The 72,089-nt window shown below is 40.7% G+C and overlaps 1 protein-coding gene across 2 annotated transcripts; it reads right to left on the bottom strand.

Moving 5' to 3' along the window:
* Nucleotides 1–17,809: 17,809 nt before the first annotated feature.
* Nucleotides 17,810–25,119, bottom strand: LOC117963070 (arrestin domain-containing protein 4-like). 2 transcript variants are annotated; one of them, XM_034901567.2, is made up of 9 exons: nt 24,784–25,119; nt 24,254–24,580; nt 23,475–23,553; nt 22,554–22,701; nt 21,995–22,097; nt 21,337–21,593; nt 20,931–21,093; nt 20,416–20,570; nt 17,810–19,909 (listed from the first exon to the last, which is right to left on the bottom strand). In XM_034901567.2, exons 1-9 carry the CDS (start codon nt 24,824–24,826, stop codon nt 19,868–19,870), a joined length of 1,317 nt encoding a protein of 438 aa, XP_034757458.2. In that variant the 5' UTR covers nt 24,827–25,119; the 3' UTR covers nt 17,810–19,867. The 2 variants fall into 2 exon arrangements, with proteins under 2 accessions (XP_034757458.2, XP_058851538.1); XM_058995555.1 differs by lacking the exons at nt 22,554–22,701; nt 24,254–24,580; nt 24,784–25,119.
* Nucleotides 25,120–72,089: the final 46,970 nt, after the last annotated feature.

Below are 72,089 nucleotides of genomic sequence, written 5' to 3' on the forward strand. Positions count from 1 at the left end.
TCGTCTAATCTGATATAAAAAATCCTGCTCATGCTTTATTTCAAGGGGCACTTTTTGCAGTTTATTAGCTGTTTAGTAACACACTAACCACCGTTAGTACTGATTAAATAAATGCCCCCAAAATGGCACGTGAATACAATCCTTACCATTGGCATGCACTGTATACTACAAACACACCTGTATGAAAGTAGAATAAGATGGCAGAGAGTATACAGAACGGGTTTGTTCTTTTTCACCACAGTTTCCAGCACTGTCATAAAAAACAGGTTTTGGCAGAGGTTATAAAAGCTCCATCAGCTTTTCAATGTTATTTCTAAAAACACAGAAATACCCAACAAGGTTATAGCGTAGTAAGTGAGAGTCATTAGGTTGTTATTTTAAAGGCTTTTTTAAAAAGTGAAACCATTTCCTAATGTCTGTTCAGTCTCTTTATTTGTTTACTTTCACCCCTTAACAGTGCCACCACCATGCTCACCGCAGTGCTGGAACGCCAGGCAGAGTGGGCATGTGGCAACAGGCCAGGATCACTTAGATCATTTAGACTGGGGACACGCAGGGAGCAGCAAGAGACCACGCCCCCTCCGATTGGAGAGCAGATCTTTCCGCTCTGCCGGCTTGCGTCGTGTGACATTCCTCTCACAGTTGTCCAACCGCATCATGGCCAATGACATAAAAAGAACGATCATTGTCTCTAGATATCAAAATCAGATTAACAGCAGCTGGGGTCAATCTGCTGTCAGCGCATGCAGCCGAGCGCTCCGGCTCTCCTGCAAATGTTTTGTATTTCTTTTATTTTTTCTCTGTTTCTGGAATGTTTCTCCTGTGATGATAATCAGCAGTCCACGCTAAGGGTTGCACAGCGGTCACAACATTATTTTAAGATCAATTGTGCTTGTAAAACATACTCTGAAATTTATGAACAGATGATGTTTTTGCAGGAAGGCAATAATATATGACTCCCCTTTTTGGATTATAAAGATTGGCATGATAAATAAGGAGCTGTATGTTGTATGCTAAACTTATTATGCAGGGTTTACATAATCAGACCCTAGTACAATTCATTACTTCTAAATCAAAGCAAAGTGTAGTGAAATCAGGAACAATTATCTTTAATAGAATTAATAAGGGGCAAGACTAGCCTCTTTAAATACAGATTCCCTTTGATCCAGGGAGAGAGTAATATAGTACTGTTCAGGATCCAGAACACACTCCAGTAATAACAACACATGGCTGTGGAGCCCCGAGATTCCAGAATTGTTTTCCACTCGGTTTCCTCCTGCGACCCCACCTCCGTTTCACAGTGCCAGTGCATCAGCGCACTCCACTTAGCTTCAGCAGAGCGCAAGCAGACCACCAGTTTACTAGGGAGAGAGGGGGACGAGTCAACCAGGACAAATCAGTTCAATAAAGACAATAGCATCCACAGGGAAGCCCAAGCTAGAGGAGGCCCCCTGTGCTTTCCTCCTCCGGTCAGTGGAGCAGGCATTGCTTCGACTTGGCAGTCCTGAAAAATGACACTTTCAATTGGGGTCAATTGGACTCCTGCCTTTGAATTTTTAAAGTCAGCCCTGCCTAGGGGGATCATAAGCCACAGAAATAATTGGCTGTGCGGAGAAACACTAGGGGTCCGTCCGAGACCGCAGATACACTTTCGATCTTTCAAATTGGAACTTTCTGAGGGTGAGTGCCTGAAATAAATAATGTTACAAAATACAGTCTATCTACAGTGCAGGCAGTATCTATTTCTTAATTTATAATTGCCCCCCCCCACCCCCAATAAGGTTCAACTAAGACTATTTAAAAAAATGAATGCACAGATGGAATTTCAATAAAGGTAAGCTCGGTGTTTGTCAAACAGAGCTTATGCAATGTTGTGAATAGTTGTAGAATCCTGGCACTGTGACAAGGTTAAGGTAATATTGAGATCTATCTATCTGTATATCTATCTCAGGCATACAGACTTTGTTTGGTATTTAAACCCCCAGCTCACTTTGTTCTCGTAAGCTTGCTTTATTCTTGCTTCTTGTTTGTTCAGAGCAAGCACGCGGTTGAAATGCACATCACCATAACGTTTGAATATCCTCGTATTGATTACTTTTAAAAGGAATGGGGAAATAAACAACCCAAACGAACAAGCAGGGCCCTGATTAACGACGCTGAGAAAACGACTCAAACATCCAGCCTCTGAGAAGAAGAACCGCTGTATTCACAGGAGTTTACCTTCCAATTACTGGCTTTAAGAGCTCTCTTCTCTTCACTCTCACCCCAGTTAGGAATTAGACTAATTATGAGTGAGTTTACAAGACGCTTTCTCTGTGTCTCCTCGCTCCAGAGTGGCCCAGTTAAACATCAGCAGCATGGGGGTCTTGTAATTATCTAATTGTTAGATTGCGTGTCTTTCCTTGATTTATGATGTTGCATCGGGGGCTGACCTGATTTATAATGAGGTCCCCCCACTTGTGTCATGTAAACTTGAATTAGATGGCAGCTGCCCAATTATTTCTTTGCAAAGTTCCAGCCTTCCATAACACTGAGACTTTGTATTACAAATATCTGTCTTCTTCGCTTTATCTTAGCACTACTTGGAATTCAGATTTATAATAAGGCTTATTATACCATTGAGTTAATAATAAAATGCCTCTGCCTATTTTGCGGCGATACTTTAATAACCTTTATAATAAAGTCATAAATTGTTTGCTTATGTTATCTGTATGTTGTTTCTGTAAATGAATAATCAACGTAAAAAAACCCCAATCTTTTCCTGGTTATATACTGTAGTCCAAATACTGTACATGTAAATACAGAAATCCCACATTCAAACCACCTTCCCTAACATCCTCCTCCATGCCCACAGTGTCTCTGCATTGCTGTCAACTGGAATCTCCAGGCAGATTTTCCTACCCAAACAGGACCAAGAGTAACACACATTCATAAACCTCGCAGGCCTCTGATTATCAAGTTCAAGCCACAAAGTCAAAGAAGTTGCCGCAGAGTGGAGCAAGTTGTTTGGCGCAAGGACAAAGCTGACAGAAAGCATAGGACCCTTTTTCTACATACAGCGCTGAGACAGCGTGGGGCGCTCAGCATACCTGTGAAGAATAGTCTGTGGAAACACCTCTACTGTACAGATGAGCCCCTCAAATTAGCACTGAGCAGGATGGCTAGTGCGCTGGCTGCTGATGAAGAGACATGCGGGCCGGCTGCCACTGCTCACACTGCCCGGGCATTCATCACATTAATTACTGCTGCAGCAAACACCTCTGATGCCTCTTCATTTAGGGCCCTGGAAATGAGGCCCGAGACAGGGCCTGACAGTCCTAAAGCAGCCAGAGCCTTTCCACACATAATTCATTGAAAACATTGACAAATTGGAATGATGAATCTATCTCCTATGAATAGCTTAAGAAGAAAAAAATGCATAATCAGTCAAAAATTGAGATGCCACATGTTTCTCTGGCATTGCACTGCATCTGAATCCATTAAGGTGAGGAAGCATCGCTTTGTGAAATGGCAGCGTCCTTGTCCTTGTGCTCGATTGATAACTTTTGTTCTTCGATCTAATGGAGCGGTCAGGAAGGATCCGTTCCTTTGTATATTTTTGACGCTTTACCCTGGTTTAAACACTGCATTTACCACGCTTTACCCTGGTTTAAACACTGCATTTACCACGCTTTACCCTGGTTTAAACACTGCATTTACCACGCTTTACCCTGGTTTAAACACTGCATTTACCATGCTTTACCCTGGTTTAAACACTGCATTTACCACGCTTTACCCTGGTTTAAACACTGCATTTACCATGCTTTACCCTGGTTTAAACACTGCATTTACCACGCTTTACCCTGGTTTAAACACTGCATTTACCATGCTTTACCCTGGTTTAAACACTGCATTTACCATGCTTTACCCTGGTTTAAACACTGCATTTACCATGCTTTACCCTGGTTTGCCATGTTTATTAATATGCTTTAGCATACCTCACTATTCATTACACTGCTTACCTATGCTTTACCATGATCTCACTGTGCTTTATTACACTTTGCTATGCTTTTACCACGGTCAACTTTACCATGCTCTCACTGTGCTTTATTACACTTTGCTATGCTTTTACCACGGTCAACTTTACCATGCTTTCACTGTGCTTTATTACACTTTGCTATGCTTTTACTACGGTCAACTTTACCATGCTTTCACTGTGCTTTATTACACTTTGCTATGCTTTTACTACAGTCAACTTTACCATGCTTTCACTGTGCTTTATTACACTTTGCTATGCTTTTACTACAGTCAACTTTACCATGCTTTCACTGTGCTTTATTACACTTTGCTATGCTTTTACTAGGGCAAAGCTGCCTTTACTTCTTTATTTTCAATCCAATCTCTCTCTTGCACCAACAATGAGCAGTTAAAGCTCACTATGAAGGTGGAAGGGAACACTATGGTGAGAATCTCCTTTGGTTTCCACCAGCAGAGTGAGAAGTCAAACACTTGTCCCAGTGGTGTGGAGGTGAAAACTCAAGCCAGTTAAATCACACAGCCCTGCCCGGGGATGATCAATGGCATGGCATCCCCCATATTCATGTTCATATTAGCGAGGCTCCTGTTCTGATAAATGATTGGTGTGGTGTGAATGTATTACAATGAATTATACTGCCGAGCTCGTCCCAGACCAGCTTGTCAGGGTTCTTTATCACAAGTGACAGCCCCTGTTCTCAAGGTGCTCCGGGTGGAGTTCAACTAAAAAAACACAGCAAGCGAGGTACAGCGGCACAATGCCAGAGAGATGCACCCAGAGAAATAAAGTTTAGTTTGGGTTAGTCGAGGTTGAGCGAAAAGCTGCACTGCAAAGCAGAACAAGAGATGAACAGACACTAGAGAGCTGGGGCTTAACTCCAGCGTGTCATCTCTTACCATCTTCAAAGGCAGCAGTGGCACTGCTATGGCAATGTAATGAATCTCTAATCAGAGGCAATGGTAGCATTATGGTATGCTATGGTATGGTATCAGCTAGTGGTAGAACAGTGCTGGTAATACTTTCATAATCGTCATCCCAATGGTGTCAGAATGATTTGAACCAATCCACACCATTGCAGTGATCTGGTAACACATCATTACCAGATACCGATACCAGCGCTACTGTATCAGGGCCACTGTGCAATACCCATTGCGTTGTCAAACAAGGTAGTGCCATGGTCCACTCATGCCCCCACAGAGTGACCCAGTGCCTGTGCTGGAAGACTCGCTCTGTACCTGAGCATGCAGGTGAAAGCCCCCGGGCTGACTACACCCTTGCCCTCTCCTTGAACCTTGTGACAGGCCACTGGGATGAGAACGCACTGCAGCCTGTTTGTGACATTGTCTCAACTTCAGCCTAGTGGCTCCTCTTTGAAAGCACACATTAACAAGCGTCTTACATTATTTAGAGTGTTGTGTGATGAATAACTGATGTGCACCAGGGACAAAACGGAGGCCACCACAACTCGCCTTGCAAACACACTTTTCATTCTCTATATACTTCCTCATCACTTCCTCAAGTGATGATGCTGTTGTCAAGTGCAGTGGAGGCTCTTAGCTGGGGGCACTGTGTGATACTGTGGCTCCTTTTCAACTATTTGTGCAACAGAGATTCAGTAGATCTCCACACACAGTAACATGTAATGTGGTGTATCTTGCTTTGGAAAGTTGAATTAGCACACACACACACACACAAACACACACACACACACACACACACACTCACACACGCACACACACACACACACACTCACACATGCACACACACACACACAAACACACACACACACACACACACACACACTCACACACGCATGCACGCACACACACACACACACAGGGGAATACATTTTGCATCGACTGAGTTGTCAACACCAGCACATTACCATTTTGAGACTCTGTGCCTCTATAGTCTTATGGTCATGTCAGCTGCTTTCAGAAGCTTGTTACATTGTTCGACTCCCTCGCTGGAAATCAGTGAAATTGAGACCTCAGTACATACATCCCTGTTAATCACCAAGCTCTTCCCATCCACAGCCAACAGAAATATACAGAGAGAGAGAGAGAGAGAGAGAGAGAGAGAGAGAGAGAGCTGATCCTAATTGGATCCAATGAAAAACAGCAGTTCTAAAAAAATGAACTATGTTCCAGGAGTAAGGAGGTTGTTTATGTGAAGGACACATTATCCTTTACCGTGGTAAGTAGTCATTCCTAATGGGTTTAAGGTTCTGTGTGAAATATAGGAGTGCCGGGTATGCCTGTGACATTACTGTCATCCCCAGGGGGTCCGGAGACTGATCTCAGCACAGGGAAAAACAAGACGGGACACAGAGGCTAAATAAAGCCTTAACAAAATACTGGGGAGAACAATGGGAAGTTTTAACCCAGAATGGTGGAGTAGAACATTTTAATACTAGCTTTGTCTGAGTGATATATATATATATATATATATATATATATATATATATATATATATATATATATATATATATATATATATATAGCATTTTACTGTGGTGCCTATTATAAAAACACCCCTGGTTCACAAATTATTAATAAATACACGCAACAAATATACTCACATACATTTGCCATTACAAGGCTAAGGTAATCAATTTTAACCCAGTTGGAAATGCCGTGATCAAAAATGCCCCCCTCACTGCGACAAAGGGTAAAATATCACCTCTGGTCTTGTTGTTTCTCTTCTCGGGGCCTGTGTTATCCTTATTCCTGAGTTTAAGCCATGAGCCATTATGACCCCTGTCTGGGATTGGTTCTGAATGTTTATTCTCCCTAGTCTCGCTCCTCAGATCACCCCAGGAGATGGAAATGAATGAGTCCGAGAGCGTTTCTCATGCCAGGGATCAGCCAGAGTCCACCCAGAGGGCGTGGGTGCCATAGCAATGCTGTCGAAATCTGAAGATCGGGCACCTTCTCTTGTAGTCTGTTTTACTTATTAAATAGTTTTAAGCTTGTTTAAAAAACAAAAACGAGATGCATCCATATCTTTATTGAGACGACTCGTTTATACGGGAGGTCATTATATATCTATTTAAACTATTTTATATTAAAGGTATGAGGTGGTTAACTGGCATTCCCAAACATGTCTGTTAAAATAATATCTGGAGCTGCTATTTAAATTTAAAGGGGAATTCAATGAACAGACACAGCACCCACGTTATTAGAAGTAATGAAGCTCCAGTCCGATGACCTGGAGCTTCATTACTCTAAACACAGATTACATCCTGGGCACCCAACGCTGCTGAAGCAGGTGCGACTGTTCTGCAAAAGCAATGACAGCGGGCACAAAGAATGAAATAAAACAAAGGGCTCTTAATAGTACATGTGTGAGGGGGTTGTGCTAAGATTATATAATCAGGAGAGGATCTCAATGAATCTGCTGATGGTATCTTACTGTGCACTGTAAATGGCACAGTACCAGTGGAAAGCTACATGTCATATTGTAAACTATGTTTCAGGGCTCTTTACACTAATTCAATGTTTTATTGCTATAGCCTGCAAGGGAAATAAAGGTGTTTTATTTTCCTCTGGTTCTGTCAAATAGAAGTGCCAAGGTCTTTGTAACGTGGGTCTATCCGCACTCCTCCAAACAGTAACAAAATCACCCTGCGCCCTGTTAGACAGATTCTCTTTAAAATATTTATACATTTCCCCCCTGGCATGAGCCTTCAAATGCAGGCAGGCAGAACACATCCCATTCTCGTTTTCTCAGTTTCTGCTAAGCCGCTCTCCTATCTGAAATCCAAACCCATTGTCTCAGTATAAACCTTTAAATATTAGATTAACCAGTTTCTCCCGTCAGCCTTCGAGAACAGCACATCTCCAACACTGGATCACTCACCCCGTTTTTCATTACAAGCCAGTCACTGCCTTGAGTCTTAAGCAAATGCATTTTTAGCAGCCCATGCACAGCTCCTCCTCCCTTTAAGTGCAATGATGAAACACCCCTAGCTTAAAGCACTGAAGAATGCATGGCTTCCGAGTTTAGAAATGAGTGTTGTGACCTCTTAAACTCCATGAAATTAATATAAGCAGACATCCTCAGCACTGTGGGCTTCAACAAAGCCTTGGAAGATCACTTAAGCGCTCAGAGTTTCCTTAAAACTTTTATAAGCTGGCTTTTAAGACACGTCGTCACAATTATTGCTGGTGACAGGGAGCATTATAGCAGCAAATAAACCTTGACTGACTCCACTTAACCCCTAATATAGTACAGAGATGTTGTCAAGGGAAATACGGGCATCCAGGCATGTTATTACACTCAGGTCCTGACTCTGGAAATATACCTCACAGGCCCCCCATCTCTCCGATTTAACATACAGCATGTCAGTAAACCAGATGAAAGCATAATAGCATGTGATATCTCTGTAGACCTCTGGAGTTTAATAGCATTGAAATGGGGAGGGGCATTTCGAGGGTTGCGAACCACAGCTGTAAATATATATATATATATATATATATATATATATATATATATATATATATATATAACCAGGTAACCAGGTAAAGACATTGAGAACAAGTTCTCATTTAAAATGCCGACCTGGCCAAGAGGCAGCATAAATACAACAGACAACAATACATAGACAGTTAAAGACATTACAACAATATTTATTTATTTATTTATTTATTTATTTATTTATTTATTTATATTTATTTTTATTTATTTTTATTTTATTGATTTCATATTGTTGCAACGTCTTTAATTGTCTATGTATTGTTGTCTCTTGTTTTATTTTTAGAAATGCACGTAGTTATAATACACAAGAACGTAATTCCCTGTCTCTGAGTCCTGTGCACTTCCTAGTCAGTGCATCTAATACAAGGGCTCCTTTGTTTCCCCAGTTATTTGAAAAGCAACAGGAAATGGCATCTTGTTTAATGCATATTTTGCACTTCATTCTATACCATGCACAACCCCGTGGGTGGCTGAAAGGATTTATCCAGTGATTTGTAGTGACTGCTCTTCAGAAATAATATTTACATCTTGCTGAAAATAAGATGCTGAGCATTTATTCCTGAGGTAATGAATGCAAATGGCACCCTGTGGAAAATCTTGCTAAAGTGTAATTTTCTAATAGAGCTTGCAATAGCATATATACAGTACATCTCAGGCATCTCAGACTGGGATAGAAGCTTGGTACACATCACAGACTCACAGGCAAATGCCAAACGTCTCATCAATAAGCAGGTCAGATATGGTGCAGCATCAGAGCTGTTCTCAAATCATGTTATCTATAGCACAAGTCTATTAACTTCAAAAAGAATAAACATCTCTGTCAAAATCTGTATTATAGATACACAAGCTTGTGTTATAGATGCACGATCTGCCATTCTCCAACAGTATGCCTCATTGCATTCTCTGAAACCTACCAAGGCAATAAGTATCTGAGGTGTGAAGCACTGGGTGTAAAACTAGCTGTGCTAATGCTGCTAACATCAAGCTTAATAGCTTATTATCTTTAGAGGAATCTAGTTAACGCCAGATTGTAATAGAGATAGTGGGTATTAAGCCATGTGGATTGCATGCATAAATGTGTTTGTTTCATTGCATCTACCACTTCATCTTCCAGGGAAAATGAAATAACAATTTAGTGCAAGTGGGAAAGGGAATGTAATTAATATAAAGAGGTGGCCCTGTGCCTATTGGAGTGAAGGAAGCAGGGCAGTGCCAGACAGGGGGCTGATGGGAGGAAGTGATGGGCTGACAGGGGGTTAACAAGGCTGGGAGGTTATTAAGACAAATTGACAGCTTGAAAGAAATAAAATAATAAAGGCGAACGGGCCTTAACCTTGGTCAATGCTTTTAATCTTGCGAGAAGATATGAAGAAAAAAATTAATCCTTAAAATACTTAGAATTCTTAAAATTTAAATCCCCGATTTAAACTTAACATTAACTTGTCTGGGGTTGTGAAGAATATTCAGATACAATTTCACTTACATTATCACAGTTTCTGTTTGATCCTACCTGGTGAAACCAGGATAAAGTGCTTTGGATAAGGACTGGAAGATGAGAATGCGTGGGGCTAAGGCTAGGTTTAGGGTTAGGATAGGAGTTATACATTTGATGTGGTTTGATTGTAATCAATCTCACTATCTGTATGTGGACATACAACAACAGAGGGTGGTGAAAATTATTCATTTTTTACCAAATCTATACAAAGAGGATATCCAGTCTATATGTTCTCTATGGTATATGACTGTTTATGACTGTCTATGACTGTTTATGTTGAATGAATAGATACATAGCTTTAAACACACGCTCATAACATCTGAAGTAGTAGGGATATTATACTTATACAAATGGTTGTTGTGTGTGTTGTGACTATAATAAAGTAAATTCCAGGTCCTTCCTCAGACTCCATGAAAGAATACACTGCTGTTCTCAGTAACTAGCCCATTCCTACCATTAGGTGGTGCTGCAGTCCCATAGTTGGCCAGCAGATATCGTGGTAAGTCCACCTTTTAAAATGTATATGGTTGTGCTTGTGACCGGTTTAAATGAATATTCTCTTGATGCTCACTTCAACGCGCACAGCATCTAATTGGTATGAGACACAATTTGAATTATTGGTGCTATACAGTATTGAGAGCATGTGATTCATTATTACTGTGGCTGTCTATACCTGAAACACGGACCCCATTGTGAAGCCAGTGCAGTCTAACCCTATGTATTCTGAGTGTGTTGTTTTCAATGATAATATTTACTGTGCTTGATGTGGTTTGCTGTGGAGGTGGGAGCCTCTTGCCAGCTCCTCATTGTAAATGAGAATTTCTCAGTCGACTCCTCTGGATAAGTAAAGGCTTTGATTGGTTGACTGATTGAATGCAATTATTCTTTTTGTTTTTAAACTCTGCTGTTTACATTATGGTTCATATAAAGCTCATTGTCTTCTAGCCCTCTTCCTCTAAGCCAGCCAGCTGAACCCACATGTGAACAATTGAAAAGAAATTTGAACAAACTTAGCTGAACGTACAAACTGTTTAATGATTGCTTTGAGTTATGTGGTGCCAAATTTACAGCATTACATTATTTATGGGGGCAAACATTGTACTTGAAGAAGGGCCCCGTAGAGTTTCCAAGTTAACTAACCTTCCCTGCTCCATTGTTAGATCTGAAACAAGCTGGTTATCAAGTCATTTGTGTTCAAATCCACGGAAGATAAAGCATTCTCCACCACCAATTACCTGCGCTTTGCACCCTGGCTTTTTACTCGACTTACAAGATGCAGCCCCTTAAATTGATACTGATCAGGGAGATGGATAGATTCCATAAAATCACCTGTCAATTAACAGACAAAGCATTTCATCATCCTCCAATGAAATATGTCAGCCTGGGAAAAGATATGTTTACGAACAGCTGTCAGTAGCAGCTCTCAAGTCATGCAATTACCAAAGACTTCCAGCGAGCCTGTGCATCACTCCCCTTCAGTGATCTCCACAACAAAGGAGACGTTTATTTATCTGGAGCCAGCCTGGCTTCATGTCATGTGCAAAGGAGTCCATTTGGATGGAGTCACAGCGCAGGTTTATCATCAGCCTTCTCAATGTCTCGTTATTTCTATTTGCAATCGCAGTCCCTCACCTGCGGGTCGCTGTGCGCGCAGGAGGCTTTGCTGGTTTGTTCAGCACTACTGAAGGTGTGAATACAGTCTACACTGGACCTGTTGGTTTTATTGGGTTGGTACCAGACCAGGGTTGTCCTGGACAGCCCTGGGATTCAGCATTTGTTTCTCTGACCAGCTGGATGTCCCACACGTATTTTTAGCGGCTATAAGTTGAAACCAGAGTTTAAATGGTCTTAAATCATTTCCTATCTTTACCTTACAGAAAACAAGTGGTACAACACATATCTTGCCCTGTCAGTTATAAACTGGTGCGTTTTAAAATTGTAAAATGTAGAACAATATAAATGTAATTACCAGTTAACTACAGTACATACAATACACCATTGCCACCTGCAGGATAGGTAACATATTACAGCTGACTCTACCTACAGTAATATATATATATATATATATATATATATATATATATATATATATATATATAGATATATATTTATACTGTATTTATACTTCAGCGGCTTTTGCATATCAGATTTGCAAACGTTTACAGAAAAAAGAGCCAAAGTTAGAAATCTGCCCTGTTGAGCCTGAATGTACTAATCACACCACGCAACACAGTCTCCCATACGTCTTGTGTCTCTACAAGACATGTAAATGAGTTTCTTATTTGCCACTGTACAAATCCACCCACCCCTTCTTTCTGTGCTCTCTGTCTCGCTCTAATATTGAATCAAGAGGCGCCGAGTGGAACTAACATTTACACAAGGAGAGCGGATACAATGCATATTTAAATTCCATCTGAAATGTTATCACGAGCGAGGGAACAGGAAAGAGAGAGGGAGAGAAGCGATGCGTTAAGCTAATAATGAATGGCACATCATATAAAATACCATTACACAGTGTTCTGAGCAGAAGAATGATGGTATAATTAACATATTAAGATGTACTTAGGGAAAACATGACGCCGAAGGTGTAATTGGGGAGAGGAAATACACAGGAAGTTTGTAATCTGCATGTCAAAGCAAACTCTCTCCCTCTCCCTCCCCCCTCCCACATACACACAAACACGCCTCCTTTTCTTCTTAGAAAAAGCATGTGATTGGATTAGTGACTGTCTTTCCACTTCAGTTATCTTGCCTCAATTGGAAATGTTTAAACTGACCATATAGCTGATGACTGCTGCCAACAGAGGCTGGCTGATTCTGAGAGACACTGATAGGGAAACGGGGCACAGCATTTGTTTAGCCGAAGCTCCCCACTTTATTAACCCCTAATTTGCCCCTCAATGAGGCTGTCACAGTGTGTTATTAATAAAGAGTGCTCATCAGAAGTTAACACACACCGCACGGTGAATTTCAATGCAGATTGCTGGACCGGGTGTCCAAATTATTTGTGGATAAACGACTGGATTCATTTATTTTTCATCAGGATTCATATCAGTGGGGTTAACAGCCTGGAGTTCTATTGCTTTGATCTAAGCAGTGCCGGAGTAACGTCTGAAAATGCATCCCTCAGAAAAATGCATCCCTTGGTCATATGAGCATGCGCAACAGCTCTGTCTGTCATGTGGGTGTGCGCAATAACTGTTTCAGTAGTCACTGCCTCACTTATGTTTGGATCCCCAATTATTTATTATTTAAGTTGTTAAGAGTGGCCTATTCCAGTTGAAATAATTTTATCACAATTTTATTTTTTTAAATAACCCAAATAATTCGACAGGATTTACATTACGCCTTCCTGCTGTGTTAAGAAAGCCAGATGTTGGGAAATAAATCCACATTTTTAATGGATAAAACTAAATAACATGAAAATCTTCCCCAATAAAACATAAATCACTAACATTTTCCAAAATGTACTTTATACTCTTTATACTCTGTGCTTTTGTGCTTAATATTTTCAATGATACATTTTTAAAATGCTTTCTTATTGTAGTGGGGTGATTATTTCCATGTAAACATTGTAACGTCAATAAATGAACCCTGCATAAATAGTATGCAGAGGCATTTTCTGGCTGGGATGCAAAATTCACTACACATCAACGCCAGAAAATGCTACCTGGACACTGGATCAAAGTACATTAATATGGTAAATTGGGCCTGCCTTTTAAAGATACAAATACACAGTGACGTTTTACATTAAGCGTCTCTAATTACATAGTAAAAAAAAGAGGGCTTTCTTATTGCATGCAAGGAAGTTTCCAATTATAGCTTCTGCCTAACAGTTAATTAGTTAATTATTAATTAGCCCTAATTAGCATCACTATTAGTGGTACTATTTCTTCAGGGTTCTGATAGAGGACCGCAGACCCCACGGTAATTGCAGAATACCCGACAGTAAGAAGAGTAGTGACTTCAGCACTTTGGTTCATTGTCTGGCAAGAGGTTATAGAAATCCTTCAATACTGCCATTCACATGAACAAAATAAATAAAATACCTGCAGTGGAAATGAAGCAAAGCACTGCAAGAAGATAGTGAAAGTAGAAATGTCATTATCTTTTGGATTGCATAATTATAGCTTAATCCAGTTATTGAATAAACCGTACGCAAAACCGTACACATGCAATTCTGCCATTGCTATCAAGGCACAAGTGCAGCATAATTGGGTGGACTTCATCTGTAACAATGCTTAAGCAAACCTATAGAGCAATCAATGGATCCAAGGTGTACCGGGATGCTAAATGTGATCAGGAAGACAGGTCCTAATAAAGTGGCCAGATAGTGGAAGTGCTGAGGGCAGCCAGCATGCAAACCATCAAGGTGTTTGTGCCACCTAGCCCTTATTGACTGAAGCAGGCTTTCGTTTTTTTCTTTCAGCTGCTGTTCCTGTATTAACTTCCTAATCCATTGAAGGTGAAAAGAGCAGTATTGTTATGATGTAATGTATGCTAATGATACGCCTTCGCTAATGGAATCCTAGTTTAGTTCCCTTCCTACTGCTCCCCCATTATGCAGCCTGTTTTGTGTTTTGAAGAATGAGAAGCTTTTAATACAGATGGTACACTGAATAAAATGCCTAGTTAGGTCATTAAAGTCCCCCTCCTGAACCCCCTTTGAGAATGCCATGTGGTTTTATTCTGTGTGAAATTGTTTCGCTTTTGTCTCAATTAATGAAACCTGGATGATCACACGATTGAAATGCAACACAATCAGGCTGTTATCTTTTTGCTTTTTTTTTTTTGTTTGTTTGTTTGTTTGTTTTTTTTGCCATAGCTTCAAGGCTGTGAAATGGGAAAAATGAAAATGAGATAATGGCTCTGATCCAACTAGAAATGCATCCCAAAAGATCTTCACTGGCAGAGCAGCGGTGGCCCTGCAGAAGCACAAGAGCCTGAAGATATTCTACTTCAATTACCACATATACCGGGATGCACTGAATTATTGTAATGCCACTCAGGAAGCTGACCGCTCGAGGAGTGGTTTTGTGTTGTTCTATCTAGGGTTCAATTTGATAAATCCTCTAATTTCATTTTGGAATCCTAGAATGTCTAGTAAAGCTTTTTAAGTTTACCCAGCAGATGGTGCAATTACTCACGTCAGACTGTGCTGTATTTTAAAACTAGCTGTGGGACACTGAAGTTTCCACTGCATCAAACAAGGAACCCCATCTTGTCAAACGATGTTGATGCTATCTCTCTTTGACACATTTTGCAAAGTCTGCGCATTTACTAGGCTTTAAAATGGTCTTACCATACTTTTCTTTTCCATGCTTAACCATGCTGTTACTGTGCTTTACTCAGCTTTTCTATGCTTTTACCATAGTATGTACAGTAAACTTTTAAATAGCAAGTTGGGATTTCTGTGAATACAGTACACGTCATGTACAGCTGCACCTTATATGAACACTACAGCCTTGAAACCCGTAACATCTGAGCTGTTTTGATCTGAAGTTACATTATGTGTCATATGGTCAATAAAAATCAAACACAGATTGATTATTTGATCCATTACTTAATTCATTTTCCGTCGCTCATGATCCAGTGCTGAAGAGGGTGAGTTATCTAAGCTGATTAAGAATGTCAGTTTCACACGGCTGTATCCAATTCAGTGTTGCTTTTGACTGATGACACTGTGTCATTTTACTCAGGTTTACCATGAGTGTGGAGAAACAGAGAGGTAGGAGAGGGAATGGGGGAGAGAGGTCATGCTGTGCTGTACACACTGTGCTGCTGCACGAGGCTGGGAGCAGGACACACAGCAGATAATCACATTCATCTGGCTGAAGCACACCCTCGCCTTGCAGTTTTTAAAATACTTTTTCACGCTAGCACCTCCTTATTGCACCTCCAGCGTTGGGGTACGATAGCACTTTCATATAGCATGCTAATTTAACTAGGCTCAAAAGTTGCAAAGGGCTCCCTGTTATCGGAACCCTGACTATTAAGGTCACACAAGGAAGAAGACCCCAGCACTGACACCTGGTGACAATCCGGCCTGCATGCCCTGGTTATTGATCAGGGTGGAGTGTGTGAAAAGGGCAGGAATGAAATGTGACCCCAGGAATGAGCTTGTAAGTGGATAAGTGGGGATGATGCCAGGACTAGCGTGCAAGACAGGGTACACAGTATGTGTACTGCTCCAGTAACTCCTTGTGCTCCTGAAGGATACTATATTGTATCCTTTGGTGAATGTGTGATGTAAAGGAAACGGAGCACAAACTGTGGGAATCAGACAGCACTGCAGGCTCCAGGAATGACATTGAGAACAAGAAATACAATCCAAATTAAAAAGAGAGACAGAGAGCGAGGAAACGATTCCCACACACAGCTGAGATTGAAAGGTCAGCCAAAGGCTCTTTCCAGACTTTCACAGGATTCAAGATCAAATGGATGGTATGTTTTTTTTGTTGCTGTTTCTGAAAATCTACTGTACCTGTGAATCGCCACAGGCCTGCTAATATACACGTATGCCACCTACGTATGGACACAGTTATTTGTAGTTACTCTCTTTCCCAAATATTTGCATTGGACCAAAAGTGTAGAAGTGTAGCGTATTAACTGCTTCAATTCCAATCTGAGCTGAGATAAAAAGCAAGGGAGCTTTAGAAGATCTTTGTCAGGGCATTTCTATAGACCGCTATCAGCTGGGTGTTTTCAGTATTTACACTACACAACTAAACTAGTACTTCAGGCATGGTCATCATGCTCAATGCACCCTGGTTAAAACCTGGTCTTTTTCTTATTCCCACACATTAGAGGAAGTACACCACTGCTGCAGTATGGAGGGCTACTGTCAGTCTAGACCCTCCATGCTGTCAAATTCTGCGGGGAACTTTAATCAGAGCTATGCAGCACCAGATCCAGCAGTGGCTCTCCCACCTCTAGAGCACCCAGACTGCAGCTGGTACATGCCCAGCCCTATAGCAAACAAGCCTTTCACTCCAGGATCACTGCTCCCTAGTGATTATTCAGGGAATCCTTTGCTGACACTTGCTTACAGGCGCAAGGATTCTGTCGATTTCCATGGCTCAATGTAGCAAGTCCACAGCATTGCAGTCCCCGGTGTTCATCAGAATTGCTCAATGTAGTGCATCGAGCAGAAAGTGTGTGAGAGGGGAAAAGTTCATCTGTGCCTGATTGTGTTCCAGAGCTCTGTAATTGGATCTCATGGCTCAGCACATCACGGCAGTTGGCCCTTCTATACCCAGGAGATCTTGCTGACAACATATAGTAGTGTACTCATTCCACAGCCCGTGTCACTGAAGGGGTCCCCTACTGTGACAAACAGCAGAAATCCAGGTCAGAATGCCTCCAGGTCAGGCTGAAATCAATCGGGTGATGTGTTCAAACGCAGCAATGCATGTAGCCATTTAACCTTGAAACTCAAATAGTACTTTGATGACATACCGACATATTCAAACACACGTCAAAGTCAAACACGCACACTACCAGAACCACACATGTTCATCAGGTGGCTGACATGATGAATTGTAAAGTTGTTGGTTCGAAGTTTTAAAATTATAATTCAGGTCAGAACGCTGATGCAGTGACGTGCGTTACGTGATCTATTTGCTTATGTACCAGGCTGATTAGACATGCACAGTAATCCTACGGCTGTCTCATGCATGCCTGAGGGAAAATAGCATAACAGCAGCTGAAGTGTGTGCTGCTTTTCAGGCAACCTGCACTCCAACACTGTTTACAGTTAACTCAATTTCATTGAGTGCAACAGTGTCCTATGCAAGGAAGAAATGACAAAAGAGAAGAAATAAATATATAGATTTTTATTAGCAAAATGAAACCCATTGGGTTTAATTCATCATACAAAATAACAATATGCTATTTTAAAATACATTTCAAACGATGAGTTACAGTTTAGATACAGAGAAAAGCACCAGCAGTTTCTTGTGTGTATCCAGTTCTAATGCAGCTATAAGATTATCCAAGCAACCACTGTTGTGCACATTGTATTTCAAAAGGTAAGTCTGCAAAATAATTTGCAGTAAACAAAATAATAATAAGGCCACATTGTGATAAAATACAGAAAACATGACACAATGATTACATTGCATTTTTAAGGGCACTGAGACACACATTCAATGGCTTAGTCGGCACATTTTGTTATTTTGAATGTAAACAATACATTAAAAAGCACCCAAAATAATGGACTTATTATATACAACAGAACAGGCAGCTTAGAACCTTCTGGAGGGAATTTTACAAAACGGTGCTTTTTACCCATTGCCAACTCTATCTGCCTCTATCAGCAAAGACAACTCTTATGCAGCAATCAGCAACCAACAACAAAAGAAAAGCAATAATCAAGTTGCAGCAGCAGCAGCAGCAGTTCTCTCTCTGAACGGGAGACTGAAGAAACAGCAAAATACTCCTCCCTGACCACAGAGACACCACCGTCTAAAGTGATGGGAATGAGGTGCTAACTATGACCATCAGTCATTCAGCTTCAATTAATGGGTTTCAGAAAAAATGCAAACAGTTTAAAGACATAGTGTATTCGGTTAATGTTTTAAGTGAATAGGGCTAAAGAGCAGAGCATCTTTCAGACCCTGAAGTTGCAAAATCAGTTTCAAAATGAAGACGGGTTGTTCCAGCACACAATTAGCATGCAGTGATACTGTCAGCTGCTTAGTGTCTGTGGCTTGTATTTTTTTTGCAGTTTTCAAGAAAGTTAAAATCAGATCTTGAAATTTCAGCTATTTACTTTATGTGTTGATTTAAACTGTTGTTTTGCATGGTAGATACACATCATCAATAGTGCGTAATAATTCTTTGAGTATCACAAATATCCTTTAATGACCTTTCATGTTCCCAGAAACAATTAAGAGGAAGTATTTGAGGTCATTAAAAAGTACTTTAGTTCCAGAGATGTAGAAATGTTCTCTTTCAACTCATACGGCAGCTTTGTTTTCTTCTGATATCATGTCTTGAGTACGTATGGACTTATTTCCATATTCAAGTTGGTGGTGCAAACAGATCAGATGGATTCTGTTCTCCCTGCTTGATAACGTTTTACAATCCACTCTAAGTTTGGGCAGTTACAAATCATGTTAATAGCATTTAATACTTCAGTAGAAAAAGTAGGAACCAAATGAAATAAAGCACGATTCGCCCATTATTATTATTATTATTATTATTATTATTATTATTATTATTATTATTATTATTATTATTAATAGGAATGTTAAAGTGCAAATAAAGAAATACTCTTCCCTTAAGTGGTCTATCAAGTTACCGGTGTCATGCCACATTTACTTTCAATTTAAAATGGAAGCTGCTTTCGCTAATAAGTGCTTTAGATATAGAATGCAAATACTATTCTCTTTATCAAATATCACATTTGGATGATGTCAAAAAAGGGTTCATATCCAACATATTCAGCTTTGCTGATATTTACAATCACATTATTGCATCAGCGAGTGTGCCTCACATTTCAGTCGCCTCAACCTTGTGCTGTAGTGCATTGTTTCAGCTGCACAGGGGGCATCCACTGTGCCTTTCCTTTACCCCTCTCTTCATCCCAGATTACTGCAAGAATCATTTTCCATCACAACCTTCAAAGCACTTCTGTCCGTAAAATTATGAACGTCTTCTTCTTAAACCCATTGCAACTTCACAAACTCATTCCAGCTAACTTCACTTTTATTTGCTCTAACGCTTCAATCCACGAGCAAAGGTTTTTTTACGTACTTCTTATTTTACAAACGTTCTGTAGATCATTTAGAATTAAGGCAGGTATACTGACCACATTGAGGAAACTAAAACAACAAAAGGATCTTGCTGCAAACTGTTCAGATTACAAATGCAACTCAAGATTGTTCCTCTTCTGTTAGGGTGGGATGCGGATCAATCTGCATTGAGAAACATTAAGAGCATTACATAATATTATTAGTGTTAGCCTCTGCTTATTAGAATTTAGTCACAGATTTGTATGCAAATAAAAATAAACTGTGACCCATTTCAAAACAAGGACAAAAGCAAACCTCCTGAAATATCTGTATTTTACTGGCGTATCGTTAATACCAGTGAGTGGCAGTTACTCATTTATTCTTTTTTTGATATTTCTATTCTGTGTAGATTCTAGCTAGTTTAATATTGTTAACGTTATTGTATTAATTGCAGAAAATGCACTTTTGCACTTCACACGCCAAATTGTTACAAAAGCAATAACCCATAGAAAACAATGCCTTTTCCCCTTGCTGAGATCTTTCATTGTTCCAAGCATCAATCCACATTTAAAACTTGAAAACAAATCACAGTGTCCCTGATTTTTGCAGCTGCACGTATTGTCTCTTCATTACATTTTGCTGCGAGCAGGAAGTAAAAAGTTAATGCTATACTTGAGGCTTAAGCTTACCTCTGAATACAGGGGTGGAGGCTGAAACCTGAACTCCTGAATGTAGGCAAAGATGGGCCTCCCAAGCTCCCTCTCCAGGTCATCTGGCTGGGAGTAGGAGGGGGTGTGCCGTTCAAACTCCTCTTCTGACACCACATCTGCATAATTCGGTGGAGCTGTTAAGAGGTTGAAAACACAGTAAGTTAGTTATTGCATCAAATAAAATGAGTAACTTAACACAAAGCCAAGTCAAACCGTACAGTTTCAGATTTTGAATTGATTGCTGAAAAAAAAAAAAGGTGCCCCTCCCGTTCAGCAAATGTAATGATCTGTTAAAAAATGATCCTTTAACCAGTTATTAAGTTGCGCAACTGTAAGCTTGCAATGACAAGGACTGGTATTTCCAGTCTGTCTTTGCATACCCAACACAAGCATGCAAACACCTTGTGAGTAGAGAGGGGGGTTAGGCTACCAGTGCTAGTCAGAGTCTGTGCTGTGAAAGAGATTTAACAGCATGAGGTGTCACTTTGTCTCACCTTCTGGCTGCTCAGGCAGTGCCAGGCTGAGCCAGCTCATGTCCATGCTAAACTGGCTGCTCACACTCGCCGTTCTGCTACCAAACCCATTGTAGGGAATGGTTCCTATAACCAAAGGAAGTTCCAACTTCAACTTCTTTGCACCAGGAATGTGAGCATATACCTAGTAGCAACAAAGACACATGGAATTATTTAGTTCAGATATTTTTTATTTGTTTAGGTATATTAAACTGCATGTTCATTTCATACACGATAGTTTAAGGTCTTTCATAGGAATGTCTTATTAAGGTGTTTTTTTTAACAATGTTACCCTGTGGCTTGGAACTTGTTTTTGTGTTCCTCCAGCTTAACCTTTTGAGGTTCTGCTGGGACTCTGTATTTATGAAACTAACCAGCTGTCACTTACTGCTAAAGAGTATTCCACTGTGATGATGGAGCAGTTGAGGATGGAGGCAGTGACTGGAGGGATTTTAAGTTTCTTCCCGTTCCAGGTATCCATGCTGCCGGAGCCGATGTGATTGCCCCTCACGTTTGCTACCATCTGCTTGCAGGTCTTGGTCCTCCCATTGGCCAGGCAGGTCACAGTTTGGTATATTGCAGCTTTTGGCACGATGAGTCGTGAGGAACAGTTCTCAATCTCTGCGTAGATTGGGATAGCTTCCCCTGTTTGGTTATAAGGGATTGTCAAAATGAAGAGGTCTGGAACAGTTTCCTAACTAGAATTTGTAATACTTGTTATTATTCAACCAGTGATGCTGATTATTATTATTATTATTATTATTATTATTATTATTATTATTATTATTATTATTAATGTTTATGAACAGTGTCTATGCAAGGCCACTGTTACTGTTTTAAATAAATGTTTAACTTATTTGGTAACAACTAGAATTAGCTACAATGCTTCGGCTTCCGCCTTCGTCAGATAGCATGGTAGAAATAGCCAGGTAGACTGATGCTGCTGTTTCAAGTTTGAAATCTAACAATATAATAATATAGCAATTCATTCATGGGTCATGCAAGTGTCCCAGTTCACAAATCTTGAGGGTATAGACTTCTCATACCGTTGCAGTAGCCTCTCCGTTCGATTCTGGCACTCAGCGCAATTGGACCTGAGGTGAAAAACCAACAGCCAACCATCTTCTCCTTGTTCGTGGAGACAGGAGACTGAAATAAAGTCAAGACAGCACTTCAGACAGCTAGAAATACTTTAGAGGTAAAGTAAGCTCTAGAGCAGGTTCCACAACACCAGTCACACTATCCCATTGATAAACACAGCTCATCTGCTATGCAGTTTCCACAGCAATGACCTTGAAGCCATGGGCTTTTGTATGGGGAATATCAGTGCTTTGACTTGTTATCTCCTTCACGTGAGAAAGTTTATAAAATACAAAAATAAAGTATTATAGTTCAAATCTACAGTTATTATGAACAGGAATAGACTATGGGATTACAAAAAAAAAAAAAAAAAAAGACAGCAGCTGAGTCTGAGAACTTGGGGCACAGTTGGGGTACCGTTTACCTGTATGAATAGATTTCACTGTTGTATTATCTTCTGTAAATGTGACTCTAGGATGACGGGTATGTGGCATATGGTTTCTCATACGATTAAAAGGAGCTCACCAGAAGGGTGGGGGTGTTGACGTCCATATGGCTGATGACAGGAAACTCCCTCCGCACACTTTGGTCTGGGGCAGAAGGCCTCTCCAAGGTTGCGTTTACCCAGTACTGAATGCAGCCGTACTTCCCAGAGAAAGAGGTAACCAAAGGCCTGAAGAGAGCAAGGCACCACTTCAGAAACAAGGTCCTGCCCGCTCTAGTTCACTATTCCAAATCTTTTGAAAATGCATGCTTGTTTCCAAAGATAGGTGGCAAAGTAAAGCCTTGAACAGCAGTCTGGCCAGTAAAATGCCTCTTTTTTGGTTGAGGTCCACAATGTAGATCAGGACGTGACATTAGGAAACATAACACCTTTCTGCGGTGTTGCAATCTGTACATGTCTTGATTACCACCAGGTTTCAATTTCACCTGGTGAACTGGATTCTATTACAGACGACACCTTATGAGCCACTTACAGCCTCGCTGATCTTAGAAAGCAGAGCCAAAACTACATGTCTGAACTCAAATAAATACCCATGAATCTGGAGTGTGAAACTTTTAATGCTGTTTCAGTGTCATGATCATCATCCGGTATAATGACAGCTGTAGGATATCATCAGATCTCTAGTGAACTGTCTACCACACACAGGTATATATACACACACACACACACACACACACACTCAATGTCTCGTCTGTAAACCACTGTAAATGTATCAGCATAAAGTAGTAAGCAGTAGTGTACAAGTCAACAAACAGTAATCTAGCAACTGAATAAAACAAGGAGGTGTGTGGTCCAGTGGTTAATGAACTGGACTTGTAACCACGAGGTCCCTGGTTCAAATCCCGGCTCAGCCACTAACTCATTGTGTGACACTAAGCAAGTTGATGATGATGTCACTAAATAATACTGTAGGTCTTCTTGTACTGTAATACTGCACTTACCCCTGTGGGAGCTGAAAGCTGAAGGGGAATTCATGTTTGCCTGCATGTAAAGTGATAAAGCTCTCTTCGCTGTTCTCACCTACAAAAAAAAAAAAAAAAAAGACACGGTAAGCCCAGTTATAAACAAGCACAAACTGAAGAGCTGTCTGTCAGGACTTGTTAAATGACGCGTTGTTCATGGCCTGGGGATATTAGTGCATGCGGTACACAGATTCCAGTGTGCAAGTGTCTTTTCCAGGTAAACAGTGCACAGTGACTGCTGCAGACCGCAATTTCAATGTGACGTCTCAGGCCTTGCATAACACAGGGTGTTTTCTTGGAACAGACACAGAACAAGGGCTCCTCATTTGAGAAACAAGATAACAACGGCAAAGGATTACAAAGGACTGGCCTTGAACCTCTTGGTAAAGTAATTATTTCTACCAAGAATTGTGCAACACAACAGAAAGGTGGAAGACATTGTGATTTTTACTCAAGACATTAGGAGATACATACTGTGGGTGGATGACCACTTTACGTGAGTCAGCATGTGTGTCAACTGCAACAGTTCTCTGGGTGTACAGAACCAACAGTGGTATAACATGTTTGTACCAATACATGGCCTTTACCCAATCCCTATGGACCGGCGGTCTGAAGTCACCAGTATTCAATCAAGGGCTGGCCAATGAGCACACAGTTTGTGACAGCCAGTTCTGACAATAACAGGTGTCTGAACCTGTGAGCGCACTGGTCTACTTGAAGAACCAGGTACAAAACAGATCAAGGCGTGTAATTATTACCTGGCGCTTCTATAAGGGTCTGGGCGGAATGCACATACTCCACTTCCTCCCGGAAGCTGCGTGATGATGATGATGATGACGACGATGGTGATGATGTTGCCATGGCAGCGCTGCTTAGCGTCGTGGCTGTGCCTGGTCCTTCGGTCCAGTTGACCCGGGCACACCCCCTTGCCACCAGCCTCAGAGCTGTGACCCGCATGTCCTCCGAGAGCTCCACTAAAACCTGCCCCGAAACCAGCTCTCCACTGCAGTACCCGCTTCTCTGCTCATCGTCAAACACAATGCCCAGTGTTTTCACTTTGGCCACCATTTTCCCTTTGTAGTCACCTGAAAAGAAGCAACAACAACAATAATACTAATACTATATTATTATTATTATTATTATTATTATTAATACGACTACTACGACTACTACAAATAATAATAATAACATAATAAACAACATTTTTATGTTATAATTTGGTGATGTTAAAAGTTTATTTTACAGTGATGTTAATAAATAAATAAACGAATGAATAAATAGGACATACCACCAGTAAGACTTTTGCAGATCAGGTCCACAATCGGTATCATGAGAGGTTTTGTTAACTACCGCACTACTAGTAGTATTGCACCGCTAGTAATCTGCTCCACAGGCATAGCATACACAAGCTAGATGTGCCTTAAATCAGGATCATTCATCACTAAACATCCATAACACGAATTCAGCAGCCTTTTTCATGAAAATGTAACCGCTTTTCATTGGAGTTGTCTCTTGTCCTGGTGTAATAAAACACTGAGATTCAAAAGCTCTCGTGTTTTTCTTGGGTTAATATGAAAGCACAGCATCTAGTAATACCCGCGTCCCGGCTGGTAAATTATAAATGAGTAATCCTTGCCGCAGCATTCTGACAGCACGTTGGAAACGCCCAGAAACTACAAATGCCAACAGTTCATTGGTCAGTCACAGTGACTGAGAGCCACATGGGTGGGATTTAACCCGATTCAAACTCCGCGATTCGATGAATCAAGTCGTGGGACACTGTGACACGAAGAAACGAGAGATGTTAACAAACCGGCGTGATCAAAGAGCGTTGGCCAATCAGAGGCAAGCATTTTCACGTGAACAGCTCTCTTATTGGCTTGTGCCTGACGTCAAGCTGAGTGAGAGCCAATGGGACAGTGCTTCCTGCCATGTGGACAGACGATGGCAACAGTGTCAGCTGTACCGAGGGATAATGGCGTTGTTTCGGTTCCTATGGAAACGGGATGCGCGTAAAACGCTTGTTTTACGTAGCGTCAAAACACTACAGGTGCGGCGTCTACGGACAGAACCCGGAGACAGCGTTTAAACTTTATTTACTAGAAAATGTCCAGCTTAAAGAGGTTCATACATACCCCAAGGACAGACTGGTTGTATGGTATAAAACAAACGAAATGTAACGTTAATAAATGGCAAAGTCATCAGAATACCGGTGTGTCTATCTGGTCTGAGAATTATACTGCGTGCTATCTTATTGTGTGTCGTGCAAATCATAAAAACAAAAAGCATACAGCATTAAAACAGTGTTGTTGTTTGTTTGTTTGTTTTTATTCAGGAACCTCTCCACGCAGCACTTCTCAATGAAAGCAAAATATAATAAAAGATAGACAAAATCAAACAAAACATGTCTGTGTGAATAAAAATAGACGCAGAGCCATTGTGGATACACACATGTCCTTGACAGAATGCTCCAGACAGATTTGATTAGGAATACGAACTCTCACACACAGACACACACGCACACGTACACGCACACGCACGCAGAGTTTGCAAGTACAGGTACACTGCGGCCAACCAAATCACTTCTGCTGGTAAAGTGTTTATTGGTATTCCTCTCTGCTGCCACCTTATGACCAATTTATAAAACTGACTGTTTATTTATTTATTTATTTATTTATTTATTTATTTATTATTATTATTATTATTATTATTAGTGTCAAGCCATGTGCCTACACTAACTGTGTGGTCTGAACAATTTTGCACAATTTTCCCCTCAGGAAAGGCCCTTCATGTTTAGTGATCATTCATCAATCCAATCCTGAAAGAGCGCTCGTACACTGAAGAACGCATTAGCGAAACGGCTTGTCAGTGACTCCTACTCCCTTCCACAGGGCTTCGCTGTGATGATTACGCACGCATCAGGAGAGACATGTTTAGCTGAAGAGAGTTGCTATTAGTCCCATGCCAACGCAGGAGATAAAGACAAACACACTAACCACTAAATAACTAAGTGGCTGTGAATGTTCAACACAGGTCATTCTTAGGAAAGCAGCGTGACATCACATCAGAGACAGGGGCAGTACAAACCCCCTGCCATGAACATGGGGACACTAAACTATTCAAGCACAATACTGGGGCATTTGTTCTCTAAATGGACACAATGACTACAGTTCACAAGCCCCCGAATGTTGTTCATTTCTGGTTTAGTAACTGTATTATGTGTGTGTGTCCTTTCTGAAAAGATCGTTGAGAATCCAGTGTTTATTGAGCATTAGAAACCTGGTCTTCCAGAACTCTTCCTGGAATAATCGGGGCTACCCACTTTAAGAAAGATCATCTTTTTTGTTTGTTGTAATAACAGGACCATCTCTTCAGAATCCTGTATGGAAAGCACTAAATCAGGACAGCTTCAACAAGAAGGGGGCTACTCCTGCAGGGGGAGCTAGACCCCTCACCCCCTCCCGCTTTGCTCCAGCTATATTTAATTGCATCTCCTTACAAACTGAGCTCTCAAGGTTTAGAAGATGCCTCGAATGTGATTGCAGTGCACAGATTGCTGGGTGCTGTGAACTCCCCTGTGGGTTGATAGATATGAGATGACATTTTCTTCCTCATCGTTGCTGAATGTTCACTGAACTTTCTGGCAGAGATGCAGCCTCTAAAGTGGGTTCAGAGAGAGGTTAATGTAAACAAACAGCAGAAAACGGAGAGGCAAAAATTATTAAACGTAGGGGCTGACTGACAAATCCCTAGTTGCCATTAGCCCTATGGCCTTCATCTGCTAACCCTAACCCTAACCCTAAATGTAGGGCTAACTGACAAATCCCTCGTTGCCATTAGCCCTATGGCCTTCATCTGCTAACCCTAACCCTAACCCTAAATGTAGGGCTGACTGACAAATCCCTCGTTGCCATTAGCCCTATGGCCTTCATCTGCTAACCCTAACCCTAACCCTAAATGTAGGGCTGACTGACAAATCCCTCGTTGCCATTAGCCCTATGGCCTTCATCTGCTTATGTCTCCAATTTACTACAGTAAATAAAATATGCATCATTACAAACTTATATAAAGAACTGAATTTACATGTATTTCCAGGAGTTACTAGCAGTTATTAATTACTTAACAATATGTAGAGGGGGTAGGAGATGTGCACATTAAATGTAATTTCAGTGTTGGGCTAAATAATTGTTTGTTCAGCCACAGTAATTCTTTTCCTTTGTGCTCACAGCACATCACACCAATGGAAAGCTTGTGTCAAGCCCCACTTATAATAAAAGTGTGCCCTCGGTCTCGCTGTCTTTTCTGATTAGAGCTTATCTCACCCAAAAGCGCTATTTCATTAGCAGTTTACCTTTTCCAACAACTGTAAGGGCAGCCCAGCAACAAAACCGCACGTGTTGCATGTTTGTCTACCATTTCTGGAACAGGATACATTCATTCACACATATTGAAAATGCTTTAAGGATCTCAGTTTTAAAAAATAATAATAAAAAATACAGACTCTTACTGTAAGAATGGCATTGAAAATCATTTGTTGTTTTCTTTTAAAAGTTTGCCATGTTGATTTGAAGTTCACCATGCTTTTCCTATGCATTTACTGTGCTATTCAGTTTCTATAAGGAATCTCAGAGTATCCTGTCCCTAATGTTACTGTACACCTGGGTTTGGGGTGGCTGGGATGCTAATTAATAAGATGACATGTATATTTGGAGCACTATAATTATGTTCCCCAACTTTGTACCTGGATCACCTGGATTAATAAACCAACGCAGATGTATGTGTGTGTTTGTAATACAACACCATGCACACAATGCTGTGCTGTATTCAGTGCTCCAGCTGCACCTCAGCTGGTTAATTTAGATTCCAAATCGCTCCCTTCTCAAATGCACAACCCTTTAGGTTCAGTTTCTCCTCTGTGATAGTTGGCAGTCTTAAATAAGGTTCTCTTATTATTAACATCGTTTGCAATATCGCCACCTAGTGGATGTTTTCAGTAGAAACTACTCTTCAACTTAAATCTATCCCTGCACTTCATCAAACTTAATGATGCAATACCTGTAATAATAATAATAATAATAATAATAATAATAATAATAATAATAATAATAATAATAATAATGCTTTTTCAATACACATCCCTCAAGATTATATTTACAGTAAGGTGTACATATATATATATGTAACACTTGCCCAGGACACAGACAGATACGAGACTGGGACACGTTTGCATTATCTGAACACAGAGGGATGTTAACACTGATCTCTTTTTGCAGCATTTCTATTGTATTTAGTGATTTTAATAGGCAGGTACTGTATATAAATGCTGGGGGAGCAACACATCTTGTTTCTACTTTCCAGGGCTGTTCCAGAGTTGTGAAGATAAAGGCAGCCAGCACTTTAGCCCGGCTGTGTCACACATCTAAAGCTATTCTAGAGCAGAGCACAGAGATGTAAGAAACCCCAGTGCAGGCAAACAGTTAAACTGAGTCCCTGTCTGGCGGTGAAGTGTATCCCAGTCAGCGGCAGCGTGCATATTCTGTGACGCTGGCTGTGCATTGTTAACAGTGATTGTCATCTAATTAAATGGTGGCTCATCACGAGAGCTGCTTTTTATGCTGAGATAAGCATCGGGAGTCTGCTGAAGCGCTCCCCAGATCAATGAAGACGCTTACTTTAGGATTAACAATCGTCAGAGTGTTACGCAGGGCACCAGAATTAATTGGGAGGCAACGCTTATTTCCCCCACTTTTACTTGTTGTTTTTAAAGGTTTAATGCAGGCATTCTGTACGATTTGCAGTTAATTGTTTTTCCCAGTCCATCTTCCTTACGGAAAATTGGAATCAATATGTTCTGAATAAAATGAAACAAACCACTAGGCTGCATGTGTTCTGTTCCTGGTATGCTAGAACCCTTGTTGCTATAGTCACATGTATGTCTTTCTGGGAGGCACAGTAGAGCACATGCAAAAAGTATTTTACATCTAATAAGCCTACAGTCAGGCTGGCTTTTCCATGAGAACCAGTCTGTGTTTCAGTGGAGGCAGCAGGAGTTCCAGCTTCTCCATGAGAACCAGTCTGTGTTTCAGTGGAGGCAGCAGGAGTTCCAGCTTCTCCATGAGAACCAGTCTGTGTTTCAGTGGAGGCAGCAGGAGTTCCAGCTTCTCCATGAGAACCAGTCTGTGTTTCAGTGGAGGCAGCAGGAGTTCCAGCTTCTCCATGAGAACCAGTCTGTGTTTCAGTGGAGGCAGCAGGAGTTCCAGCTTCTCCATGAGAACCAGTCTGTGTTTCAGTGGAGGCAGCAGGAGTTCCAGCGGAGTGTAAGATCTTGACCGGTAAGGTAATAGGGTTGTGGGGTTATTATAGCACAGAAGCCATTCACTGTCAGGTAAGGGTGCTGAGAAGACTGCCTCCGGGCCTGCAGCTATACCCCTCTCATACTGTAGGTGTAGCAAGGATCTAAGAAATATATGAGTGTATCCATGTTTAAATACACCAGGACACTAAGGTAGTGTCACAGACCACATTTTGGGTCAGGAGTATTGAGCTAATAGGATTCTGTTCCTCTCAAATAACCCATTTAAATCTCTGAACAGCTTATTTCTGTCCGTCAAACCACTGTGGTGTTACCTGAGGTATTTCTGATAAACATCCTTCATCTGTAGTTTCTCTTAAAGTAAAAATACAAAAGGCATAACAGAAGAGGCCTCCCTCAGTGTGAGCAGTAATGCCTGGGTTTGGCTGTTTGTTTGAACTGTGTTTTCCCAGGAAGCTGTACCTCACCAGTGCTTGGATTTGTGCTTCCAAGCGTTGCCCCTTCATGTCTGTAATGAGGATCTGCAGGATAGGATGATGGGAAGGGGGGTGAAAATTAATGTGAGATTGCACACCAATCAGCTGCGATAACAGGTTGCTGTTTTGTCAGGGGACTGTTAGAGCATGAATTTGATTGAATGTATTATATAATCACTTAGTCATCAACAATATAATTCCTGTAGTGCACACACAGTCTGTTGCTTGCCTCTTAAGGAAAAAAAAAAAACTATATTGTATTGCTTTCTATTCTTATAATATCTATTTAATTTTATTTTCTTAAAAAGGGATTCTAAATAAGCTTCTTCTTCTTCTTCTTCTTCTTCTTCTTCTTCTTCTTCTTCTTCTTCTTCTTCTTCTTTGTTTGAAGCCCATCTGTTGTTATGAGATTCTATATAAAAAATGATACCGGTCCAGATTCAAACTTCAACTCAGACTAGTATAGACAAGCCTGACTGGGTCATTAGGACTTGACCCTGGACACCCAACTATACGGCCTGGAACTGGAATCAGCAGGTTTTGCTCTTGCAGTTGGAGTAAAACAACCATTTACTGTAAAGTATAAAAGTAGCATATTTTAGGTGACTGCAGTTTTGCCAGAGAGTTTCTTTTCCAGCCAATCCCACAGCGCGTGTTGGTGGCTCCTCTGTATGTTATCCACACAGTCGAAAGTTACTAATACTAGTAAAAGGGCAAGAAAAAAAAAACAGCTTAACAACAACACCTCCAAGCATTAAAGTGATTAAAAAAAAGAGAATAGAGGTGATTGGGTAACCTTACTGTTTGTGTCGCCTCCTCTCACACCAACAAACAAACATTCACATACAGAGCCAGCACCGAAAAAAAAAAAAAGAATCCGTGGGGTTGAGAGAAGTGATGTGTGTTTACAAAGCTGCTGTCAGAAACATTCCAGCGGTGTGCGTTCAGGGGAAACACAAACCTCATCTACCTTGACTGTCAGCAGCTCTTACAAATAACACGGTCTGCAATGAAGTGCAGGGGAGGCAAAACAACCCAAGAAAAACCCATTACAGAACAGCTGTCTGCGAAGTAACGCAGCACGCGGGCGCGGGATCGATGTGCGCAGGAGGTTAAATCTATTTCCGCACTGTGTTCCTATTTCACACTTTAATGGCGTTTTAATGCAACTGTCACCTGGCCCCCAGTCCATGTCAGACAGGTAGTCTTTTACAGTGCAGGGAGAGGAAGCCTCACTACACCAGAGCCCAACTCACAAGCAACATCTTATTTCTCATTTAAAACATCTGTCACTGCCAGGAGAGTAGATATGTGTGTGCAAGGGCTCAACTAGCCTTTTGTATTTAAGGCAACAGCATAGTACATAGTGTCTTTAAAAGACAGGTAATAGACTGGGTAATTGAGTACCCCACAGTGCAGTCTTGGTCTTTGATGTCAGGTGCTTGGGTTCAGATCAGACCCTGTAAACAAGTTGAAGGAGTGGGTGGTTCTTGCTGGCAGAGATGGGAGGAGATGCCATCCAAGCTGTCTCATTCTATTGCAAAAGAAAAAAAAGGTTCATTGCTGTGTGGTTTATGCATTGCAGCATATGACATGTGATATTTATTGAAGCTGACATGTTTAGCCAGAATACCGCTTATAAAAGGGGCTGAGTGTCGCAGTAGTTTAATGCATGGCCTTGCCTTTTACCTGAAGTCCTGTGTTCAGTTCTGTCACTAGTGTTGTGCATTTGTTGGGCTCACCAATCCTTACATCGCACACACTTCGGCCCAAAAGGCTGCCTGTGCTCTGGGGGAGGCCCAGGGCATTCATTTAGTTCAGGATTGACACCGTCGTTTACTACTGTTTGCATGTAATGCACAAAGACAACACATTAAGCAAACTATTTCTACTCATTCACATCAAAAAGTGCTGTAGTTGTTCCATACTGTTATGTCCCTTTATGTAGATACGTATTTGTAGATATGTAAGTCATTTCTACAAGAAATATAATCCAAAACTCTTTGAGTTTTTTTATAACGAATCGTCATTCGCACAAATGTTTGTGGTGAGCGCAGCAGAATAGTTCAGCAAACCAGTTTCTGTGTGGTGGTGGGCTTGCCTATCAGGAGTACAGTACACACTCTGTGCCATGGTCTCGTACTGCATTCTCCAATAAACTTTTCCTATGATTTCTTCAGGACAGCTCTCTGCACAATCAAGTATTTTCCATTCACTCCTTGTTATATTGAATGCATGTGTGATACTGAAAGGCTCTGTCTGGAGCGGTATTTAATTATTTTACATTTGTTCTGCTGGTTCGGTGTTATTACAGCTGTTACGGAATCCTGACAAAGGGGGTGCATTCCTCTTTATGTTCCAGAATAATTGCTTTTTAACTGCATCTCCCCACGGTAGCCATGGAAACCCCTAATGCTCCACAGAGAAACTCTTGTTATTTCCTAGCCTTTAAAAAAAAAAAAAAATCATACAAATTCTATGAAAAAAAAAGAAATTTGGCCTCAGACGGCTGAGAAGCATTGGCACAGTAGCGGCTCCTGTTGCTTTGTAGATAACAGAAAGATCCCTTTCTGTCCGTGTGGCAACATATTGAAAAATGAGGGCTCTACTTGGGTGAAAGAAGTGTCTGTTACAGCGCAAGTGAGCCTCAATCGCGGTTTAGTCTTCTCCGGGGTCAAGCTGTTTACAGTCCTGCCATTGTTTGAACTAGAAGTCAATGTGGAACGCAATTATCATATTAAAGTCCTGTCAATAATGACCCAGGAAGTATGAAGTTTATGACAGTTAAGACAGCTCCAAGGCTGTAAATCACCATTATAAAGCCTCCATTCAGGCCGTGGTGCCGTGTGTATCAGTAGAAAGGGTTGTTGAGGACTGGATGACAGCCTCAGAGTGAAAAAAAAAGCCATTAGCAACTGTTTTTAATTGGGTACCATGCTAAATTGGATGATTGTATAGACTCCTGTGGGCAAGGTCGGTTCAAAATAACTTAGATAATTATCAATGGAGGGTTAATTAGTGCTAATAGGCTACAAGTCTACATCAGCTTTACATGAAAATACTTTTCTTCCTCCTGCCTGTGGTGCAGCGAAGTGAAGCTTTTATTTATTCGGTCGGCAAAATGAAGAAACGCTTTCTACTGAAATTGGAAATGTGGGTTATCAATGATGTATTTGTTTGTGTTGTTTTCAGGACACACCTCAACTGTTTGTAGACTCACCTGTGTAGATGGTGCACAGTGGAGGTCTTGAATCAGCTTGTTTGTTTTTTGAGTAGTTAGCAACTTATTATAAGAGCTAAACTAGAAAAGACCTAAAACCTGTCGCCAGGCACATCCAAGCAGTTGAACCCTAATGGCTGGTTTCACAGACCCTGATTAGCACTAATCTTGGACGACCTTATGTTACCTTAGGTTTAGATTTTAGAGCATAGTCTTTAACCTTTTGTGGTACAAAGGACATGTGTGTCCCACAAATACAATGCTGCTAACGTTCTTATTTTTGTAATGAGGTGCACGAAACAGGGCTTAAAATGTACTGACGGGTTGGATCTGGTCATCCATATTTTCAGTTTGGTCCTTGTGATATTTGAGTCACTCTCAAATGTATATAACACTATAACACAAGTTAATGCTGTTTTAAAATGGAGAGCGATTGGACTGTGCAAAAGAAGGAAGCATCTGGGAGGCAGTACAGCAGAGAATCATTTGGAAAGAGAAGAACACATGTATGAAATGAATTAAAACAACGAGATGTGTCTCCACATTCCTGTATTAGGATGCATGCATTAGGGACCATTTGCCATATCAATACTTGCTTACTGCCATGCCTGCGTTTCCCTGATGCTTTATCACAAATTGCAAAAACACTGCACCAGGTAACATATTCTGGCTTGAGTGGGTGTTGTTTTCCTCTCCAACAAAATTAAATAAAAAGTCCAAATATGATTCTTGTTTAGAAGGAGCTGAGAATGAACAGTAGAGTGCGCCCTTAGCTAGGCATCGACACAGCCAGTGAGAGAGAGAGAGAGAGAGAGAGAGAGAGAGAGATATCTCTATTGGAAATGTGTTCTGTCCTTCCATCTCCTCCAACGTCAGACCTCGAGGGGACAATCTATGTGCCTGCCTAATCCGACTGCCTCCAATGGCAAGGTGTGCCGCAACGCTGCTCCGCTGCTATCAGGAGTCGTGCTCCAGTCGAATCGCAATAAGATCACAGCACAGGAAGACAGGAGACAGCCTTGATTTTAGTCAGCGTTCCCTGTTAATCCACTGGACTGTAGTGCCCATTGCATCAATAAGAACAAAAAAGGTTATTTATAAAAATGCCATACTGACCAATACGTCTCAACAGATAGCATCTTATCAGCTGTTGGGTGTGCGTGCAATTTTTTTAATTTTTTTTCCAGTGCAGCGTTTACAAAAATACTACATTGTTTAAAACACAGTGGTTTATAAACTTGTCTGTGTTGATAAGTCAGTTTCATGCATTTACCAGCATCCTGGTTGTTGATGAATGCGCTATTGATGAAGTGTGTTGTTATTGCTTGCATTTTCTTTTTCTGTCTTTACCTGAGCTTACTGAACTCTTTGTACTGTACATGAGCACAACTCAATATTACCAGCGGTTTCCACAGTGAAGGGCGCTCTGAACTGCTAGATCCAACCAGCATGCAGGCTAATCAGTGGCTCTTTAATTCCATCAAGAATTGTATAGCCAGAGGCTGTGGCCGGGGTGCCAGCCTGTAACCTCAAACATGCCTTCAAATGAGATAGGTTGCCACAAGTGGGTCAGTTTAGGGTTAGCAGTACCAATAACGCTGGCATTTCCTGCTGTCACTCTTACTACAGGTGAATCCTCCCAGGGTACTGTAGGTTTACCGAAGCGAAGACCATCAACAAGTCATCTTTAGTGTGCTTTTCCCTGTTCCCTCTCTGCCTGGTTACACAGTAAAATGACCCTCTGGTGATCACATGGCTCACCAACTACCTTGATTTAGAGATCACAATTCAGTTTCTCGTATGGCAACTTTGGGTCCTATGAACTCTATAAGACTTCCTAAGTTTTGTAGTTATCATTCTGGCTCCCGCTGAGAATGCTGGCACTCAATTAATTGAACGGAGAACCTGCTAATTAACAGTGTGCTCCGCAGAACAGGAGGGTGTCTGAAGTTATCACTGAAGAGGGCCGACAGGAGAAGACATAATAATTGGCGTGAAAAAAATTAAATAAAATCCTGTGCTTGTAACAAAGAGATTAATTTTGTAGCTTACAGATTCAGCTAATAGGTTCACTTGTAGTTACACTCATCACAGTTCTCCTCTTTGCCTGTGTCATTACCGCACTGCACACAGCCTTGCTTCTGGCTTGCTTGAGACGTAAAACCTAGGTCCTATTTTAAGTTGTTGATGAATATAGTTCACCCCCTAGTCTCTGTAAGTCACTTTTGATAAAAGCGACTGCTAAATAATAATAATAACAAATAATAATAACTGCTTCAAACCATCATCTCTGACCTCTTTGTCCCTGTGTTTGTATTTACACACACCTCGGCCCTGCAGATGCCCGCTCTTCCAGTTCTTACAGTCCTGTGATCTCGGACAGTGCCAGGGGTGGTTGGGCTCTGCCTCTCTCTCTCTCTGAGCACGTTGTGCTGGACACTCAGCTGGAGGAAAAGCAAGTGCACCCGCTTGGCAGATCATGCCTGACTGCCCCCTGACTCTCAGGGTTAAACACATGTCTGGGTCATGTACAGTCTTGTAATCTAGTTTCAAGTGACGGAAGCCTGACAGCGGTTAGTCGATGGAGTAGAAGAAATTCATTTCCAGTTTCTCCGAAGAGATAAAACAAAGCAGTAGGTTATGAATAAGGTTTAATCTGCAATACTGCATAGATAACATTTACAGTATAGTTGAATCTGTTTCATTGGTATTGTTTTACAGTATTTATATTGCGTGCCACCTTTGGGGAATGTATTTTCAAAGCTAGCATGCCTTACATTGGTCAATGAGTACAGCCTTAATGTAACATTTCTTTTTTTTTTTTAACACATCTGCTATTTATTGTAAGCCGATGTAGTTGTATAATGAATAATGCATAACAAGCTCAGCAGAATGCTGTGATACTCATTTTACAAAATTTGCAACAGTTAAGCTGTGCTATGTAAATCAATGTATTAGAGTTAACAAACATTAGTTTAAGTGTCACAGCTTAAAGTTTTTTACTTTCAATCAATTGCTGACATGACTTTTTTTTTTTCATATAATGAATTTATATTAAAAGCAAAAATAGACCTAAACAGAAAACGTTAGCCTTGAGCAATGTTAATACTGGAGCAATGATTAAACAGGGACCTCATAATGAGGACAGTGTATTTTTCTTCCTCGCATTTCTATAGAAGATCTCTGGAAACCCACAGAAGAAAAGCCTTGATTCTAAGAATGAATAGCCCGCTTAAAACCAAGGCTGGAAATAGGCATGAAGGGCAGCATTCATTTGAGTTAAGAAGTTACTTTAGCTTCAATGGAATTCTTCTGCTCTTTGGTTTTCTCCTTTTATTATTCATGGAAAAAGTAATTATTCCCAGAAAATGTCGATCTTTTTCAAATTCAGTTTTTCACTGTACCAAATGTGCCTGCTGGTAATGACTCAACTTTTGCTCCAGTATATACAAAATAAAATAATTTTAAAACAAATGAGAGTGCATCGGGAAAGACTCGGCCTGGTTTTAATACAGGAGAGGATTTGACAAGGGGAGGAACCGTTGCTCTGCAGACCGACCCACGGCAATCCCTCAGCTACATATTCAGTTTAGTGTTCAGATTATTTGTGTTCATCATGTGAGGGATTTAGATTGTTGTGTATATTCACATATAGGCCAGTGCAATTTCCTCCAAGGCATCGCTTTGCACACTCCCACTTTTTATTGTTTAATATACATATCATCTTTATTTTATGTTTTAGATTTTATGCTTCAGTTAATTAAGAGAGAGAGAGAGAGAGAGAGAGAGAGAGAGAGAGAGAGAGAGAGAGAGAGAGAGAGAGAGATATATTTTTTTTAGGGTTATTTTTTCAGGCTTTCCTGAGGAGAGTTTTTCTATTTCCTTCTCTTTGCCGCTGCCAGGCCTTTCTTCCCGAATATTTTGCTAATTTCCTCGAGCTGTCTTCAGCTAAATCTGTGTTGTCAGATCCCATGGGATTATTTTTTTTTTCTTAAATGGGAGGATACTGCGAGAGAAACCCAGCTGTAGAAAGCTTTAGGAAATTAGCCGAAACCCCCTAGGAAGAAATGACTTGCAGCGTTGAGTACAGGAATATCATACAATACAGACTCGTTGATAATTAGTTCCATAGCATGGTTATTACAGCCAACCAAACTGTGTGCTTGTATACAGCACTGCAAATATGCCACACAGATTGAATTCAGGCCCCTCTAGTTAGCAGGTAATGGGGATAATATGCTACCTGTGGTTCGTAATGTGTGCTTCAAGCATTCATGTTGGATTCCAGTTGAACTGCTTAAAAGCAGGGGCATTCCATTGGGGCACATGTCATTGCCCACATGGTAATAGATGAAAAACACCTGCATATAGGAGTTTGCAATCTAAATTAAAGGTTGATTGAGTCCAGGTACAGTAGGCGTCTAGCTGCCACTTGTTAGGGCATTTTACTTCTGTGTGTAACTGTATTAATTCAAGGGGACCCAGAACATCCCAGGCAAAACTAAGCAAGGGGAGAACCCATTAGCAACGCTGTGCTGTTTCCATTCAGTGGTGACGTTGAGGTTGTCTGTTAATGACCTGTAGAAGATGAACACAGACCCGTCTTGTTTTTGCTATGGCAGGGTTGTGCACCCTCTGCCTGGAAATGAGTGTTGATAGCTCTGTAGAGCAGTGAGATAGTAGTGAGTGTACCACAGCCAACCTCCCTGTCTGGCATTTAGTCAAGGACACCAGTCCTGAGCTGTTGAATGTCACATGTGGCTCCCCTTTCTGGCAACTGCTGTAGTTCATGTAGAGATAAAGATAGAGTATTGCAAGTCATGTTTTATTCACACATTTAAATGAGGCAGTAGGGACCGCACTAGCAGTGGCTTGGGGTAACTGTTTCTTTTTAACGCCCTCCTCTGGAGCTCTAATTAACATACACTGCGCTCCTTCCCTGCACTCCTGACAAGGAGACACCATGGTTATTGTACAGTACATAGAAATGTGGACTGTTATCTGCTAGATAAGAAACTCGCTCTCAAGAGAAACGATGTACTGCAGTGCACTGTCAGTCATCTTTCTTTCTTTTCAAAAGGTACTATCCCTTTACTCATCACAGACGTGTCACAGCTGCTGCCTGTAGTATGATACACACTGTAGAATTTTTGTTTCAGTAGTATAGTGCTACCAGAGTGAAGGCATGCAAGAACAGTAGTGGACGTTATCCGTTGTTTTCATAGACGTCTCCTGAAGTCAACTGAAAGACACTCCCATTACTTTGAGGATCTGTTTATAAAAGGCATTAGACAGTTGCTAATAATAATAACAATAACAGGCTTTAGCAATACAATCATCTTGAAGGCACGGTATTTAACAAGTTTGAAATGACTAACATTTCTAGAGAAGCTCCCAGGTAAACTCGACAGCAGCTCCCAGACTGCAAAGAGAGGTACGTTTAAATGAATAATAGTATTGGTAACTGCCACTCCATGAAGCTTCACTTGAATGTGGGAGCTACCAAGACCAATCTCTGCTTCACTTTCGGTGATGGTTGCAATCATTTTCCTGTCAATCAGGTGTATGTTGCGGTCCATAATATATTTATATTTAGACAGACAGTATGAATTAAGACAGCTAAGGTGTATAACATGTAAACGTGTGTGCTACATATGGCAGGCATTCTTTTTTTAAAATTTTTTGGTTACGTCATGTACTTTGATGCCGGGACAGAACTGTTCTTTGTTTAAAACAGCCTGTAAGGAAAGTTGGATTTTACATTCATTAAAGCTGACAGATGCTGTCCTCGGTGTGTGCTCTTAGAGTTATTAAAGCAGGATAGAGGGCGAGACTCAGAGCAGCACACATGCTCCTCTCTCTCTGACCTCTTTACAGCAAGCTGTCTGCAGCACAGTACCAGAGCACTGCACATACAGAGCAACAGAATCTGCAAAGGGATCTCAACCACCTCAAGGATCCAGACAAGCTGTCTGCAGCACAGTACCAGAGCACTGCACATACAGAGCAACAGAATCTGCAAAGGGATCTCAACCACCTCAAGGATCCGGACAAGCTGTCTGCAGCACAGTACCAGAGCACTGCACATACAGAGCAACAGAATCTGCAAAGGGATCTCAACCACCTCAAGGATCCAGACAAGCTGTCTGCAGCACAGTACCAGAGCACTGCACATACAGAGCAACAGAATCTGCAAAGGGATCTCAACCACCTCAAGGATCCGGACAAGCTGTCTGCAGCACAGTACCAGAGCACTGCACATACAGAGCAACAGAATCTGCAAAGGGATCTCAACCACCTCAAGGATCCAGACAAGCTGTCTGCAGCACAGTACCAGAGCACTGCACATACAGAGCAACAGAATCTGCAAAGGGATCTCAACCACCTCAAGGATCCAGACAAGCTGTCTGCAGCACAGTACCAGAGCACTGCACATACAGAGCAACAGAATCTGCAAAGGGATCTCAACCAAAGAGAGTTTCAATTCTTCAGATGCCTCTCTGGTGAAAAAAGGGCAAGTCCGATAAAGAAATATGTATGTTTGGACACAGTGTGGTGCATTGGGCAGCAGAATCAAACCGCTGGTCTAATTCAAAACTAGAAGAAAAAAAACTCTTAGCACCCAATATGAGACCTCCCAAAACTGATGCCATTTTTCAGAATAAATACAAATATTATTGTCCAGCTGCTATTGAAGGTTACCCCAGATCCAGATATTTTTGATCGTGGTCTTTTACACAACGTCTTAGATCTCACTTTCCCTCTGAGATCAATGGTGCAATTACAGCATTTGACCTCCTGGTGACATTGTGTTGTGAGTTACAATAACATTGTTATGCCATTCAGCCACCAGAGGCACTGTTTACATTTCTTGTTTTTTTGTGCCCAGATTTCATCTGGAAATGCATTTGTAAATTCCTGCCCATCCTTGGTAACTCCAAACCTCACTCTCCTCAAAGCACCTCCTGCATGTTTTCAGTATCAGCTCAGTTCATTTCATTAGCATATTCATAATGTTTGTAGCAACTCTAGTAATATTTTTTAGTCGTCACTGTTTAGTAAAGCCACAACAGCATGCTTGTTTAAAATAAAAGCAAGCACTACGTTAACCCGGGTTTTCATGGTTGTTTTTGCTACAGTTCAAAATGTGATGGTAACTTCAATGCAGCCTTTGTATTATTCTTTGTATTATTGGCCAGATTGAGGGTGTAGACAGCAGGTGTACACATTTATTAAAACCATTAAAACTCATTTTCAGAGTTACTGGGATTTCTGACTTCCAAAAAACCTCCATTCCCAAAGAGTTCATAACTCGGAGGTACATTCTACATTGAAAAAGAACAGGCAAAGATTCTTGCTCAAAATAGTTTTTATAGATTTAAATACTAAACATGAAATTATTACAAATAAACATTTATAATACATAGACCTGGCAATTAAAAAAAAAGTGAATATAATAATTCAATGTGGATTGTCATTTATATTAAATGTAAGGATATCATTAAATATTCATTTTAAATGTGTAAATAATACACAGTTTACCAATGCAGGAAATTAAATTGATACATTTGCTAATTTTTATATATATATATATATATATATATATAAAGTGACACCAGGGACCTAAACACAGCGCTGGTAAGGCATGTTATCTGCACAAAACAAGGTTGCAGGGAGTTCTTTATTTCCGGAATGCATTGAAGTCTATTAACTCATTTCTATATGTCACTTGAGTCTGTTACACAGGCAAACTGCAGTGGTACTCCTGTTTCTCATTGTGTAGCCAGGCCAATTACCTTTGATGTTAAAAGGACATGACATTTGCAGGCTTTGCACTCTGGAATGACTGCACATGTTAAAAGATGCATCAACCCTTTTTTTCCCTGCACATAATTCATTATATCGACCGCAGAGGGACCCCACTTTGAACTTAAAGGCACAGAGGGATTAAATACATTCATCTTGTCATGCATTTTGGAAATGTGCAAACACATTGTGACATGGTGTCGTAATGAATTCTTAGCATTTCATTCTTTAATATCACTTTAATATCACTTCCCAGACAATATTAAAAAAGACCAAAGTCTATCAATGAAATGTCCATTCACTTTTTAATTGCCCCACCATTGGCAAGTTATTGAATTCCTAAAAGGAAGGCCAATAAGAAACTACAGAGGGGATTTCAATCAAAACAATTGCATCACTGATGGTCTGTTGTAGCCTGTTACTGTTAAAAACACACAGGTATTGCGAAATAATGAAAATAAATAAAAATGCAAACCATGCGGGCAGTCTCAAATCCACAAACTCATTTAGAATTGGGCTCCAGCTTCATGCACACCCCAATTGTTAATTAATCAGATTATTATAAACAGCAAATAGACATCCCTTTCTTCTTCTTCTTCTTCTTCTTCTTCTTCTTCTTCTTCTTCTTCTTCTTCTTCTTCTTCTTCTATATTTGGAATGGTCCATATAAAGCAGGATAGTGAGACTCAGAGCAGCACACATGCTCCTCTCTCCCTGACCTCTTTACAGGAAGCTGTCTGCAGCATTGCCCCCTGCCCCCTGATATAATGACATTGAGAGATTTCGCCTGTGTTTGTTTTTTTTTTGTTACGTAACTCTGGAATTGCAATCTAGTTCAGAGCTCTAGGAGTCACAGCGAGAATTTTAACATGACCCATCTGAGAGTTCAAGTAACATAAATCAACAGATAAGTAAAAAGCCCCAGTTTTGTAAATATACCTTCTGCACACTAATTATGTGAAACAGCAGCTTTTCTTTGTGCATGTCTCTTTTTGTATCAGACCTTGTTGTCTTCAGATGATATATAATAAAACCGTTTCCTAACAGCAGTCTAAGTGCTGATATTCTCATTGGTAGTGCATGGATTTGGTCGTGTCTATTGTCTTGGTGGTGCATCTAGTGCCCCTGTTATTGCAATGAGCCGTATTCTGTTCACACTCTCTGACTCATAAAGCCTCCACTGCCATTCAGTAGTTCTGAGCCCCCTCAGCATGCTGACAGTTGTGTCATATTTTGCTGAATTAGTGCAGCAGGTGGTTTTGTGACATAGAAAGCTGCTCCCTGATAACAAAGTTGCACATTTATTTTTGTTTCACTTGTGATTCCAACCGAAGCGCCCAGAGCAGAGAGACCGGAACGTTATGATGTAACATGGTTCAATGCCAACAAATAGCAGAATGCTGGCAATATATAGCATATACCAAGACTGTGTCTCCAAGTCCACTGTAAAACATAGCTTATTAAAAAAAAAAAAAAAAAACATCTGCAAAGTCTGCTTCCCCCTTAATTTATTAAACTAATAAGCTCTGCAGAAAAGTTCAGTTCTATTATTTTTGGAGGGGGGTTGGGAGGCTGGATTTCTTTCTAAAACCAAGACAAGTGCACTAACAAGCTCCTGGCGTACATCCGTACATACATTCTGCACCTCATGTCTGTCGCTTTGTTCTCTGTTTTTGCTAACTGCAACGGGTAATATGATGTATTAAATGTCATGTCGACATTGTTAGGTATGCATCTCTGTCCCATTCTAGCGCTCTGTTTATGCTTATTCAGCCCTTTGAATAATTTAGCACATTTCATATTCCAAATTACCCTGACGGCTTGACGAGGCTGCTGGCACTTCACTAGGAACGCTCTGCATTAGGCTGAGCTGAAACCTCATTCTGCATCTGCTAATCAAAGGCACAGCGCCAGTTAGGAAGTGGGTAGCATCCCCTTTCACAGCGCTGAACCTGTGTATGTGCTACACGTTACTGCAGCAGCATTCTGCAGCCAGTCACAGTGAGTGCATGGCATTAAATTATATTAATACAATAATAGTTCATTCATTTTAGCAACAAGTCCCACTAAATAGACACTCATTCTAGGCCCAGTTGATTAGATGCCTTTCACCTCCAGTTTAAATTCTTGGCCAGGTTGGAACTGTATTGATCCTGATTGAATTGTTTTCCATCAGGAATGAGCTGTCATGTACACAAGAGCAAGCAAATGGGTTTTCTATAAAACCAAGTCTACTCTAAGTCCTTAATAGTTTAGTGTTTTCTAGGAAGCTGCACCATGATTTCCTTTAGCATTTTTCTTTTCTGGACACTTACGCTGCCAGTCCTAAGAATCCACTCTCCCCAGACTTGTATCTAGGTATGAACGGCTTGCCCTGAAACCATGGGCTACAGCTTTTCAGAAGAATGTACAAAATATATTTATTTGTAACAAGGTTTATTAAACTAATGAGTTAATGAAATTCCTCTGTATGGATGCTCAAAAATTGAAGTGAGGATCCCGGTGGTCTGTCCGAGCAGTTTCTGGGTTTCAGTCATGCTTGGTTAAGGACTGTTTGTGTATTCAGTAGATAAGCAACTAGCTGCCTAGGCGACTAAATACCCTCTGAGCTCTACAGTGTGATTCCCACCCATATGGCTTTCTTACACTGGCTAAAGTTTTTTTTTTTTTTTTTTTTTCACTGATTAGGAAAATACCTGCCCCCTGGTGGTAATGAGAAAGAAACACAAGATATATTCCTTTTTAAAACTGGTTGATCTGCAGTGAACTGCTTTCAAAATGATACAGATACTGTAACTTGTTGATGAACAGCATTTTAGCTCAGCTGAATGTGTGGCTGCTGTTTAACAGCAGTGTAATTCAACACACCACAGTGTAATGCACTCTTATAGCAGTGAAACTGTTTGTTTGATTGTTTTTCATTGTAGTTAAGTCTGTGTGTACTGCTGAACTCGTGGCTGGCACTCCCTATACAAGTTTGCCATAGTAAAAGCAAAGCAAAGTGTCAGAAAGCATAATGAAAGCATGGTAAAGCATTGGTAAGCACTGTAAAGCCTAGAGAGGTATGGTAAAGCATATTAATAAACATGATAAACCATGGTAAACTATGGGAAATGCATAGCATAACCATGGGAAAACATGGGAAAACTACAAAAGTACAGTGCAAAAAAAAAATAAAAAATGGGGTCAACTTGTATAAGAGCTCACTGTGAGAAAACTCTTGAGGTGTTTGTATGGTAGTTGAAGTTATATTAAGTGTTTATTAAAGAGGTAAACCAAATAACTCAAAACAATGCAGTCAGCAATAAAATAAGTTGTAGGATAAAACATTAAGCTATTCTAAAGCAAAACTCCAAACTCAAACCCCAAAACACAAACATTGCGATATTCTACAAGTGCCATATACAGTGCGTTCATAGAGCCACTTTGGCAGTGCTACGGGTAGTCACATTAGCTCACAGCTCCCTTGATATTTGGTTGTATGTTTCCCGTTAAAACCTTGTGTTGATGATTTTAATATTTCTCTTTGGTGGAAATTTCTAAACGCTAGATTACCACCTACGCTGGTGAAAAAAGAAAGAAAGGATGTCGGCTCCTCCTGTCATTACAATTTAAAGGTCAAGTGAAGTTCCAGGGCTGGTTGTTGCAGCCAGATGGTTTAAGTAAAGTGTTTCTTTGTGGAGGTCAAACGAGAGAGAGAGAATGCATTAATCCCATCAGCAGGCACTGCATTCCCATAATGAGACATTAATATCATGAATGTACTTTCAGATTAAACAGAGCATTTAGGACCATTAGATCAGTTTCATTGCTGGCATTAAGGGCAGCAGATCAGGATTTTTCCCAGTCCTGTAAAATAGGTCACTGTTTATTGAGCATTAGTGCTGCAGCTGTGATCCAGTATTTTAAGATTGCCTAAACCACGAATGAACCCTTTCGGAGCTGGACTGCACAATGCACGAAGTGGCTTAGAGGTTCAGCTGGTGATCAGGGGTTGAGGGAGGGGGTATTCTGGAATGTTTCTGCCTGCACTGTACCTGACCCTGAGGGCTTTCCATCCTCAGCTGTTGTCCTGATCCCTAATCAGCACTAGCATGCAGTACTCTCAATGCTACTATATGGCACAGACACCCTGGACCTTAATAAGCTCCTACTACCATTAGAACATTTCATTCCCTCTGCTGTCACCATGCACCCTAACCAGCACTTACACACGGCCATCCTGCACCCTCGTAAACATTACATATCTGAGATCTCATGCTCTGTGCTCTGATGTCCATAGGCTGATTTGTGCCTTGATGAGATCATACGTGACGAGCCACTGGCGGCAGACTTGCTGGGGTTTTGCTGCTACTGTGTTTGAAAAAGAAAACATGTTTACACCTCACCTTGCACACGGTGTCTGTGTGGGTTCCGATCTAATAAATGAAGCACGCACAGTAAGTGTGGAGTGAGACAGCGAGGCTGGTTTGTTTTGTGGGTTCAGATCTAGTACATGAACCATGTACAGTAAGTGTGGAGTGAGACAGCGAGGCTGGTTTGTTTTGTGGGTTCAGATCTAATACATGAACCATGTACAGTAAGTGTGGAGTGAGAAAGTGGAGGGCAGTGAGCAGCAGGGTACAGTTGTATAAGCCGTGGAAGGACCATCTCTATTCTCAAGGCTAGCCCTTATAAAAGTTCACCACAGCAAAAGCATAGCAAAGTGTAATAAAGCATAGTGAAAGAATGGTAAAGCATTGTAAAGAATAGCAAGGCATGGTAAAGCATATTAATAACACATGGCAAACTATGGTAAATGCATGAAAAAACACAAAATTACCATGCATTCAGAACCACTCAAAAAAAAATAAAAAAAAATAAATAAATAAATAAATAAATAAATAAATAAATAATAATAATAATAATAATAATAATAATAATAATAATAATAATAATTACTTGACAAGAAAATTAACTAATAATTATTCCTATTACATTAAATACAGCACTGGAAATTGCTTTTACTTTACTACTTGAATTGAATTTATATCACTAAGAACTGTACAAAAAAGCATTTCTTAATTATTCTTGCTGTGTTTGATTTCTTGCATTTACGATTACTTAGATTAAGAATTCAAATGGCACATTTTGTTTTTTGGTGTTGCTCTTAAGGTGGTGGTTGTCCAGTGACGGGAGGATGGCAGTGCAAGGAATATTGACTCTAAGTCCTGGAACGCAGGAATCACAGAGCAGAGAGTCTTTCACCCCAGATCCTTGGGTCTGTATCCAGGATTGGTGGTCGCAGTTCACCTCCAGGACAAGCACAACGACCCCCCCCCCCCCCCCCTCCGTAGTGCTGATAATCTTGGTTCTCCACTTGTTTTTTGGTTTTACATTGCGTTTTACAGCTCTATAGATGAACTGCTACATCCTGGTATGTGTCACCTGCTCTGATTGCCACTCCAGGTGGTTTGAGCTACAACACAGGCAATGATTAGGTACCAGGAAACAGCAGAAACAGCCACCTTGAAATATAACATACAAGCAAAGAAGCATGCACTCTGCAACACAAGAAACGGTGGGGCGGTGATCATATTGCCATTGCCAATGGGAAGTGAGAAGATGCATTTTAGAACCTCATCATGCCTTTAAGGTACAGGCCATAGGCAGGTTGTGCAGAACACTGGCTCTCATTCTCACAGCTCTTTGAAAAAGTCTCTTCTTCTAGCATTAGAACTTTCAGTCAGCTGCAGCTGTACGTGACATGAGTTTGACAGACTCAGCTCACTCAAGCAGCACCATCTATCTTCGTTCAGGGACGTGTCATCTGAATAACGTTGGGAGGGGGCAAGGCAAGTTAAAGAACAGTTTTGGCAGGGAGGGGAGTGTGTGCGTCAGGTTATACCCCTCACTCCTTCCAGCACTACGACGCATTGCATAGCCTCAGCATGCGGTGCAAGCGCTAGGAGAACATTACCATATTGTTTAAGTTGACGTTGTGGGCACTGACAACGCAGCCCTGCACCTCCACTGGGTAGGAAATATGAAACGCAGCAGCAGCAGCAGCAGCATCTCAAACGCAATCTGTAATGTCATTAAAAGTGACAGCATCTGCTCTGTCTGGCAGCACCCGAGCTGTCTCTCTCTCTCTCTCTCTCTCTCTCTCTCTCTCTCTCTCTCTCTCTCTCTCTCTCTCCTCTCTCTCTCTCTCTCTCTCTCTCTCTGCCACCTATTAAAGGCACAGCACGTCATTTCTCCTGACACGACACAGCAGAGGGAGACAGGACTGGTGAAAGACGGCACAATCATTGATGAGAAAGCCAGCCGGTTAAATCTCCAGTATGACTTACTTAAAGCACACAGCTTGTGGTCTGTGATGCAGAGAAGAGGCACTGAAACAGAGTGCCAGAGCGCAGACTATGATTGGGTATGAAAAGCAAGCACTTAAAACACCTGCAGTTTATCAATAATAAAGCATGGGAGATAAGATTCTGTTTTTAGTTTTTTGTTGCAGGACTGGCTACTATCAACCTGTTGCCAGCAATGCAAAGGTTACATATCTGTGCAAAATATCAAAAATGGTGGTGTAATCTCGAAATAATTTCTACTTCCATTGTTACAGCATCAGAGTGATGCTTCATATTATTTGCGGGCTCTATCTGAGTCAGCAAAAACTAACTGGAGTCCGTCTTTAGCTCAAAAGCAACATTACTAGTGTACGGGAAAGCCAAACTGCAGGACTGTCTCCCAGTCAATTCAGCTGTGCTTATGTGTGGACATCCAGAAAATGAAGGATTGGTTTCCATGGTAATTCAAGGGGGTTGGTCGGGGGGAGTGGCTAATAGGAAGATTGTCCTCTCAATCCGCTTTGAGTGGCGTGGAAACGAGGAACATTGAGAGTTTGAGCACAGACCGGCACATCTAAAGGACTCCAGCTGAGGCTAAAGTTGTCCCATCGCCTTCGCACTGCTCTTTTCTGTGAAGTTATGGGCCCTCCTTGATAATATAATCCACAGCAAAAAATAAATAAATAACAAACGGTCTAGGCTTAGATAAACTGCATGTTCCATTTGAACAGAACCACGGTGTATTTCAAGCAGTCTGTCTCTTGATCTTGTTTGTCTGCATGTTTTTTGGTTTGTTCACAGTGTGTGTGGAAGGAAGCAACAGACTTCACCAGAGCCATACAAGGTTTATACTGCTAGATAGTGACCTGATTGTGATCTACTCCCCTGCAAATGAACCCCAACCCTAACCCTAACCCTAAATTAATGAATTCGGATGGATCTTTCAGGGGAGCATGCTGTATATTGAAGCTACAGTACATGCACAAGCACACTTTACTAAAACTTTCTAAAAACTTATGGGGGCTTCTAAGAAAAAAGATTGAATAAAAACGGACTTATATGCATTAAATAAATAACCAAATAAACAAACAAAATAAAATGAAAAACATTGTCCCTGTCCTAAAAGTATTATAGTCTGATGCTCTGCTACCGAACTTTACATTTAAGTTTTTTTTCAGATGCCAGTGCTGTATATTTCTGCTTCAGAATATTCCCTGATCTGGCCTGTAGAGGGCAGTAAAGTCACACGATAGAAGCAGATTTAATCCCAGAGACAATGGGGTTTGATGTCCAAGTTCTCATTGTCTGCTGCTGGACTATAGGCACTGTTGCGTACTGTTTGCATACAGCCTGTCAGAATATCTGGTTTGATCCAAGAAACACAACTTGTTTACAGGTTATAAAGACAAGTGGCAAGATATACAGTGGCTGCTGTGTGTGTGTGTGTATTCAGAACCTGCTTTACAGGTATCCGTTCTAAATACTGTTCATACACACAACACTAAACTCATAGCATTTTAATTTTAAACTGGATTAAGCCCTCTGAGGTGCTGGTATGTGGTTACAGTGCCGTTGTAAAGCATGGTTAAGGAACGTGAAACACAGAAACATCAGACAAGACCAGAAGTAAAGTACTGGTGCTCTGCTGTGAATCAGTTGAACTGGGTTTGACAGTGGGACATGCGTGTAGTGCCTCTATTAATGAGCCTGTAAACTACCAAGTGGGCGTTACTGTTTTTAGAAGTTTGCATTTCATAGGCAAATCGATGTGATTAGACAGCAACCCGTTGACACTTCTTTATACATCACCTTCTAAGGCAGCATGAGGAGTGAGCTGCTATGGCTGCTACAGTAGAAATGCAGTCGTAAAGCCAATCAGGATTGATGATCGGAGAAGATGCTTATTCACAGAACAGAACAGAAATTACAAAAAGAGGTACTCAGGTAAACATTGGTGATCCACAGTAGCTTGCTAGGTAACAGGAGGTGGTCCTGCTGGACTTCGGGACCCCTTCCCAGCACCTGTCTCAAAGAGGGAGCCAGCCCTGGACCAGAGCTCAACCAGTCTGCCTGAGAAAAGCATGGGGCTGGGAGGGGAATCAGTGACTCTGTGCTGTCTTGCAGATCAATGTGGTTCTTTGTGTCATATACACTGTGCTGCACGAGAACCTTATAAGATGTAACATATTGTGTGATATACACTGTCTAGTCCTCATTTTTCACTGGATTGCAGAATGAAGATGTTTTCCAATTAGTAAGGTTACAGGGAATTCAGTCAGACCAGAGCTTCTATTGGGATGTTTCCAGCATCCCAGCTGCTTTATTCATAAGGTAGTCAGGCCCTAGGGTGAAGGTCTTACAAAGCAATGCCTCCCAAAAGCCATGTGAGGAACTGGAGTTCCGGTCCCAGTAAAGAAGCTGAAACTGTGCTCAAAGATCAGTCTGGGATCCAAAGGTAAAATCTGGAACTCTTGTGTATCTTACTATACATATATAACCCTAACCCTAACCCTGACCCTTACTATACCAATCAGCCTCAGGAACAAAACAGAAAACAGTGAGAAGCTGAGAACTTCGGCAGCTAAAAATAAAAAAAATAAATAACGAAGGGAGCCTGAAAAGAAAATTGTAAACTGAATGAATTGGAGGACAGGCTATTCCTGTAACTGGGGGGCCAAGAGGTACAACAGCAGCCTTCAGCAGACACCTACACGAAGACCACATGCACCCCATTGTGTTCCTGCAAATGTTTTTTTTTTTGTATGCCTTAATGAAGGAAATGTGTGTGTTGAGCAATGAGATAGCAGAGACAGCCAGGGGTCATCCTGATCTGCCCTCTGAATCATGTTCCAGTCTACCTCATTGCCACCGCTGCAACATATCACTTACTTACAATCATCTGCATGTTACTACAAATGTGTACGCTAAGTTGCTGTGGTTGAATAGGATTTTGTCATGTTGCTACAAAAGCATTGCCTTGTGTGTGCAAATATAAAGCCTATGATATATGGGGAGTTGTGTTACATGTGATCTCTCGTAAAGCATTGTGGGTCAGGGTTTAATAGTGTATACTAGTGGCTCAAAGAATGTGACCTCTGATTGTTGAACTCCAGCTTCTCCAACAAAGCCACGACTAAAATACACTCAATTAAACCACACAGTTCAATGTTGCTTCCTAGGCTCTATCAGCTCACTCTTACCTGTCCAATATTATCAGGTATGAGACTTGTTTTTCTAGGGCTGTCTTCTCTCTTCTTTGCAGCCACATCTTGTATTTAAGATTAAAGTAAAAAAAAAAAAAAACATGTCTCTCAACAGCAAGAAGCTTACATTCTGCTTAGCCTTGCCAGCAAATCTTTAAATAGGTTTCAAAAGGGTTTGTATTACATAATGCAGTGCAGTATGTTTAGTCAGTAAGCAGCATCCACACTTGGGTCTTGTATCTATAGCATGTTGGTGTTTGGGGTGTATATAGCATGTTGGTGTTTGGGGTGTATATAGCATGTTGGTGTTTGGGGTGTATATAGCATGTTGGTGTTTGGGGTGTATATAGCATGTTGGTGTTTGGGATGTATATAGAATGTTGGTGTTTGGGGTGTATATAGCATGTTGGTGTTTGGTGTGTATATAGCATGTTGGTGTTTGGGGTGTATATAGCATGTTGGTGTTTGGGATGTATATAGCATGTTGGTGTTTGGGGTGTATATAGCATGTTGGTGTTTGGGGTGTATATAGCATGTTGGTGTTTGGGATGTTTTTTTATTTTTATATTTTCTTGGATCAGATCTGTGGACCAGCTTGTTCATGCAGCTCCTAATTCTGTTGTTTAGTTTGATATGCAGCAGTCCCCGGGTCTGTAGTTCTGTTGTTTAGTGTAATAAGACCCGATTTGATATGCAGCAGTCCCCGGGTCTGTAGTTCTGTTGTTTAGTTTGATATGCAGCAGTCCCCGGGTCTGTAGTTCTGTTGTTTAGTTTGATATGCAGCAGTCCCCTGGTCTGTAGTTCTGTTGTTTAGTGTAATAAGACCCGATTTGATCACACTTGTAGAGGAACAGAATAGCTCTCTTCTATTCTTCCAAACACAATAGGAGCTGTCTGAGTGATTCCAAATATATTAACCTGGCAATCAGGGTGCTGCGTATTTTAATGAGCTGAAAGTGAAAGAGAGGAGGCAAACCCAGATCTCCATGGCAATCCACTAAACATCTATCTATGAGGGCATCTCTGGACTGCTAAGAAAGAAATAATAATAATAATAATAATAATAATAACAGCACTAACAGGAGAAGAAGAAGAAGAAGAAGAAGAAGAAGAAGAAGAAGAAGAAGAAGAAGAAGAAGAAGAAGAAGAAGAAGAAGAACGGCAACGTGTTTCATTTATTTTGCTTTGTGTAATAAACATACCAATTAAATCAAAAGTACCAGAGTACAATTTTTATTACTGGAAGAAACAGGAGACTTTCCGCTGCTGTATGACTAACAAATAACATGTCAATCTATGCAGAGATTCAGAATCCAATAAATACATGAATAAATAAAATGCACTTTGGATCTAGATATTGGACAGCTGATCTCAGAATGTAAAGTCTCTGTACTGCACTGCACTGTTTCATACTTACCTCTATATATACTACAGTGTGCCGCTCCCATTGAGGAGCAGTGTTTTACAGCCCAACAATCTCAGACGAGAATCGCTTGTTGGATTATGGGGACATTTTAGAGGGGCAGCAAAAGAGCTGAGCAAGCACTCTCTCAATATTGAGCATTGTTAATGACCCTTCATTTGATTCAGTTCCACTACACCTTTCAAGCTAGCATTGTGCACAGTGCAATCTGCCCCTCGCTGTTCCCTCAAAGACGCAGTGATGGGATGCAGGTACGCCAGATGGATACACCTAGTGTGACTAATTATTGTGTATTTGCCTTTAATTATTATCATTTATAACCGCAGAAAAAGACAATGGAGGTTCTGAGTGTTGGAACAGAGCCATCGTAGCAAACAACTTCTCATGAAGCGCTGTTGAAAAGGGAGGCAGTGCTGGTGTGTCACTGACCCAGTTTATCCTCTCTGCTAATGACTGAAATGGGCAAACTTGTTGTGAGGTGGCTTCAGTTTGAGGGTTTTGTAGTAGCTGTGCTTGATTAACACTGATTATAATGCATGCATCTCATTATGAGCAATTTAAAAACAAAATGTTTATAAACACAATGTTGAGCAGTTTATGTACTGATTTAGTTATGTATATATGTACATATTGCAAGGTATCTATGTGATAAGAGGGATCCTATTTATAAAGTGTGTATGGACAGGTAGGACTACACTGGTGCTTTTAGGGCATGCCTCAGAATATGTCTTGAGGTGTCCAAAACATTAATGACGTTTGTTTAGTTTTTACAGGCAAAACACATTTTAAATTAGTCCCACACAATTTAACAGACTGTGGTCACACTGCCAGCCCATTTTTTTAAAATGAGAAATGACTGAGTTTTAAAAGGGTCTCTATGCATAAAATATCACCTGACGAGAAGTTTACCTAATATGAATTCAGAACAAAGTCAAAATGAGATATTGTATGAGTTTAAACACACAGGTAATTACTTAGAATAAGAGGCAGTTCCTTGAGCATTGTAATATTTTCATTCAGCTTGGTACGGCATGCTTTTTAATTGCGTTTTCCCCCTCTTTCTTTCTTTCTTTCTTTCTTTCTTTCTTTCTTTCTTTCTTTCTTTCTAATAAATAAGAGATGTTGTCTGTGATGGCTGCTCCACAAAGAGCAAGGAGTCTTCAGCTGTAACCTCTCAGCACTGGAGTCTGGAACATGACACATGTCAGGCTATGATAAATGGAGCAGAGTCCCAGTAATTTCACCAGGAATGCCCTTGAGATGCCCAAGACCCTGATCGCAAATGTTATTGTTGAATTAAACCATAAAAAAGAAATCCTTGACATGATAGGAAGCACACCAAAACAGACGATAAAGTTGCTTGCTTTCTTTCTTTTTCTGTAAATAAATTGAAACCCTAACCCTCTGTCCCTATCAGATTTTTGAGCCCACATTATCTCAGAATGCGTCTTTGCGTTAAATAAGCTTTTTAAAAAAAACACACACACAACCTTGAATATTCTCGCAGGCACCTTTGCAATGAGGGTTTGTGTCACATGCCAGGGAATTTGCATTGTTATTTTATTCTCTGTGTTCAACTTTATTAGGAAAGCTCTAATCTAAAACATTAAACCTGTTCTTTTAATGACTTCATTCCACTATATTTTTATTGTCTTGTGATTTAAATATAGAGTCAATAAATCACTTCTGGAGAAAAATACCAGCAGGATTAATATGGAATTAAAGGGCTGTACTATTTAGATCTGCTGCTGCCTTATTCCTTATATATATATATATATATATATATATATATATATATATATATATATATATATATATATATATATATATATATTAAAGGAAAGCTGCTATGCACCAAAATCTAAAAGAAAAAGGTAATGTAGGTACACAAAAATGTGAATAATTGACTGCAAGTCTGGATGGAAGCTGGATGGAAAAAGCATATATCATTTGTGTCCACTACACCAATTGAATTCCCACAATGGAGAGTCACTGCTCATGTGCTTTGTCTGTCCCATTGTGCAGAATGTTATGTATAAGAATCTAAAGCGTCTGTCTTGCCTTGCTGCTTAACCCAAGACGCATTCAGTTTTACAGGATAATGAATCTTCGATTGGGCTCCCGTCATGCACGATAGTGTCATGGAGTGTACGTGGCAGGTCTTGCAGGTGGTGACATCAGTTCCTCTGTGCGCTTCGGCACCACTGCAGAATGGAACCCTGCAAGCTCACAGCATTTTTTGTTTCAGCCCCAGTGTGCCCTTTGAAGCATGTGATATGTGAAAATCCAAGCAGCTATTCTGTGCATGGTATATGGAGCTGCAGGGAAGCAGCCCATGGCTACATCAGGCAATAGGTCTCATTTCACTGAAATGAATGGTAATGCCTGTAGATATACAAATACATGGTACAGTGGCATACAGTAAGTGTATATATACATATATGCCATTTTCTTTGCAGGATACTGGGTACATGGCTATTAGGTCTCTTGATTTGCATGGGGGCCAGATGATTCAGTGAGAGGGCTTTCTGCTTAACCGTGTTCATTAATGAGAGAGATGTTCTGTCAATCCCGAGTCCTAACTAAGCTGGGTGTCAGCAAGAAGAGAGGCTGTGTTGCTGTTCCAATACGATTTGCTGGAGGTGGTGTACAGGCAAGCCGATCAATTAAAGCTGATCAGTCGATGCAAACTTTATCAATGAAATCTCTTTCTTGGTTATGCAAGAACCACACTTCATACCTGCCTTGCATAAGAACAATGCCGATAAATGACAGTTCTTTTTTTCAAACACATTTTTTTTTATGAACGAGATTATTGCATATAACACAGTGCCATCGGGTGGCCCAGTGTTGTAATTAAAACTTATAGGGAAACAGAATCTTCAGCCCACTGCTAAGATTTGTAAGTGTGTAATTCAGTGTGTTTGAGAAGTAGCTGTCAGTACAGATATCTGTTTGTTTGTGCTTGCCTGGCCCTGTTCCAAGGTTTCCCACCATGAAGATTTTGACCCAGGGGTTGAAAGCCTCTGCTACATTGCTGGGAGTTGCTGCCTCTCTCTCTGTTTGTTCGCCACTGTATGGGAATGCAAGGTAGATTGAGACAAACTAGCCGTGCTTGTCCATGGCCCAGCAGCTTGACACCACCCTCTGCCTTTTCCCTTGCAACGCTTCTCATTTGCAGCGATTTGCATGCCAATGACTTTAAAACAAACACTAAACTCTCCTTGCCGTCCCTTCTGTCCTTTGACAAATCGTTGGCGGGCTCTTTTAATTGGATTGCAGGCGTTGCTGATCTATTAGGGCTGGGAGGGAGACGGATGGGGCCGTCAGACAAAGCAGCGGGGAGCCCCCGTGCAAACTCCCCAATTACCCAGCCGTGTCCATAACACATGCGAACATCTCACAAGCCTGCTGGCAGCATGGCAGACCACAGGCAGGGCTGTGAAGGGATGGCCTACGGGCCGGTAAAGAGGTACTTACTCCAGCACTGATCTCCGCTTGTGTTTGGCACAAGTTTTTACTCACACTAGTTTTTACCCACACTAGTTATGGCTGTCAGAAGCCGGACTCTGTAAAGAACAGGACTGTTCCTTGTGAAACAGGGGCTCTATCAGTCAAAGACCTTTTCTACTGTCATTTGTGCTGCAGAATGTTAACACTTCTATCACGCTTAATTGTCTGAATACAGCAGTATCTGCACCCTTCCAAAGCAGGAAATTGCAGAGACAGGAAGCTGTCAAAAAAGCGCCCACAGAAATTCCAAAAGACAGAGCACAGGTTAGATCAGATCTAAACATTTCCATCTATCTTTTTAAGGAGTTTTCTATCTATCTATCTATCTATCTATCTATCTATCTATCTATCTATCTATCTATCTATCTATCTATCTATCTACATTACTGAATAATAAAGTGTTGTAAACTTCGCACTGGATGATGTAAATAAATAACCCTGCCACTGTTTTGTTGTGCTATTTCGCTCATTCAGGACATATCCTCGCTCCAGTGCAGTGAGACTGCAGGAGAGCAGCTGGTTAAATTAGTTGAAAGAAAAGGGAATAATACCAGTGAAGGTGCCCAGGCCCTGTGACACAGACGCTTCAAGGTTACAATATTGCACACTCTGAAATGAAAATCTGGATACCTGTAGCTGCCATCAATTTTTAATACCAAGCAATCTTTTCATTTTCTCATAAATGCTTCCGTATATTTAATATGAAATATCTGTGCTAGTCAAACACACTGGTGGAGGGGAAGGAGATGAAATTGACCAGTACTGTGTTTAAAAACATCAAAGCACCACAGCATGGAAACCCCATCTATAATACAACTTAGATTTGAAATCATTCTTCTTGACAGGCATATGATATGATTTGTATTATATTTGCAACACTTTACAATAATAATAATAATAATAATAATAATAATAATAATAATAATAATAATAATAATAATAATAATAATAAATAATTTATTAAACAGACAGGCACATATATTACATGTCGGTATTCAACACTAAGTGTCTTCAATTACTGTGTATTTACATAGTAATTACTTAGTAAATACATGTATACTTACACATCATCACAATATTATTATGCATTGTTACAACATACTTTGTGTGTACATTTTTTTGCATGATATATGTAAGTACGTAAGTGGTAAAGCATATTAAAAAAAAAAAAGTCAAACCATGGTAAACAATGGTGCATAGCATGGGACAACTGCAAAATGACTGTGCAGAAATACTGTGGTAAACTCCTTTAAGAGTAAAGCCACCACAATGCAATCCACAATGTTATACTTGCTATATCCTCACCCCTGCCTCGCACGCACACTGACCCTCCCCTTGAAATGAGTCTCCCTGGACAAGGAGCTCTGCTTTCTACATGTCTTCAGCTCGGAGTCCAGTTGTGTTCAGAGCCATGACTTCAATCTCACACCCTTAAAGTTTCAATCTCCACAGTCCTGCCTCCTTTAACATTATGCTTTTCCATGCTTTCACTTGGAGATTGCTTCTTGATGTGTGTGTGTTTTTTTTTTCACCCATGGTGGACTAAAGGTTGGGTATGTTTTTTTGGAAACACATCAAAGAAAGCAAAGAGGCAGCAATTTTCTGCTTGAATATCCCTCTGACTAAATCCATTGATCATTCTCTGGGTTCCTGGGAGAGGGAGGTGTGTTTTATCCTCTAATAACTCCTACCTTCACCCTCCCTGCTTCCCTGTTGTCGTGTTGTTTCTGGTTGCACCCCGGCTCTATTCCTCTGAGAACGGGCGAGATTGAAGTTATTTTATGCTTGAGTTCCCCTGGCCCCAATTTGAAAACTCTGTGTCAGTTTTCACACATTGCTGTTCTGTGTCGGAGCGCGCTGTGGAATTTGTTTTGACCGAAGCGATTTGGTAGACTATTCTTGTGGCTACAATGTAATATCCTGGGCCACCAGAAAAAGCTACTGTATGTTTGGTGGCCACAATACAGGTCTTAAATACTATTTGAAATAAATAAATAAATAAATAAAAACAAAACAAAAAAAGGATTGTAAAAACAACACTAAATAACAGCTGATTGAAATACCATTGTGTCTATTTTGAAATAACTGGGAAATTCTTGTTGTGTCTCCAGTCTATTTTCAGTCTTTCACTTTTCTTTTTTCTTTGATCTTCTATTATTTGACAAGCGGGGGAGAGAGTCGGCAGACAGGCAGCCCTGGACAGCCCTGCCAGGTTGGCTGTGGCACCTCTCAGACACCTCGCCTCACCTGCAGACATGCCCCATCAGCTCCAGCCTCAATAAACTGCAGCTAATTGGGAGGTGATGACAGCCGATCAGGGCAATTTGCACCAGTTTAAAAGCAGCCTAGCGCCTCCTCAGTGTGGAGCACAGGTAAGCCAATCGTTGACCCCCACAGCATTTTAAGGGCCGCTGGCACACTGTTAAACATAACTTGGCTCCTGTTCCCCCAGCCTCGACACAACAAAGAGATTAGCCAAGATTATCAAGAATATAGATAAAGCAAACATTTTGTTAGGTCATCAACAGCCCTCCCTCCCACCTCTGCTCTCAGGCTACAGCGGCTGGCAGCGTTGTGGTGCAGCTCTAGTCAGCCCTGGGTGGAGGATCACGTTTGGAATGTGGTTCAGGGATCATGTTTCACTTTACTTTGTTATGTGTCTGGGAACTGTTTCTGCTTGACATGTTTTGGCATTGTAAGAATGCTTCTCAGCTAGAATAACTCCTTTTTGTCCCTCGGTCAATACAATACTTTTTTGACACACTTTTATTGGATTATTTATATATTGAAACGTATAGAGCTGACTTTGCTGGCCCCGAAATCAAATAAAAATGAGATAAATATACACTATTATCTAATAATTCTTTCCTTGGTCACACTATATCTAAATAGCAATAATACCCCTTCAGCTACAGTACATCATCCGCTGAAGGGGTTCTTGTAGCCCCATCTTCTTCAAATCAAAGGGATGGTTCTTCTGGGAGTGCGAAACATCCATTTGAAAGCTGTGATTCATAGAAAGTGTAAACCCTCTGCAGCCGAAACTGTACTGGAAAAGTCCTGTTGGCAAAACGTCTCCCAGTTTGCATTTTTAGGTAGGTACATACGTTTAGAAATAATACATTGAATTACCAACCACACCGTTTTTTGTATAATTATCAAATAACAAAGCAGTTTGTGTGCAAAACGAAATACTAAATAAGTGACCGCTGTACAAAAGGGTGAGAACATTTGCGTTTATTCCACTTCTCCTCGACTCACCTGCAGAGGTCAGCATTATCCCTAACCTAACACGGCATAACCTGTTACATTATTAATACCAAATATCTGTATAGCTGCTCTAAAATAGTGTATAGTTTTCAGCATTTCAGAACCTTAGGAAACTTTTGCTTTAGGAAGAGAGTTTGAAAAAACACATGCAAAAACATCATGTGTTGATTCGGTCAGAAACAGAGAGAAATTCTTTAAAACAAGGAGGATTATGGGTTATATGCAGAGATAGATCACCTTTGATCAGAAACATCTTGGGCCACTATCTTTTTTTATAACATGTATTTGAATATTTGTGTTTTGATTTCATTAAATTACTGACACACATTCTATTACATTTGTAGGCTTCCATACAACGAGAGGATAACTTTTTTTTTGCATGATTGCTGAAGCCTGAGTCATGACACTTGTGATGCGCTCTGCCAAGAACATTAAGTATCCAAAAGTGATAAAGCTTCAATTTGCTAGACCATTAGACTAATTACTGCAATAATTAAGTAACTACTTGATTAGAACTAATGGGCACCTAATTATCTAGGAAGGAAGGATCAGGTGGTAATTAATAGAGTCGAGCTGATGTCTTATGACTTACTGTCCCGATATCAGACAACAGGGATCCATACCGACGAAAACAAACAATGCCTTCACAGTGTTTATTTAGACCCCTGCAGCTCTGTGTTGCAATCTGCTTTGTTTTAAATAGACAGAGACAGAGACACAGAGAGTGGGCAAAGAACCGTTCCTACCCTTCATGTAGTGTTAATTGCATCTCCACGCACTACATTGTTTTTCACTTACAAAAAGATATATTTTGATACTACTACTACTACTACTACTACTACTACTACTACTACTACTACTACTAATAATAATAATTGCCTAGTTCAACTCCACGTTTGGTTTTCATATAATAGACCTCACCTGGAAAGTATTGCGATTGTACCTGGTTTGTGTACTTTTATTTAGCTGTGGCTCATTCCTGTGGTCATGCCTTGAAGGTACCCATGCACAGTAGCAAACTACTTGTAATGCAGAAATAAAAGGATGTTTTATAGGGAAGCCTGGTATCATTTTTGTAAGAAAGTGTGTGGCTCTGAGCACTACATTGAACCACAGTTCTTTTTTAATCAATTTTATAAAACTGTCCCCAGGTAAATGGATTTCTAGAAAGCATGAAGGAGTATTAATATGCTGAATAGAAATATTACAATTTCCAGCTGTCCCCAAAATTAATCCACAAAAGAAAAAAAAAATATGCCCCTTTTAACTGAAATAAATAATTGAATTTGTGTTTTAATCACATCCCACTAAAAACAATCTCGGGCACCACAAAAACACAGAAAAGATAGATTGAGACAAATCTAAAATTTATAGAATTAGAGAATTTGCATAAACTTTATTATCTAAACATAAGGCTTAAAGTAACAGTGTCGAAAAGGTCATTACAAATGTAACTATATTTAATACAGAACCCTCAAAATTCACAGTATGATTAAGACGATCTATCAATTCTCAATGCGTTTGCTATTTAATGTATAATTATTGTAAGATGGGCAGCCGTCAACGCTGGTCCCATATATAATATGTGTAAATATGATCGCCAGGGAATGTGAAACTTGAAGCTTTTTTTTTTTTTGCTTTTTTGATGTATAGGTCTTTTATTAATGTGTGAATAACATGAGCCTGGAGGGGTTGCCTATAAATTAGAGGGGAGAATTGAGATATACATTTTTATGAGCAGTACTCGTACATTTCCATTATGTGTTTAAAAATGAAAGAATTACTGTGATTCTGATTGAGGCTGCATTTGTTCAAAATGCAATATTTATTCAAGTAGGTTTTGAATGCAGAATGGCTGCGGAGATAAGTACAACATCACAACTACAGGCAGTAGACACAAGCATACGGCCAATGACAAAAAGACTTGCAGAGATGTGTTGGTATATAAGAACATAAGAACATAAGAAAGTTTACAAACGAGAGGAGGCCATTCGGCCCATCTTGCTCGTTGGGTTGTTAGTAGCTTATTGATCCCAGAATCTCATCAAGCAGCTTCTTGAAGGATCCCAGGGTGTCAACCCTCAGGAAAAAAGATACAGTATAGTGTAGTATAGTGACTATACAGCGTCTTATTCTGTTCTGTACAGAACCTGAATTTATAATGCTTTTCTTACTGCAATGCTTTTCTTAGTACAATGCTTTTCTTACTGCAATGGTTTTCTTACTGCAATGGTTTTCTTACTGCAATGCTTTTCTTACTGCAATGCTTTTCTTACTGCAATGTTTTTCTTACTGCAATGCTTTTCTTAGTACAATGCTTTTCTTAGTACAATGCTTTTCTTACTGCAATGTTTTTAGGGGATATTTTTACTGTACTTTTTTTCACCATGCTTGACAGGCAGGAAATGACGTCTAACTTTCTTTTTCATTATCCTGTGACTCAAAACACAGGAATTTTGTAATGCGACGCTTTGAGCCATTTATACTTTTTTTTTTTTTTACACTGCCACAGGGAATGGTCTGGGAAGGCCTCATCAGATTCTGGAATAACAACATCACTCAAACCTGTCACACTGGGTCTAATAGACTGAGGTCTTTAACTGGTGATTATCTGTGCTGCGAATCACTGGGTCACTTCTTCAATGGCTGGTCACTGGGTCACCCACTGTATACACCTTTAATCAAAGGTAAGTATGCATGACATCATAATCTGCTTAGTTGTGCTTGGCACCCTCAAGATCAATTCTAATGAGCATGCCTGAGTTTTAATTGGTCACTGGTTGTTAAAATAAGACACTTTCTTGGTCAACAGGGATCGTCCCTCTTGCGCTACCCAGTGACACGTGTCACCTTATCGCTACATCGCCGGGGGCCTGCTTTACTATTCATTCAGCCGCGATCATCAGGGGAGAACACCACTAACACAGATAAGAGGAAGCAGAGCGACGGCGACAGAGAAGCGGGCTCGGAGCTGCCTGCTCCGCAGAGGGCTTTAACAAGATGAAAATGAAGGTAAAAGTTACGCTTTCTCCCACACCGAGGCTTGGCTCCTGCCTATAAGACACCGTTGATGTCAAGATCGGCTAAAAATAGCCACCGTTTCGGTTTTTATGTTCAAAAGGTTCAAAGCTGGGCCCGATTTGACTGGCAGCTGAGGTCTCAATTAGAGTGTTGACACAGATCCCTGCTGGAAAAAAAACAGCGCATGAAAATCTGCAGTGTAGAGATGGTATTTACAGCCCTGAATACACACACACACACACACAATATTTGTAAGTGGAGAAACATACCTTATAGCAACAGATGCATGCCATACAGTTAGCAATGGAAAAACAATGACAATGCAACAGAGTGCAACAATTGAACACCATCCTGCAATGACAAGGTCAGTGTTCCTATTAGTGTACCGTTTCCATAACTCAGACTGGGCTTCTACAGGTAGGTACCCCAACTGAGGCTTTCTAGTAGGAACTTACCAGGAGAATAAACAACAGAAATACCAGATCTTCACCAGGCCCTTCTGCAGTGCATTTCTTAAATTCTATTTTCCAAACTCATTTCTGCTTTTGAGCTCCAGGGAACCCAGCAGTGACGCCCTGAATGAGATCATGTGGAATCTTGAAAGAATGGTTTGAAAATGACTGAGTCGCTTATGTATTCTTTATAGTGTAAGTCACAGGAATTGAGTCTGCATTGAAGACATATGTGATAATGCTGCAGGCCTTTTTCATACAGGCCACCTACTTATTAACTTAATTAAATATAAATTAATATTTTATTAAAAAAAAAAAGTTATTTCCTGTAATTATAGGGGTGTAAAAAAGCATGTTACACAAATGTCTTACTTCTGTTTGAATTTCACACACTAACCTGTAAACTTAAAAAGGGATTTTTTTTTTACTGCAGTTGGCAAAACTATCTGTTAATCATTAGAACACAAATAACCAATAGCAAATGACTTTCAACACCATTTGAACTAAAGACAGTTGCATGAAAATGTAAAATGTACCCATACCACAGACAAACTGCGTTCCATCACAGTTCAATGTGACTCAGCAGGGAACATAGCACAGTTCTGCTGACCTGCTTTCAAAACTGTCCCACCAGGCAGGACAGGGATGATAGCCTTCTCCATTTGGAATAAATTGATTAGCCTAGGTTTCAAAATGAACGGTCTATGAAAAGTACATCCCTGGAGAGCAATCCTCTCATGTTGCCTTTGCTGGACAGCATTGCCTTCCTGGGTTCCTGAAACTGCAGGACAGCTGAATGACCTTGTCTGGGCTGCTCCAGAGTGTGGCACTGCAAAGAGATATTTCAAAGTGAAGAAACAGCATTAGAAATGAAAAGTGTACCTTTACCACCAGGCCTAGTGAAAGAGCACTTTATATAACTGGAAATATTGGTAAATGTATAATTAATTTGTAAGATCATGCATTAACTGCATGGCAATTGTAATTTTTCTTAATGAAGAATCTACTATGAATGAAATAATAGCTGGGCAAGCCCTGCTTAGGTGTGTCACTGTGCTGGAATATCCAGTATGGATGGTGACTTTGAGAGGCAGCCATTGTTGCGTTCACATTAGCAAACCCAGCAGTGCTCATCTGTACAATTAGCAACTCAGTGGCTGCTGCAGATTTAATTGCTGAGCAGAATTAGATCAACAGAGCTCAGAAACAAAAGAACAAATAAAACAATTGCTAACCGCATTCATTTCAGAAACAGGCCCTGGTTATTTTTCTGTCTTGTTATCTTGTGTGTGTGTGGGGGGGGGGGGGGGGGGTTGAAAGAGCAGTCCCTGACAGTTAATAAACTCTGACATTAAAATCTTCCTGCCTGTCATTTTCGACTCATCCTTAGCTGTATGCTGTAATGGCAAAGGTCTCGCTGCTTTCAAGATGACAGACTGTTAGATCTTCATTTTATGGCTCACATTTTGGGAAGGGGGCAGCGATGTGGGGGTAGATGCTCATATAATCTTGGAATTATTGGCAAATATTCGAAAATGGTTCCAATCCATGACTTTTCGGGCTGAAATTTGCGCAAGTCTCCTTTTTTATTTTATTTTTTTCATTCCCAGTCACAAAGGCTTTCAGAAGACACTGGGTTCAGCGACTTGGCCTTTTTATCAATGCATTGCATCACAGGCCTTTGCTCTTATGAAATGCACACGTAGATTTCTCGTAACAGTGGATGAAAATGTCTGCAAGCGTTCCTCAGCACTGGCCCGAGCATCGTTCAACAGGAATTTGTTTTTAAATTGATTAATTCAGCAATGCTGCAGGGAAAACACAATTAAGAAGCAGCGAACAATGGAAACAAGACTTTAGTACTACTGTACCACCACCGTGTAGCTATACTGACCCTACAAGTGATCATCATTACTACAAGTCTGTTATAAAAGGTTCAATTTGCATGGTCATTTCGAAATTTCCCCATGCTTTTCCCATGGTTACACGATGCATTTACCATAGTTTACCATGGTTTGCAATGTTTTTTTTGTTTGTTTTAATATGCTTACTATACCTCTCTGGGCTTTACAATGCTTTTGTATGCGTTACCATGCTTTCACTATGCTTTGTTACACTTTGCTATGGGAAACTTTTATGTATATAGTACATGTACTTCTGTGAATTGCAAAGTCTGGGTCAGTGATACTAGTTTCTTTACACAGTGCTTGCACAGCGAGCAGTGAACTGCAGTGGCTTATTCAGCTTGACATTTTATAGAGACTGAGATCCTTGGAGACATTAGAGTTTAAGATTCCCAAGGTGAAAAAGCTCTGCGATCAAATGTCTTTTGCTTATTCTGGACCATTTAACTGGAACAACCTATCATGTAATAGTTTAACTTTATCTTTAAGGCTTAATTATTGTGCTATTAAAAATAAAATGGCATGCACTTATTTCATGGTATTTTATTGCATAATGCTGTGTGCTTGAGTTGGAATGTCTGGAACCTGCATGTATCCCCTGGGTGTCCCTGTGAATGAGATGATTCAGCACAATGGATTCATCCCTGGGATTTTAGCTTAGATCAAATAGAAATATTCCTGTCCACCAGGTCCTGAGAAAGATAGGCGCAAATGAAAAAAAGAAGTGTGTATTTGATCAGTGTAATCAATGTATCGGAGTCACGGACAGATCTGAGGATCACACTTTTAAAATCCAGGCTGTTGTAGGTGTGCTTCTGTTCATCATCCTAAGTATCTCATCCACTCAGCTCCCCAATAGGAGTATGGATGAAGCTGTCAGATGGAATGTGTTCTGTGAGTGCTCTGCTGCTCTGTGCGTAGGGGGAGCACAGGGAGCATGTTAATCTCTTTAACTCACAGTGTTGATGTATCTCAATGCACTTGTCTGAATGGTGTTCCCTTACTTCTTTTTTTTTCAGTGTTGAGTTTTAATAAATATATTTTCCCCCTATTTTGTAAAGGCTTTCAGCTAAATTCAGCAAGGCTGTCAGATACTAACTGACCCATGTTTTTTGTGAACTACTTCCTACTTAATAGGACAGCATACACAAGCATCACAATACTTGCTGGAGGCTAGGAAAGGATAGAATTAGATAAAACCAGCTCAAAGGCGTTGGTGTTGACACAAGTGAATGACCAGGGGGGCAGTATCCCAGTTATAGCGACCTCATTCAGCCTAGGGTTAATTTACAATGCTTCGGGTCACACATTTAACAGAACAGCATTCTAACACTTTGTACAGAAAGTTGACTTCATGTGCTCTTCTCTACATGCAGAACGTAGTGCAAACCTGTTGATTGAACATAAGGGTTACTCTGGCTGCACTTACCTTTCTGTGTAATTATAAAAACCCTGCGCTTTCGTTTTTTCCACCCTCTGTTCAGCAGGCACTTAGGCCCTGGTGAAATGATATATGGTGCGATCGTATGGTAGGAGCTGATTTGATGTAAATGAAACTAATTAAGGAAATGTCAAACATAATTAATAAAACAGGTTTAAGTTGTGAAAACACTGTCAGCGGAATGAATGAAGATGCTGCCACGCTTTTCCTGCCTCTGCTTCGTCTCGGATTTCAGCACCGTTCAATTAGGTCACGCATCGCTCACATGCTCCCTCTCTCCATCTCTCTCTCTCTCTCGCTCGACTCGCCTCACCTCCCCATGTAGAGTCCCAGAGAGGGAGGGGGGGCACAGGGTTTGAGGGAGGGAAATAAATTTGCCTGTCCGTCCGCTGCCTGGAAAAAATTAATTGTAGACTCCTCATCCTGTCCAAGTACAACAGGGGCATTAACATAACCAATTTGCGCTGGACTTCTTCCTCTGACTGCTTAATAGAGCATCGGACCTGGCCGATAAAGACTCGGGGTCCCTGGCGCATTAGCATTTTCATAATATCAAAATATTATAGCGGCGTGATTTGCCCAAGCCCATTCATTATTGATAAGAACAAAAGGTTTTATAAATTGCAAAGGGGGAGCGCGACCTATAATTACGGCAAGCAAATTAGGGTATGCGGTGGAGTCAGTTACATTCTGAAGAGAAATAATGATGCTGGAGACCTGTTCCTCCCCTGGGATTGGCAAAATAATAGATTCCCCTGCAGCTGCAGATGGGGTAAGGGAGTGAGCTAATACTATCATGCAGGACAGTGCCTATACAAGCAGGGCTGCATGCGACTGGCCTTAACAGCAATGAGCACATGGGATACTGCTTGCATATAAATACATGCATCATGTACATAGATACATAGATGGATACATACATATGATGATTTGTTAATTTTATCATTATACCATATCAACATGGCTTTACATGGGGAGCGATAGTCAGCAAGCCCCCCACAGGCAAGATCTCTGAAGAATAACCCATATAATCTGTATGAGCATCACTCTATAGGAGCAGTAATCAGAAGCCGCTGCCTTGTCATTCAAACACTAAAATCACTAGCACTATAGTGAATTGCAGTAAACACCATAGTTTCATTCATTTATTCATTTATTTGGGTTCATTCAGTACATTGCAGTGTATAAAAACTTTCCATTTTCATTATTCAGTGCTCAACAGTGTGTGTGCCTGACAGTGCTGAAGGATGGAGTATTTAGTTCTCTTGCCCCAAGCCAGTGTTTAGCACATTTACAGACTGACCCAGTGAAGTGGTACTGAGGAGAAGGCACACTTTTCTGCTGTCAGACTTCAACCAACCCTCAACTGTGTATTGGCACCAGTAAGAGTCTCCCATTCTTCAAACTGTCATTGCTAATGCCTCTCACAGGGGACAGTCCAGCCTAACCTCAGGGATACCCAGCTGTGCTGAGTACTGTTTCAATTTCCATTCCCTGAAAGGCTCCTCTCCTGCATCTGCTGGAGTCTCTTCAGTAGTTCTACCTGCAGTGAAGCCCCGTTCTTATCTGAGGTGACTCCAACCCTGTGCATGTCAACCAAGTTACATTAAAGCAAAGCAGCCTTTCCTTCTGTCCCCCAAGCTGACGAGGTGATGATAAATTTGCGTTTAATTTAGAAAACAGCAGCGTTAGCTTGGACACTGTCAAAGAGCAGCCATACAGTTGCTAAAGTATCTGGTGTCTATGCCACTGGTGTCAACATTTAAGTGATGAATGGACTCCTCTCTGAATTGATATGCCACAAAGGTGTGGGTGAGGTTCATTTGTTATGAGCTTCCTTTTGATAAGATAATTTGGCCCTGAAAGATTTGTGTTACCGGCAGTAAGAACAGCAGAAAGTCAGGGATGTTTCTTACCCTCGTTTTTATTCTGGACTGAAATTGAATCGCGTTTCTCAAGGTTTCACATTGTGTCGAGAACTCCTTGCATTATGGATTTCAAAAGGACTCGTTTGCTGTAGCCCTTTCGATTTGAAGGTGTGAATCACCAATACTTTAAAGCATCCACAGAATTAGTCAGAACCCAGAGACCAGCCAGGATTATAAAACTGGGTTGACATTTCTTTTCTACACTGGGCTCTGTTTTATTACATTGAACACCACTTTTAGTTGGCCATGTACAAGACATAAATATCAGCTTCTCAACATAATGTTTAAAGACATGGCAGTTGTTGAAAATTAACGTCAAGAAAGAATCCTGTCCACAGATAATGAATAGTCTTTTCCAATGCACACCATTGACTGGTTATCAGTAGGGGGTTGTGGATAAACTATTGACACCGACAAAACATTACTAGAAGTGGCATCTTTAAAAGCTCCTTTAAACAAATCAAACCACATTTTAATGACACCGACTTCTTGATATAATCCCTATGTAGGGGTCTGATGATTGCTGGATATTTTTTAGCAGATTTCTTTTATTAAAGATTTGTTAATGTGTTAGTAAGCTATTTGTTAACAGTTTGAATCTTTTTTTTGGCTTGCAATATTACTATAACTACTAGAATACATTTTGTACTCCCACATAGACAGTAGAACCCTAATATCAGCAGTGTTGCCTGGGGTACATGGTATATCAAGCAGTTTGGTAATATATATCAATTCCTTCTGGATCACTTTTTAGGGGGGCACAGGAACACAAAAACACATATAATAATCTTTAAGCAAGAGGACTTTTCACCTGATGAGGTTTGCCTACATTTGAAACAGGAGAGTAGACAAATGTTTTGACGAAACGCTTTCACTAATGTTTTTTTTTTTTATTATAATTTATTTTATTTTAAAACTCACTGCTTATTTTATGCATTGTTTGCAAGATGAACCCTGGCAAACCTTAGCTGAAGTGTTTGTCTACTTGATTAAGTTTCTTGTAGTTTTGCCTCCGAATGAATTATTTAGACGTCACAATAGTAAACATTGCAGCACTTTCGGCTCAGGATTGCAGTGCTCATATTGCAGTGCTCATATTGCAGTGCTCAAATACAGTATCTAGCTGCCAGCTCTGTAACATGTCAGAGTTCGTAACACATAACCTGCACTAATTACTCACACTAATGACCAAATACGATACCATATACCGAAGGGTCAAGAGACTGTTCTCACATCAGATTAACAAAGCAGAGGTTGGCGTCAGTTCCTGGGAAGGGAATAGCTGGCTGTCTGTTTGGGCTTGGCAGCTGAAGATCATGCCTTGTTCTGGGCAGGTCTGCCTGCGCTGGCCTGCACTCAGTAGCCCCTCAGCCTGGCATGAGAGGCAACTGCAGGGGCTACAAACCTGCGCTCATTACGAGTTTATAGAGAAAAGCAACAACAACATTAAAGATGATGGGTACGGCAGGAGAAGGCTCACAAACCAGCTCTGATGTGGACAGGATGCAGGTAGGAAAGAGCATCACGGTAATTGAGAAACACGCGCTCTGCCCTTCGAAATGCTGTCCACGTTCACCTTGTTTTTTAAATGATCTACATGGCTCCTCCAGGCAGACCTGTAGGGTTTTCACTACTGACAGATGTGAGGCGGCTATCAGCATAGAATTTAAAGATCTCAGATAGCTAGATAGCTGGCACAGTGATCTCACAGGCCCCGTGTTTTCACCGAGTGTGCGACACTGGCTTTGTTTAATATCCACAGGTCTTTGATGTGTCTGGCTAGGAATGAATCCTTACTGAAAGACTTGTGTCAAAATGAAAAGAAAGTGCATTAAATTGGTATAGCTCAGGGTTGAATTAATTAAAGATAAACAGACAGACAGACAGGCAGGCAGGCAGGCATGCAGTACATATTGTTTTGATTAAAATGAATGGCTACTGTGGGAAAAACAAATGAGCATCATTGTTGCAGCAGGAAGAATGACTAGGATACACCATGACACTCGTAAGACAAATCCTTTTTCTCATGTCGAAGCAGAAGGTTAATTCTCCTGCCGATTTATAACCCCATGACGTGTGAATGAAAGGCTGAAAAATATTGATGTACAATGCGGTATATGCTTTTCTTGCAACTTTTTAACGTGGCAATCCCTTTTACAGCAGGGCTACTTTCAAGCACGTTATATGTGCTTCTGAAAAACATGAACATTAAACAAATATGAGTATATCTCACATGCACTTCACAAAGGCAGGACTAATAATAAAAAAGCTAAATGCCTCAGATAAGCCTGCTCCTTCATAAACACACTGAAGATCCAAACAACCAATAACACAATAAGACATGATCTGCCTGAGGTAATGCACCCAAATACAATGCAGAGCAATACTGAGCCCCATGTACTGCAAGCAAGCAGCATGGATTTACATTGTGCTAATTAGAATTATGAATCTTGGTTTATTGAGAGCGCTGATGCCAGATTCCCTTGTGCGCTAACGTTTGATTATTTAGGGTATTAAGAATCATTTCTTTCTTTATTAATTTCAGAATCAACACGTTAGCGTTAAGCTGGAGCAGCTCAGCTTTGGGACTGGTGTAAAGTGGTACGAAGTGTAAAACAAGACATACTTTGTTGTCAAAAGGAATTAAATATAACATGGCTAATTGGGTTCAATTAGATACATTTGGTAATTGCTATTTAACACCACAGTTGAGTTGCAATTTGATAAAAACAGTTCAGCTTGCCAGACATTTTATTAAATGTGTTTTCTTTGTATGAAATGTGTCCTAGTCAATCCTGTAGGATTTACATTGTGCCTATACCTTTGGGTTCCACATTGTATGGCACATTTTCAATTATTGACCAAATATTGTGTATATTCACTGCAGTTGAATGCCTGAGCTGGCCTTGGCTTGCTAATGTGAAAACTATTACACAAATTGAATCTAATTTGTGAACAGTGAATGCTATAGAGACATCCTTGGACATCCTTCCACGTATTGTTCCACTGTTTTTTTCTCATAAGCAATGAAGTCTTTATCTAGGTTTGATCCCACTGTACTTTTTCTGAGCCTTGCCGTTAATTAACCTCTAACTGCAGTTTACTCTCTCCCACTTTCATTTCCCCTGCATTAGGCTGTAAAAGATGGCTTGCTACTAAAATGATGTTTAGATGCATTAATATATTAGAAACCTAATGCCAAGCCAAAGGTGACATCGTTTATTTTTCTGGCCATTTATCTAATTGCCCTGTGCAGATAAGAATTAATTAGCCTGCTTATTTTTCTTGGTTTTGGATGACTTTCCCATCTGGAGGGAAGACATTCCTCTGTGGCTCTGATTAATTGCTCAGAAAGAAGTGTTCCAGTGTGCATTCACTCAAATGGTGGCTTGTGCATTGATCTGGGCTCAGGATCAGAACCTGCCCCGTCCAATGGGTTGGGTGATTGGAGTCGTGTGGCTTCAAAACTCAGAGACAAGCCCAATTCAAACTGGCACTATTACAAAACTAGTGACAAACAAATTGCAGTGTCCTTTTTTATTTATACCTCTATAGTGTGCTATCATTGTACAAACAGTAAAACCAGCTTCACAATATCGAGCTCTTACTAACTTAACCATAGCTGGAGTTTTAATCAGACATCAATGCTCTGACCACTATAATAAACCATTTAACACAGGCCTCCAATCAATCAGGAGACATAAACGCTCACTTTCTGACCAGGGTCAGAATCCAGAGGATGCCCCCAAAATAAATGACTGTGGCAGATTCACTGGGCAATCCATCAGCCCCAGCCCCCTGCACCCCTCCAGATATGGGATACAGTCCCCTGCACCCCTCCTGGAGCGGGATACAGTCCCCTGCACCCCTCCAGAAGTGGGATACAGGCTGTGCATGCTGCAGCAGCGGCCACTCATTTGTCACTGGGATGTCACAGGGAAGATGACATTTACAACCCTATCCAGAGAGTGCTTTTGTTTCATGGCTCTGCCCGGCACCCTGAAGTAATAACTGTTTACCTTCAGGAAAGTGGGCTGGTGAGTTGCGTTTTTTTTTTTTCTTTCCGAGGGCCCCTTCACACACCGGGCACTTATTATTTTTTTCCCCTCACTCTGTCAAACAGAAACAGATTAATGGGACAATTTGTTCAACAAATCATGTTAGCGGAAAGCACACAGAGGCGAGGAACATTTTTTCGCCCATTCGCTGTGCTGGTATCTGTTCAAATAAAATGCATTCCTGTCTGACATTTACAGAGGTGTAAGATGAAGGAGAGAAACGTAATGACTTTGGGC

This window comes from Acipenser ruthenus, chromosome 21 (genome assembly GCF_902713425.1).
Source record: "Acipenser ruthenus chromosome 21, fAciRut3.2 maternal haplotype, whole genome shotgun sequence".
NCBI lineage: Eukaryota > Metazoa > Chordata > Actinopteri > Acipenseriformes > Acipenseridae > Acipenser > Acipenser ruthenus.

Excerpts from the sequence above, each read along its gene's own strand:
- LOC117963070 (XM_034901567.2), bottom strand. The coding sequence starts at position 24,826 with ATGATACCGATTGTGGACCTGATCTGCAAAAGTCTTACTGGTG. Across the intron at positions 21,594-21,994 it reads ACGGAGAGGCTACTGCAACG|GGGAAGCTATCCCAATCTAC; the intron begins GTATGAGAAGTC and ends ATAACCAAACAG. Across the intron at positions 20,571-20,930 it reads ACTGCCTGAGCAGCCAGAAG|CTCCACCGAATTATGCAGAT; the intron begins GTGAGACAAAGT and ends ACCTCTTAACAG.